Source organism: Diospyros lotus, chromosome 14 (genome assembly GCF_014633365.1).
Source record: "Diospyros lotus cultivar Yz01 chromosome 14, ASM1463336v1, whole genome shotgun sequence".
NCBI lineage: Eukaryota > Viridiplantae > Streptophyta > Magnoliopsida > Ericales > Ebenaceae > Diospyros > Diospyros lotus.
Window position 1 is genome coordinate 34244109 of NC_068351.1, and position 58152 is coordinate 34302260.

Here is a 58152-nt window from a genome sequence, read left to right on the forward strand (position 1 = left end):
CTTAGGAAGAAAGTGGATAGAATGGACTAAATTTAAAACAAAAGTAATATAGGGGAATGAATAAATGTTGATCCTAAATTTTTGATATGATCCCTTACAAAAAATATGTTCATAAATAAAAATATCTACAAACAATAATTTGTGGGATTACTGCTTTCAGATGTTATGGTTGATTCAATTGCTCTTTTCCTCTCCTTTAAATTTTTGATGAATTTATACATAAATTTTTATTTAGATGAGATTAAGATGATTTGATGATTTAATTACATGGAATTATTTAGAATGCAAGAGGAGGCCATTTTGAGACAAGCACCACCCTTCAAATATATTTTTCATAGAAGTTTTATAATTTTAAAAAAAATTATTATAACTTTTAAACTGTTAAAACTATATAATAGAATAATTTGCTTGAAGCGTGTGTATTATATTGTCGTTAACAATAGATTTTACTTTGAAATTATTGTCCTTACACGGTTTCTTGTTGTTTGTGTTCTTGATTTCGACAAAAGAGATAAATCGCAGATAGAGATTTTGCCTTACTGTGCAAGGTAAAAAGTAAGGTAAATTTTACCTTCTAGATGTAAAAGGTTATATACTAACTACCTCATAGAATATATCAGACTTCAAATTAGTGTGCACTCATCAATTCAGAAATAAGAACAATCGAATAATTTTTATTTATTTTTTTTATTTAGAACCAACAGAGAAAACGAACAGCAGGTGAAAGAAGAAGCTTATTAAATGTGTCTGTCACTGATAGCTGTTAAGATTCAAAACTCTGCTAAAAACAATTATGGCCAAAAAGCAAAATCTAAGTTTGGCCAAGGCCTTGTTGCTAAATATAGCATGCCAGGGGGGATTCAACCCGTTTTAATTGAATTTTGTTACAAAAATTATTATTAGACCAGTGCATTGATCAAACTTGGCCTGTTGAACAGGTCAGTCTTTTTAATTATATTTCATTTTTAAATGTTAAAACACATAATAAAAATTTGAGATATTTGAAAGGAATTGATGTTTTTTATTTAAATACTATATATCGTTTTGTTAATTTGTTAATTAATTTTTGATTTATATTTTAAATATTAGATAATAAGTTTTACTTTTATTTTCATCATAAATTTGTATTATAATCGTTGTTTATTTTTTTTAATTATAAGATAATTAACATTGCTACTCAATACACTTTTAAATACTATTAAGATTTAAGGTAACAAATTTGTTCTCATTTTATTTATAAAAATACATCTAGATCAACCAAAATTTGACCATGTCTGACTATTATGAATGTCTCCCTTTTTTTATTCGATACCTAGTTTCATTTCTTAATATTGAGTTTCACAAATAATTAAAAAGTTATAATATTTATTTAGGGGAGTGTAGACGATCGATTCAGTTACTAAATCAATCAAAATCTATTAATTGGTTAAACTAAACTGAGGAGGAAACACGAACTAAACTAATTGATTAATTTAAAAAATCAAAGTAACTAATAATTTTAAAAATCGAATTCAAACCATAGAAACTGATGAGAGAAATGTTATCGGGTTCATAATTATCTCAATACTTTTGCAAATCAACCAATGATAGCAAGGACACGTGTCCACAAAAAACTAAACCAAGGTCCGCCATTTAATTCAAATTCAGTAAGGACGCATGGCAAACCTAGCATTCTCGGCCTCAACCATCACTTCAAAGTTCATGGAGACGGGGATTATCCTAGACCTTTTGAAAACGAATCACTATATTCGTTCCACCGAAGATTATGGCTCTACGAGGGGCGAAATTCTTATCACAAAAGTTAAAAATGTGATTTTTCCTCTAACGCGGTTTGGGGGGAGATTGTTAATGTTGAGTTCTAACTTAGTCAAGAGGGAGGGTGAATTGACACCTTTTAAAAACTTTAATGCAAAACTTATGCACGTATATGTATGAGAAAACAAATTTAATATAAACCAAAATTATAGTTGAGAGTACGGGAGCACTTAAATACTAGATGGATAATATGATATCCGCCAGCTGTGCTAGTATGTGCTTATATCCAATATACTCTTCAAATTACAACTTGGTGAAAAACATGCGATTTGAATGCACACAATAACAAGACTTTAAATAAACCAAATGGAATATTGAATGAGTACAAAGAATGATCAATTAAAGCAAATCAGAATATAATAGCCAACAAGAATGTAGGCCTTAGGATTTGGCCACACAAAAACAAAAACAAATAAGTATAATCAAGCAAGAATAAGTAAAGAGTGAAGAGAATAAGGACACAACGATTTATAGTGGTTCGGCCCTTATGGCTTACATCCACTACCTAAGGATTCCCTTCCTTAGGATTTTCAATCAAATCCACTATATAAAACTTTTCTTACAACCACCAAAGCCTTCACTTGGCTTCACCACCACCAAACTATTTCTGGAGTCTCACACTCACTAGTTTGGATTTTGTACGCTCTTTACAAGATAGTAGAGATTGAAAAATAGGGTTCTCTCAAAAATAATACAATGAAGTGTAGAGAACTCTCTTAGTTTTTTCTCAAGAAGATAGAGGAAAAGAAAGACTTGGAGAGAATGAGAATCTTGGCTAATGATGTAGAAAATGATAGGGCTTCCAAAAGTTGTTCCAAAGTCTTCAAGAGACCCTTTTATATAGTGCTAGAGAAGGCTTTCCTTGATCAATCTCAGCCCTCCATGTGTCAAGTCTTCAAGCCAATCTCAGCCCTTCATTTGAATTCTTGATTTACCTTCCATAATCAGCTAACTTGATTGATCATCAAGATCTTTGACTTTTGTTGATCTCCAATCAGCCTTAAATGAGCAAATCAATTCCAATAATGCATGACTAATTTTAAGGATTAAAATATCATCAAAATCCTTCATAATTCATGAAAAATCGACCATAAATAAGAAATAATAAATTCTGACTTCTAGTTGAATCTTCAATCACCTTTGATTGTGTAATTGGCTCCTTAGCTTCCATAACAAGTATAGCTAATTTGAAATTTGAATTTAAACCTCCAAATGGTGTAAAATCCATCCAGATATTCTCAAATAATGAAGCAAATTTGTCCAATAATGAAGATATCAATTATAACTTCAAAGGCCCTTAATTGATCAAGCTTCCATACTAAAAAATGTTGACAACAAGAAGAGAATCAATTTGTGTAGCTGAATATATGCAAGATATCCTTAGAATATTCTCCCATAATGAAGATATCAATTAGCTATAATGAGGATATCAATTAGTCATAATGAGTAGGATAATTGATTCCATGATTTGAGTAGAGGATCCTTTTAATGAGATAAAATCAGCAATAAAGGAAAATAATATCAATAAAGGTTTAACTTTCAAACCTTAATTTCCTCTATTAATGTTGAATAATAGGGCTGAATCTTTAACTTCTTCATTTGAATGCAATTCAAAAATTCTTCCATATTTAACTAAGTAAAGAAGCTTATAAGAACCTTTAAATTTACTCCATGATTCTCTTACCATATTTAGACCAACGAGATGATGTAACCTTGATGAGTGTGCTCCACGTGGCTGCCATGTCACCAAGATGCCACATTAACAATGCCATGTCACCAAGTTACATATATGGCAACTCCATATAGTGGACTACTCCAATCTCCTCAAAAACTTCCATATATATCTTTTGAACTTCCCATATATGAACAAGGATTCAATATATCTTCTAGACTTTCCATTCTAAGAAGAACTTTCCATTCATAGCTCAAATACTCAAATTTCTAGAAAGCTCTCTAAAAACTTGTTTCTATATATAATGAAATCTCTATATAAGTATAAGAAGTTTCCATATATAACTTGTGTCATGAAATCACTAAAGAATAGCTTTGTAAGCCTTATGAAGGCTTCATGCTTTGTTAGAACATAAAATATAAATTCACATTCACACATGTCAATCATCAAAATCTACACTTAACAGTTAATTCAAATGGAGATGTTTTAGAGAGAAAGAGGGGGGGGGGGGGGGGGGGGGGGGGGGGGGGAATCTACCCAGCATACACGTGGGCACATGTTCCCTTGCAGGCTTGTCTTCGGTCTGCAAAATTCTTTCAATATATGTTATATATATCATTTGTGACGCTTCCATCATAAGGGGGATGTAGCTCAGATGGTAGAGCGCTCGCTTAGCATGCGAGAGGTACGGGGATCGATACCCCGCATCTCCATTCTGCCCTTTTCCCAATTTTTACTTTTCGTTTAGGCACATACACATGCACAGCATTAACCCCCGAAAGTAGCTCGAGGGTCCGATTGGTGTCATTGTGTTGTGTTTTTTTATGTTATATTGGGAAAAAAGTGTTAATAGAAATAACATTGGCAATTGAGTGTTATGTTTTGCTTATTAATACTAAAGGTACGTAATGAATATTTGGTTAATATTTTTTAATATGTTATAAATATATAAAATGACAAAAAAAAAAGTGTAATATTTATTAGGGGTGACCGTTCAGTAGTTCGGTTACTGAAATTACTAAATTGATTAAATCAAAAAGATTGGACTTATGTCAAAAATTAAACCAAACCAGATAAATATATGTTTAAATTAAAAAAAAATCGAAATGACTGAAAAAAAAAAAATAACGAAAGAGGACGGTAAAGAATGACGTAGTATTTGACATTTCAATTATTTTAATTTTCATTCAATATAGAAATTAAATTGAATTGAAATAATTAAAATTGTCAAACTTAAAAGAACTGAAATAATTGAACTTGAAATTACTAAACTTATAAATAATTGAACCAAATCAACAATTTCAACTAATTCCGTTCGATTATTTCAATTTAACCAAAATATTTTTCACTCCTAATATTTACTAACCATTTAAATAATTATTTTAAACTAAGACTATATATGTTTTTTTATATAAAATACTTTTTAAGTAAAATATCTTTAAACATAAAATATTGCATATCTAAATCTAAAAAATTGCATGCATATTTCTTTAATAGTTTATTTTATATCAACACATAAAAAATTACTTGTACGTTACTTGTTTCTCATATTATATAGTTTTAAATCTGGACACTTACTAAAAAGGTCAACAAATAAATAAGAATGGAAGTAAAAAAACATGTCTCCCCTGTGACTCGCAAGAGATTCACTTATGATGTACGATAGCATCTTAAGGGTACTGTTTTAACACTTTGAAAATATTTTCTATTTCAAAATATTAAAAAATACTAGTCTTTAGGTACATAGTCCAATTATTAGGACAAGTATAAAAAAAAAAATTCGTTCTCACATTTATGGTGTACCAATATTCAAATCTTGACTGTTGTGGTTATCTGATTTACATCCTCTGCTAAAATCGTGAGGTCAAATAGTAAAGACGTTCTCAATAAAGTGTCATTTAAAAAATATTTATATTTACAAATACTAAAAAAAATATTTTTGATATTACATTCCTATCCACCACATTTGGCATGATGTACTTCAATGATATAAATAATCTAATTAGTACTTTTTGAAATTGCAAACACGGCTCAAAAATATTTTTTTAATATTTTTTAGTATTTTAGTATAAAAAATATTTTGAAAATACCACCTATGAGATGTTTTCATGCATCATAACGGTATGTATAAAAGAAAAACTCAGCAGTAGATTGTGGGAAGGAATATATATTTGTAATTATGTTAAAATATTATGAGTTTAATTGTAATATAATATTTAAAAGTGATCATTCCCTAAAAAATATCTTGTTTTTTTAATAAACATGAAACTTGTTTGCTTAAAAGTAATTTAATTATTTACAGACATAATATGTGGCTTGATGCGCGGCGCGCTTGTCAGGAGGGGGTGTGGGTCCCACCCCTCATGGAGCCCACACCACTCCTCTCAGTTTGTCCAAATTTTCTCTTGCCCGATGCAGATAATAGAAAATTTTTGACAAACGCATAATCGACTTTTTTAGAAAAGCAATTGTGATTCAAAAGTTTAATAACACTTGATCAAACACTATTTTTTTTTTTAAAATAATCATATAAAAAATTCTTACGTTTCAAAATCACAGCAATATCAAACAGGTTCAAAGTGATGTTAGAGTGAAAAGAACTTTTTAAGTTAAACTAATGTCTTGGGACTACGACCGCCATCTCTCGGATATGGAGTCTTAATCGGTTGATGTGAGTGAGTTGACGTGTATATTAATCTATAAGAGATTAGTTAGAAATGAGTAACCCAATCTCAAAGCTCCTCTTCTTCCCCAACTGTCCCAAGTCATATGCGCAGGCAGCATCGCGTTGGTGGGGAAAATTGGGAGCAAAGACAACACAACACTACAGCATTGTTTACCTCATCCGGTGAAAACCGGAGTCTCTGATCGTCCTTGTCCTATGAAATTGACCTCATATTTTGATTAAAAATTAATTAATGTGTTTCAATGTGGAGTTCGATCCTAGGTGGAAGCCTAATATTAATTGCGATTATTTTAATCGAACATGATAATGACATTGACCTACATTCTCACAGTTTATCCAATTTGCTTATATTCGCGACTCCTACGGCTCTTGTGCAAAAGCATTTCATCAGAGAGAGAGAGAGAGAGAGAGAGAGACACGGAGAAGAGAAACCGACCTGGAGCTGGTTGACGGACGGCAGCGAACCTGCTGCTCTGCTTGGCGGTTCAATCATCAAAAGCCGCCGTGGAGTCACCGCAGTACACGGTGGTTCACGAAGAGTCGAACTTCGAGATCAGGCTTTATAGAGCCACCGCTTGGATGCCTGCTCCAGCCAAGAAGAAGATCTCCTTCCAGAAGGCCACCTTCGACGGCTTTGTAAGGAGTAATTTTGTGTTTGTCCAAATGATTTTAATGTTGTAATATAAATTTGGCTAGCCAAATCTATAATTTTGTTTCTGTAATTTTATATATTTTTTTGTATAATAACTCAATTTTTTTTTATTATTTCAATTATATTATAAATTTATATTTTCGAGTCATTTTAACTTTCGTATTTTATTTCTTTTTTCATGTGATAATTCAAACTTTTCATTATTTTTATTACACTCTTGAAATTGTATTTCAAATTAATTTAATTTTTATACTGTAATGTGAACAGAGTATGATATCTAACTTTACTATTTTTTTTATACATAAAAAATAAAGGTTAAATTAATTTAAAAATGTACATTCATGAGTTTAATCAAAATAATTAAAAGTTCGGACTATCACACACAAAAAATATCAAAGTGCAAAACTTAAATTGACTAAAAAATTATATACAATATATTTTTAGTTTTTATGCAATCATGTATTATTTTTAAAATGTAATTTTTTAAGAATATAAACATAAACTAAAATAAATATATAAATATAAGGGACTTTCTTAAGTATAAAGATTAAATATTATTTTTAGTTTTTATGCAATCATGTATTATTTTTTCATCGATCAATAAAATTATTTCTAATTTTAAATCAAAATACAACAAATGTATTGTGTGAAAAATAAAGTATATTTTGTGCACCTTAACCATTATAGACATATATACATATATTTTTAACAAATTGTTTTGCTAAGATTTGTTGAATATGGACTACTATGATCCAATGGGCTCACAGCTTGGCACTTAGCCCGACCCCTAGACTAGATCTTAGCCTAAGAAGTTCGGATAATATTTTCATCTAATATGAGATTATTGCACTAGTAACGAATTCTATTAATCTTGAACAATTCGCACACTAATTCTCATCAAGTCGTAATCTTCATCAAATTCAAATTTTTTTAGGATGATCCCTATCACTATCGTGCATCTTCGCCCTTTATCCTCCTACAATGACTAGCGACACACAAAGTACTTTTATCTCTATATAAGTCAGCTTGATCGTAGGTCAAGGTATATTTTTTTCAAATCTTATCAGCACTCTAACATTCTGAACTTTTACTAAATTTAGCACCAGAGTGCTTACAAGTGCCAGTCATCCCATCACAAGGGTTACTGGACCATGACATTCTGTAATCATTGCAACCAGTCCTACAACTTCGTTGGCCGAAAATAACATAATATATTTCTAAAAACATACATATAAATATGAATATAAAATTTCCAAATTACAAGGTATATATCACAAAAGGAAAATATATATGTAGATATATATGTTGGAATATGTGCTTTAAACAACATATATATATATTTCTAAATATGTATATATATATATATATATATATATTAGAAAAATGCACAGGTAAAACCAACTGTCGTTGCCATAGGTAAACTCCAATGGGTTTTAGTTATTGGACTTAAATTTGGTTCAACCAATCCAAATGAAAGAGCGGTAAAAGGTAAGAGCAAATAGACTCTGGACAGAGGGTGGAGAAAGAGAGAGTAAAGTTGTCACTATCATTGTTCTTGTTGGAAAATAATAACGGAAGCGCGAAAGGAAAGTTTTTTGGTTAGTTAAATAAAGAATTACAGGTAAAGAGTAAATGATAGCATTTTCGACATTTTATTGTTGTTGTTATGCAATAGTATTAGGGGAAGTGGAATGAATTTAATAAAGTGAATTTAATAAAGTAAATGAGTTCTAGGTTTATGGTTTTTTTATTTATCAACATAAAAACATGAAAAATGCTATTTGATCTGAATTGGTTGACACATAAAATAACTAAAAATATTAAAAGACAAAAATATTCTCATCTTGAAATTATTGCTTCACCTCGAAACACGTATCCAAATAAAGTCAGGTGGACTTGACGGACTTCAACTAACCCTGCGGCGGGCGGACTTCATTCAAATTGAAGTCCGCCTGCTGTTATGCAGGCGAATTTCATTTTAATTAGTTTTTATATTATAATTATAATTTAATTTAATTTTTATATTATAATTATAATTTTTTTATTATTTTTTTTAATAGCAATGTGTTGAGCCGATTTCATCTTACATGAAATTCGTCGAACCTTTACCGAGCGGGCTAATCAAAAAACACTTACCATTTATTATATTTTGAACCGCCTAATCTTTTTTATTCCTAAATTGTGTGACCATGGATAGAATTAAAATGAATATAAAATACTATTGTATATTTTGTACCAATGTTGTATAAAACGGAGTGAACTAACCAATTCGACTGGTAAAATTAGTAACTGATTTGATAGTCTATTTGTTATTAGAGGAAAAATCATTAAGTTTTTTTTAAACAAGACAATCGAACTAATAATCAAATGACTTAAAGACAGTTTTAATTGTCCATAATTAGAGATGGCAATTGCAATCGAAATCGTGGGGAACTGAACCGAAACTGAATCGGTCAACGCGGTTAAAAATCGTTTGACTGGATAATGGTTTGGTTCGGAGAAAAACCGAACACTATTTAATTGGTATGGTTTGGTTATGATTTTCACTAAAACCAAACCAAAACCCGAATCGAATGGTGGGTAACCGAACCGAACCGAATATATATAATATATTATATATAATATATATATATAATATATATTATATACAACTCCGCCCACTTGAGCCTAGCCTACCTGAGGCTAGCCCACCCCAACCCAATTGCCTTGCTTGCAAACCTTTCTCCCTTTCTCTTCTCCTTCATCTCTCAACCTCACTTTCACTCTCTCTCACCATTGCTGCCTCTCACTCGTCCGCCTGCCCTCGCCCTTGCTCTCTGCATGTCTCTTGCTCTCGCTCGCCCTCGCTGGATCTCTCTTGCTCTTGCTAGGGCTCGGCCCATGCTCTCGCTTGCCTTCAATCTCTCTCACATTTTCTGCCTCATTTCTCTTGCTCCTTCGCGCGAGCTCGCCAATCGCCCTCGCTCTCTGCATCTCTCTTGCTCTCACTCGCCCTCGCTAGATCTCTCTTGCTCTCGCTAGGGCTCGGCCCCTCTTGCTCTCGCTCACCCTCGCTGCCTCGCGTTCTCTACCTCATCTCTCTTCATATTAATTTATTTTTTATATTTATAATTTTGTTAGATGGAGTTGGCTCATTCATTTCAAATGGATATGCATCAATTTACGAAGAATATATTAATGTTGTCGATGAAGGTATTAACTTTTGTAGCTAATTTTTTTTAGCTTAAATTACAATTTAATTATGCACATATTAATTTATTGATTTTAACAATTGTAGGTTTGGAAATGTGATTTTATATCCAATAAGTTTTGTAACTTTATGCAAGAATAAGGTAACTTTATTAAAATTTATCTTTGTTTGTTGTGAAATTATCAAAAAAATTTATGAATGCTATTTGTCTTTGTTTGTTGATATGGATTAAACTAAAAAAATCATGGTTAAATCGAAACCAAATCGAAACCGAATGGTTTGGTTATGGTTTTAAATTTTTAAAACTAAATGGGTAATGGTTTGGTTTTGGTTTTAGTAATTTAAGTTTGGTTTGGTTATGATTTTGGCAAAAATCGAAACCAAACCGAACCATTACCAGCCCTATCCATAATTTACGTACATGTAGTGCAATACAATCAGATAAACCTTTTTTCTTTATCACACAATGCCAAACCTTTGCACAAAATCAATGACTATTGTGAAGAAATCAATATTGTTGTGTCTAAAACATGTCATCTCAATCTTTGTAACGAAGGGTTCGTGCAATTGATTCATTCACTTTTTCCTATCAATGTTGCTTTAAAAATAAACTTTTTTTTGATAATAAGCAGCCAAGTTTTTTTTTTCTCCCCAAGTTTTTTTTGATAATAAACAGCCCTCATATACTTTAAGTTTTTTTTTTATGGTGTTATTTGATCACATAGTTGCCACATGTCCACTCTCTCTCTCTCTTATCTATAAATAGCTCTCATAGGTAAGTTCATTTTGACTTTCATACTCTATTTTTTGCGCTAAAACACTCGAAAACGAACTTAAAGTATATGAGGGCTTGCACAGGAATATCAACTTGTGTCCTTAATTAGTTGTTCATCTCAATCGATCATCTGATCATCAAAGGCCACTCGTTCATCCGAGCATCTATCTTCCACAAGACTCTTCGAATCATTTGCATTCAGACCTACAAGTCTTTTGATCATTATTACCTAGTCTCCTGATCATCATTGCCCAAGCTTATAACTCCCCAAGATTATGAACCTTTATCACTTTATGGCACTATAAATTAACTGTTATATTATTTATTTATTTGAGTTTTATTACTTGAATTAATAGTTGGGCAATGTATATGTGTGTTTGTCAATTAGCATGTATTATATATAAGGTGAGATTGAATTGAGTTTGCCCCTTGTTCCTCTCTCACTCGTTTTTTGTTAAATATTGAAACAAAATAATTATCTTATCGATCTCTCTTCATGAACATTAAATTATAATTTCAGTTTATATATCTTTGTAAATTTAGGATGCTGAATTTAATTTTGTTTCATCACTGTTTAACGTAATTCAAATATCAAATAAGTCATAAAAACTTTAAATACTAAAAAGTAACAAAATTCATATCATATACATAGAGCATAATTTACTTAGGTAATATTTGTTAATCAAGATATAAATCGAAAAAAAATGAAATAAAAAAAGTATTTCGAGCAATTTTTTTTATTATATTTGTTAAATTTATCTAAAAATAAATTATGTGATTTCTTATCTTAAATTTTTTAGATAAATTTATCTTTCTTCTCTCTTTATATAAGTTATTTTAAATTTTATAAATAAATTATTTTAATACAAACTTATCTTACTCATTTTCATTTTAATAAATATTATTTTATAAAAATAAAGTCTAAAAATATTTACTTAAATTAATTAAGCTAAAAGGAGTCGATCGAGGCTCATCGACTTCTCTTCTCTCACAAAAGTCCGAAACCACTTTAGTTTAACCATTTGGGCCCCGGGTTTTGCTTCCGATCGCCATTCTCTCTCTCCCCCCCCCCCCCCCCCCTCTCTCTCTCTCTCTTCTTTCTTTCTTCCTCGCTCTCGCCTCCCCCCTCTCCGATCGCCTCTCCCTCTCTCCACCGCCTTCCGCCACCACCACCCCCACCGCAACCACGAACGATCGCCTCCGTATCACCACCGTCACTCTACATCTCTGTCTCCCTCTCTGTCTCTCTTTGCTTTCCGTTTCTTTCGTTTCACGGAAATACAGATCGGAGCGTGACCTCCGCTTATCCGATCGATCCGGCTCAGCCTATCCTTCCCTCCCCGGTGACACGTTTCGCTATTTTAGGTATGTGTGTGAATGATGCAATTCGTTCATCTGACACTGAAATTGTTCAGATTTAGGGTTTGTAACGCAGAACCCTATGGAGGCGTGACGTACACATAGAGATGTAGTTCTCCGATACGTAACATATGAGGAGTTGTTCGTTTGGAACAACGCGTGCCTGACCTATTGGGATTAGACTAAAACAACCGGGACATACTATCTGATGCAATATATTAGGAACGCGTACCCCGTACCCATGTTTTTTTTTTTTTTTTTCTAAATTGTCGTGCTTGGATTTCCAGTTTGAATTATGTTCTTCCAATTTGACCTGTCTTTCATCATAGCACCAGTGTTTGCTATTTCTGTAAAATTGTATGTTCCCTTTTGGATAATAAACAGTACGGTTATGTGCCCTTCGTCTTCTATTATATTACTTTGTAAAAGAAAAAAGTAAGCAGTATGATTCAACTTACTGCTTACATATTTATTTGATGGATCATTCAGTAAGTTGACATGTGGTGATTAAATTATGACATTTCATATGATTTTGGAAATGAAGTATTTTGGTGGGCAATTGTGCTGCTGTGCTTCAGTAGTGATATGGAAATAGATTCGTTAGGGTTGGGAAATTGGGACACCAAAGAGAACTAGCAACCAGGGGTTCAGAATGCACCATATGCCTTTATGGATATGCTGTATGCATAAAGATGTACTTTTACATATGGTTAAACAGAGAAAGTCTCTAGGCTGAAATGCTGAACTACATCCTCTTCCAATTCCTTTTATTGTGTGTGTGTATGTGTTAGTTAGACGTCCTTAACTTGTATAGCAAATGTTTGTGTTAAATTATATGCTCTCTTTTTTGCAAGTAAACAACAATATGATCGAATTGATTGCTTCTATTCTATTGCAATGAATCATTCATGTAAGTTTACTGTGCCGTGATTAATTGCCAGCATTTAATATAATTTCCTGTTTCAAAGTTTTTAACCCAAAAATTCTGTGATTCAGTAGCATAGAGCAATATATATACCAGTGCACCAGATTCAAATAGAGGCATGGGTGTTTCATCTAGGGATGAGGGTCTATTATGTGAGTACCTGAAGACTAGATGCATACTTAGGCTTTGTTGGCATATTTTTTCCAATATGGAAAGAGAGGCAAGAGTCATGTAGCACACACCAAATATTATGCGAGCTAATGAAGTCCTGTTGAATTGAGTTGAAAATATATTAAGAGTTAAAAGGAAATGCTAGGATGCAAGAAAGGAAAGAGACAGGGATGGAGTAAAAGGGAGAGGACTCAGAGGAGAAGAGGATAATAGTCAAGAGGATGTGGGCATTGTTACTCATCCCTACCTATCAAATATGATAGAACAAAGATGCAGTTATGCATGCATGCCCTTCTAAAATTCTCTTATTTGTCCTTCTGCTGTAAGTATGCCAATATACATGTAGATCTTCTCAAGCCCTCTCTCTAAGTGTCTTATCCTTTTTTCTTCCCGATTACATTTTCCTTTTTATTCTTTTTCCTACATGAATTCTAAATGGCCCATGACTAGTCCTGTACACTCTTGCAATACTATAATGCTAAAGTTTGTTTCCTAAATCATGGAATCTTGAAACAAGATTGCAAATTAGGTAGAAATGTTGAGTGTAAGAAGGCTATTCATATGGCCAACTTATGCTTAAGTGAAATGAGTCTGCTAGAAATTTATTTTCATTGTAGAATTTGAGGAGAGTTGTATTTCAATGTTGTACAGATTGCCTTTACAATATCAACTATGTGATGGAACATTACCATATCAATTATCTTCATTCACCAACTTTTCCATATGAAGATGGTATTGAAACTTTATCTCATCATTCCCTTGCTAGATAATTGTGTCACGAAGGGCATCTGGTGTAAAATTTGTCACATTATTCTTTTTCGTGGATTGTTATTGTCAATGTGACTTATAGAAGTTAATTGATATTATAAATATTGTGCCACCAACTCTAAATTGGTTCGGATGAGGTGCGGTGGATGATGATGTAAATTTAAGGACCATCACATTATTCCATGTGCATAAAGATCCTCCTAGAGTGTCCTGACCAAAAGTAAAAAGATATTTGCACCATCTTTTTGGTCATCACCAATATTTGACCCTAGTATAAAATAAATTGGTTCTCAAGGTTCATTTTTCAGGCCAAGTGTTTCAAAAAATAAGTACGTTGATTTTTTTTTTCTCTTTGTAAAAGGACTAAGCGCTGAGCATGGAGCGTGTAATGTATTTTTCAACGTAGGAATAAAATATATAAAGAATTTTTCTTGCTGAGATTGATAGGGTTAGATATCTATTGCTTTAGTTTCTTTATTTTTGCCTTTATTTTCATTTTTGGTTTTGTGAGAAAAAATTGATAAAAGTGTAAAAACATTGAGACCTTGCTTGCAGAAAAAAGATATGCTGAGAATTTAGGACACGATATGATAAGCAGGGGCAGGGGGTGACATTCATTGTTGGAGGGGCCAAAGAGTAGATATATAAATTAAAGGTAGCTGGGGTATGGATGAATCATCATCTTGGTGAGCTAAATGCACCCAAGCCTGATCCTGGTTCAAAGGTCTGCACCATTTTTGAGTGCAATGTATTGGAGTCCATGTCTGCCCACACCCTGCCACACTAGATGCCAGGATAGAAGTGTAAAGCTGTTGAGAAAGCACAAAACTGGTTGCCTTATAAAGCATGCTAGACCTCCAAAATAAATGAAAAAGATACAATACCTCATTATTTTCCAACCTGGAAGGTATGACGTGTAGAACAAAAACTTTGCATCACATGCCAACCAAAGTGTCAGTTTCCATCATCATTTGCCTCACTACCAAACAGAAATCCTTTATGGATGTACGACAAGAAAGATGCGGAATTTCTAATAATGCAAATGCCACAACAGCCATTGCCAACACATTACTGCAATGTATCAGAGAATAAAATGTGATTCCAATTTTTCCATTATAAAAATGGCCATTAAATGGTTTTTACTGTTGCATTATTGCTGTTAAGCAATAATTTGTAATTCCATGCAATAGTTTTAACCACTTAAGACTGTGGAAGAAGTTTAGGAGATCCTTGAAAGCAGGGTCAAGAAACACTCCCACTTAATTGGCAAAATATTGAGTGTTCTCTAGTAGACTGAGAAGAGGATGCGACAACTTGGAGTTGGTGCGGTGCTCAATTAATTTTGCCCTACACTATAATGAGGAGGGAGTTTTGGTGACTTCAAGGCTACTTTTTTTTTTTTTAATTTTGTAATGGGGTCTTGTGCCATTATGATGAAGGCCAAGAGACAATCAATTGGATGTGGCTCAACACTTTATTAATGGGGCGAAATAAGAATTATAGAAATAATGGTGGTAATAACGCCACATTGTGGTCATGGGATTAATGGAAGGATCTCATTGAATATTGGATTTTTTTCTTGTAATTGATGAAGACCGAGATCCCTTGAGGGAGGAGCAAGGTCTTAAGAAAACTTGTAGCTTTAGCTTTCAATCCAAAGGCTTGTCCAATTCATGTAGATGGAGACTATGGCTCTATCTCAGCCTAAGCTATCAAGGTTGGAGTTAACTCATAGAGAACTTCTAGTAATGGGAGTGGCATGATTGGGGACCTTGCTTTTGCACATGGGGTGAAACAAGTTAGTTAGACACCCAAGTGAAGAGTTCTATTAGTTAAAGCAAGGATGTGTTGTGATGTTAATTAATTCTCAATCCCTAGAAGGATAGATTATGAAAGGTGGCATGCCACCTTGTGAGGGCTACCTCTTGGAGAAACATCATAGAGAATTCAATCCCCAAGGTAGAGATGGGGACTTTGATTCTAAAGAGAAATTATGGAGATCCATATGTTTCTTCATGAGGTTGATACATAGAGTTACCTCTACATGGCTTGATATCTTTGGGATTCACTTAGTCCTTGTAGGTAGAGGTTGGATGTTCAATTGCCACCTCACTAGGCTAGCCATTAGAGGTCTATATAGAGACTTTATCTCTAAATTGAGAGATATGGGTATACAATTTATTGATTTGAAAGTGTTTTGGCATGCTACCTTAACAATTATAATATGTGCACTTGCATACGACATCTTTTTTTCATTTTTTCCTCGTTATTATTATTGCTGATATAGTGTACCAGCATATAGTCATTGCTAAATTCATATGTGTAACTTCACCTTGTGGGATTAAGACTTGTGATGTTATTGTTATTGTTCTGTTATGATTTATGCATAAACAACAATATTTCAAGCTTCCTAGTGCCTTTTGGCTCATGGCTCCTTGTATCATGTTGTATTTATTTAGCTTTCATTGGTGTTTTCGCATTCAACCGCGTAGTCATAGAAAAAAAAGTAGAAACTCTCTAAAACTTAATTGTTTGTATATTGTTGAGGTAAGCAGAGTCTAATCTACTTATTGAAACCATGAAAACATTTAAAACAAAGCATTATGACATATCTATGAGAAAAGCTCACGTTTCATGGCATCTACTAAAACTAAATCACCAGTTGCTTCATCAAATTGCCTCCTATTGTGGAATATGCCATGCTATATATAACTAACATGGAGCAATGTTATTAAAGGCTCACCTTGGGCGCCTGAAATGCTTCTAGGCAGGTGTAGACCATCAAGGCGTGCCTAGGCCCAAGGCGCCTTGGGCTTAGGTGTGCCTGGGCTTTTTTAACTATTTTTTAGGGTTTTTATTTTACTGTTTATTACTTTATTTAATTTTTTATTGTTTAGGGTTTAAATTTATTGCTTCAACTACAAATTTGATAATGAGTAAAAGGGCTACTACTTCAAATGCTCCAATTGAATTTGAACTAGATGAAGATGGAGAGGGAGATGATATGGAAGAAGATATTATAAATGATGCTTCTAATTAGAGATGGCAAACGGGTCGGCCCGGCCTGGCTCGCGGGCCAAATCGGCCCGCTTAAAAACGGGCCAGCAGATTGCTGGCCCTAGCCCAGCCCGCCACGGGCCTGTGGGCCAAACGGGCCCGCCCAAATTTTTTATTTTTTTTTGGTTTGATACCATAATTTCTGGAGGGCGAGAGCGAGGGGCGCGGGCGCGGGCGAGGGCGAGGGCGAGACAGAGGGCGAGCGAGGGCGAGGGCGAGACAGAGGGTGAGCAAGGGCGAGAGCGAGGGGCGCGGGCCAGGGCGAGGGCGAGCGAGGGCGCGAGCGAGGGGCGAGACAGAGGGCTAGTGAGGGAGAGAGCGAGGGGCGCGAGCGAGGGCGAGACGAGGGTGAGGGCGAGGGCGAGGGCGAGGCAAAGGGGGAGGGCGACAGAGGGCGAGGGTGACAGAGGGCGAGACGAGGGTGAGGGCGAGGGCGAGGGCGAGGGCGAGGCAGAGGGTTAGGGCGAGGGCGAGAGGCGAGGCTGAGGGTGGGGGGTTTTGTGGGCAATTAACGGGCCGGCGGGCCAAGCGGGCCAGCCCGGTCCGCCACCATTTGGCCCGCCGGGCCAAATCGGTCGGGCCTTAAATGGGCCAGCAAACTGCTGGCCCTAGCCCGGTCCCAGGCCGGGCCCCAACGGGCCAGCCCGTCGGGCCGGGCCCATTTTGCCATCTCTACTTCTAATGATGAAAATATGGAAATGTTTTATCTTGATGATGAGGATGTTTTTTAGATTATTTAAAATGCATAATTAGTTAATCTTGATTAAGATTTAAAGCTTATAAATTGTTTTAAGATTTAATTTAAGTTGACTTAAAGATTTTTAGATTGCATCTTCTGGTATTTTTTATTGTTCTTTTCATTAGTGTTTGTTGAATTTCTTAATTTCTTTGATACATGTTTGGAAATATGTTATTAGGAGTTATGACCTATTTTATACCTCATTCTTTAACTAGGATATATATTATTATTTTTTTTAGTTAGCATGTGCCTATTTCCATCAGGCACGCCTATAGCTGTTAAAGGCGTGCCTAGGCGCAAGGCGCCAGTTTGGCGCCTCGCCTAGGCTGAGGCAAGGCGATTTCAATGAGGCCCTCGCCTTGCAAGGTGAGGCGTTGAGGCGAGAGGCGCCCCTCATGAAAGCTAGCCGCGGTTGCATCCTCTCTTCCTCTCCTCTCCAGCCTCCCCTCTTCTCGGTTCCAGCATGTGTAAAACATTTTCTTGATTGTGGACTTGTAGTGTTTATTGATTGTGGAGAGTACTAAAGCTTGTACAAAATGTCCTCCATTAGTGAAACAATAGATTGGAGAGTACATGCAAAAGAAGAAGAATAACAAGGATGAGCGAAATATGGCACCGTTAGATGATGATTTTCAATTTGGTGAAGGGTATGATGATGATGATGATTAAAACTTCTTTATTGATTGTGGACTTGTAGTGTTTATATGTTTGTTTAGAACTTTGCATGATGATTGGTACTTGTTTGAGTTTGAGACTATAAGTTTGAATTTTGATGATGTTTCTAGTTTAGAATTTGCATGATGAATGAATCAACTTTGATGTTGTTAGTTTAGAATTTGAAGATAATGAATCATTAATAATATGCATGTGTTATTATTGATAATTTGATAGTTTTTTTTTATGATTTTACAAGATTTTGAGTTTTTTTTTTCTAAAAGGTGTGCCTTGCTTCGCAAAGGTGCGCCTCGCCTCGTGCGCCTCAGCCTCCAGGACCCTTTGCACCTCGCTGCGCCTTTCAGAACTATGGGCGCGTGCCTCGCCTTGCGCCTTTAATAACATTGACATGGAGCCCTTAAATTGTTGTTGCGCACACAACATTTTCTTTGATGTAATATTTCTTTGTTCGATTGAGTTTACTTGTGCTTTTTCACTACAGGCATTGGAAAAGTTTGGTTTGATGACCTTGGAGTTGCATTTTGAGAATGACTTCAAGTATGTTAGCTGGAGAAAGGAGGTAACAACATTTTTTCTTGTTACATTCTTTGCTGTCCTTTTTAGTCAATTTCTTGATTGTTGCTTTGATGGGTAGTATCCTGATCTATAAACATACAACTAAAAAGTTGAAAGATCGTATTTCTCAGAAACAAGGATATTATGGTTGAAGGCGAGATATTCTTCCATGTTTTAATTGCATTACTCATTTTTCCATATTTAGAAGTCAGGATATATTTGGCACTGGAATGTTGTGTAACTTTTGGGTGGTACGGAAAGTATAGGACCAGTCTTAAGGACCTTGAATGTAACGTAAATGCTTTGAGAGATGAAATGTATTTCTCTGGTGAAAGGAAATAGAGCTTGCTTAGATAACTGTGAATAATATCTTCCTGTCATTGGGTTTTTTTAACTCATAATGCTGGTTGGAATCTGTAAGATTTTAATATTCTTTTGTGGCTGCCTACTGCGTAACTGGAGCATTTTCATATGTTACTATATAATTCTTTTGAGTAACAATTTTACTGTTGCCTTGCTTGGTGAATAATTTTAATCAATTTTGTTTTGGACACTGAATAAGCTTTGAGTCATTTTGTGTCTGTTCATTTTTTTCTTTGGCTTTGTAAATTCTGTATAAGATTTGATTTTTAGTTACCCAACTTAAGAGAATTGAATTTACTTGTCATGCACAATTTGATGTTTGAGGGTGTTTAGGTGCAATATACTGGTCTTGCTATAGCTGATATCTGTGAATTATTGGCCTTGATTTTAGTTGGGTGGTAGTGGTGGTGGAGTGTGGATAGGGATAGCAGTGAGTTGGGGGAGCCCACACTTTTCTTACTATGCAGACTTAATCAGTTGGGGAAAAAGAAGAATAAGAAGAATAAGGGGTAGAGAGCTTAATACAGGTTCTTGTGAAAAAACTTATGTGAAGCATTGTTACATGCCCTTGGACTAAATAAGTGAATTGCTACCAAGAAAGTATGCCCTTGTACTAAGGGTGACACAACCGACAGGTAGTGGAGTGGACACTTCATGTGTGTCCATGTACAAGGACACGCATGGCAGATTATTTATTGAGCACGTGGCTTGGATGTATGGGGATGTGTGTCCCAGAATTGGACATGCTTGGGAGTCATAATGCACTTTTAAAAACTTTGTTTAGTTCCATCCATAGTTACTTGGTTCATTCTCCTCCCTTAAGAACCACAAACTGGTTTGTGTGTCCCAGTTCGCGGTGCATTTGCGAATTGGTTCGTAGCAGTGCGCGCACTGGAACGCTTCAATCAACGAACTGGAGCTGAAAATATACCAGTTGCCAAACATACCAGCGACTGCCATCGACAGAGAAGAGAATCATGGAAGAGAAGAGAAAACATATCAGCTGCCAAATAAGTTAGTGACCGCCACCAGCAACCGATTCCTCGTTTGGTCAATCACAATGTCCAACAACGTGCTTCCAGCTAAATTAGCGTCTTTGACGACCGACAAGTCCTCCAGGATAGCAGCTAGAAATAAAGGAGTGAGTGAGGCTGCGAGAGCGAGAGAGAGGCCGCAACCGAGGGTGAGCAAGAGTGAGCCACGGATTAAGTGAGCGAGAGGGGCAGAGGCGAGAGCGAGAAAAGGGAGAAGGGTTTGCAGAGCAAAAGAAGGGCAGGGGTGAGACGAGAGCGAGAAAGTGGGGGTGGCTCGGTGGGCGCAAATTGGGGGTTGGGCTATTGGTAAAAAATATTTTTTTTACCCTATAAATTTAAATTTAATCGTGGGCCATAAATCCGCCCCTTGAAACAAAATTTTTGCTCCAAATAAGAAATTAAGAGTTGAAGATGAGGGGTCAATAACTCCAACAACCATGAGATAGTGACAAACAAGCCACTAAATATGTTCATTACTACCTACTAATATTTAACACTACTTCTCTATAAGCAGAGTACCAATGCAACATTTTTTGTTTTTCAAAATTTCGATTTAATTAAACATAAGTCAATAAATAATGTTCGCCAATCAAAAAAATAAAAATAAAATAAATAATGTTCTTAAGCAACACAAATAACAATGCAATGTAAAAAGTTGTTATCGATTTATAAATTTCTATAAATGGCAAAACAAATATTTATAAATTTATACATATATCTAATCATCCAATATTATCCTTACTCACTTTTAATTCTATTCAAATTATTATTACTATTATTACAATGATGTAATTATTATTATTTGATAATGTAAAGAACTAATCGAGCAAAATTTTCAAACGTACCACATCCCAAAATAGCGCACCAACTAAGCCTACACGTACCACATATCTAGCTAGGTGATGTAAAACGTACTCGAACTCGTACCATGAACTAAAGCATACCGTGTTCCTGGTAACTTTGGTTGGAATGTCCTAGCCCAAGTCATTGCAAGAACTTTGAGGATTTTTGGGCTTTACAGGGTATTATCGGAGGTTTGTAAGGAATTATGGCAAGCTTGCGTGGCCATTGACAGATCGCCTACGGAAAGATAATTTCTCTTGGGATGAGAAGATGGAACAAGCTTTCCAATCTCTTAAAAGGGCGATGATAGAACTGTCGGTGTTGGCTTTACCGGACTTTTCTAAGGAATTCATCGTGGAGACAGACGCGTCAGGGCATGGATTGGGGGCAGTCCTGATGTAGGGGCTGCGACCTATTACTTTCTTTAGTCATGCCTTAAATCCCAATGGTCGAAACAAGTCGGTGTATGAGAGGGAGTTGATGGCAATAGTTTTCGCTGTGAGGAAGTGGAGACATTATTTATTATGTCGAAGGTTTATTATAAGTATTGTTCAACAAAGCCTTAAATTCTTGATGGAACAACAGTTAGTCAGTCCGGAGTGCCAAAAGTGGGTTGTGAAACTGATGGGTTGCAACTTTGAGATCCAATATCGCTTGGGGATGGAGAATCGAGCTGCAAATGCCCTCTCCCGCCTCCATTCACCTGCCACGCTTTTGACCCTCATCATTCCTCGAGTATTGCAGTTGGACCAGCTCAAAAAGGAGGTTAATGAAGATGACACACTTTAGGAAATTATTAGGGAGGTGCTGGAAAATCCTACGAACAGACTCGAGTTTGCATGGATGGATGGGCAGTTGCTGTACAAAGGGAAATTGTATCTCCCTCTAAGGGCTCCACGCTCATTCCTCTGATGTTAAAGGAAGGACATAATGGACAGATTGGGGGCCACTTTGGGTTTCCCAAGACTTCTAAGAGGATATTAGTCAATGTGTATTTGACGAGGATGAAGTGGGACATTCAGCGATATGTTAGACATTGCCCTGTGTGCCAACAAAATAAATGTGGCGCTATTACCGGGAGGGTTGCTGCAGCCCCTTCTAGTCTCTCGTCAAATCTGGGAAGATGTATCCATGGATTTCATCGAAGGGTTTCCCAAATAAGTGGGGAGGGATTCTATCTTAGTGGTGGTGGATCGACTCAGTAAATATGGACATTTTATTGCTCTAAGACACCCATTTACAACAACCAGCATAACATGAGTCTTCGTGAAAGAGATTGTTTGGTTGCATGGAGTTCCAAACTCGATCATTTCTGATAGAGATAAAGCCATTTTTGGGAAGAAATATTCAGGTTGCAAGGCACTCAGTTGAATAGTAACACCTTATACCACCCTTAGTCCAATGGTCAAATTGAGGTCTTAAAACGCACTTTGAAGACGTATCTTCGATGTTTTTCCTCCTCCAAACCCAAGGCGTGGCACAGTTGGCTTCCTTGGGCAGAATATTGGTATAATACCTATTTTCATGTCTCCTCAAAACTAACTCCGTTTCAAATAGTCTGTGGGCATGAACCTCCCCCATTGCTACGTTATGAGAAAGGAACCATGACGATTTCAGCAATCGAGCAGCAATTGTTGGAGCGGGGTGCAGCTTTGGAGGAGCTACAGGCTCAATTGCGACGAGCGCAGGCAAGAATGAAGAATTTAGCAGATATAAGGTGATGAGAAGTGCACTTTGAGGTCGGTGAATTGGTTTATGTGAAAATTTGCCCCTACCGACAGAAGACGTTGGCTGCTAGGGAGAACGAGAAACTGTCACCAAAATTTTATGGGCCCTTTGCTGTGGAGAAGAAGATCAGGAAGGTGGCATACAAGCTATCCCTACCACCTTCCTGCGCGATCCACCCTGTCTTCTATGTCTCCCAACTTCGCAAGGCAGAAGGAGTAGTGCAAGAGATGGCAAAAATTCCAGACCAGCTCACTGCTGAGTTGGAGATGAAGGTGGAACCGGAATTCTTGTTGGGAGTAAGGTCGGGGATAGGGAAGAATTTGAGAAACCTTGATGTTCTAATCCAATGGAAGGGGTTGCCACCCCTAGAGGCAACTTGGGAGCCCTACCATCCGATACAACAACAATTTCTTGAATTCCACCTTGAGGACAAGGAGTGTCTCTTGGGCAGGGGTAATGTTAGGGCCCCCATTATTCATACCTATCAGAGGCGTAAAAGGAGGGGGGAATCAAGGGGGAAAATCAAGGGTAGCCAAGGAAATTGAGTAAGGTGTAGAAGAGTCCAAAGTGGTTAGGGGAAGAATATTCCTTCACGTGGCTGCAACGGAATGAAGAGAAGGTATATAAGGAGAGAGAAGGGGAGAAAAATCTGGACAACTGTCGTGGGGAGAGAAAAGGCCCTCTCGAATAGGCCGATCGGTTGTTTTTAGCTTATACTCATCCTAGCAATTGCTGTAATCCTTGTAAACACTGATTTTTCTACTGTTCTAGTATTGAATTCAATCCAAAAAGGGTGAATTTCTACCAATGGTGTTTGCGTAGTGACCTTAGGTACTTTGTTGATGGAAATGATTTTGTTGCATTACATAACTTGTTGTGTGCCTGCGGTCTTATAGAGCTCTTGTAATTCATTGCATGTCATTTATAACTTTCCTTAAGTAATTTGGCTAAAGATCAAATTAATATATTCATAAAAAAACATGCCATAATAATCACAATTTTTCATGATAATCACATTCCATAAGAAATGATAAAGCGAGCTAATATATTCATAGAACACTCCATAATAAATTAACCAAGAATTAAAAAATGTCACTTTCGTCAAGTCATTAACAATCATCTAACACAATGCCATAAAAAATATATGCAAAAAATGCACATCCCTAAGCTCAATGGAAACCAACTTCAATGTCCTTAGTGTCATCATATTGATCTTCAATTACTGATCATTAATAAATCCATTGTCAATTCTGGTTCATAAAGTGAGATGTGAGCAACCTCAAACACCCCTATATCATAAAACCAATCAAAACTATCTCCCACAACATTTTAGATCTTAACGTCCTATCACATGTATCAAGTACTCCTCAACATAAGATGGAGGTTGGATGGATGGAACCAAAGTTACCAGGAATGCAGGATGCTTTGGTTCGTGGTACGAATTCGGGTACATGGTACGTCACCTAGCTAGATATGTGGTATGTAGGGGGTAGGCTTAGATGGTGCACTATTTTGGGACGTGGTACGTTTGCTTAGTTTGTTCTTTACATTATCAAATAATAATAATTACATCATTGTAATAATAGTAATAATAATTTGAATAGAATTAAAAGTAAGGATAATATTGGATGATCAGATATATGTATAAATTTATAAATATTTGTTTTGCCATTGATATAAATTTATAAATTGATAACAACTTTCTACGTTGCATTGTTATTTTTGTTGCTTAAGAACATTATTTATTTTATTTTATTTTTTAATTAAGTTAAAATTTTGAAAAACAAAAAATGTTGGTACTCTGCTTATGGAGAAGAGAAGTAGTGTTAAATATTTAGTGGCTAGTAATGAACGTATTTAGTGGCTTGTCTGCCACTGTCTCATAGCTGTTGAAGTTATTGACCCCTCATTTTCAACTCTTAATTTCTTATTTGGAGCAAAAATTCTGTTTCTAGGGGTGGATTTATGACCTACAATTAAATTTAAATTTATAGGGTAAAAAAATTATTTTTTACCAATAGCCCAACCCCCAATTTGCGCCCACCAACCCACCCCCATTTCTTGCTCTCGCCTCTGCCCTTCTGCTGCTCTGCAAACCCTCGTCCCTTTCTTGCAGCCTCGCTCACTTCTTTATTTCTTACTGCTATCTTGGAGGAGTTGCCGATCGTTTGAGACGATGATTTGGTTGGAAACACGTCGTTGGACGTTGTGATTGACCAGATGAGGAATCGGTTGTTGGTGGCAGTTGCTGACTTATTTGGCAGTTGATATGTTTTCTCTTCTCTTCTATGATTCTCTTCTTTGCCGGTGGCTGTTGTTGGTATGTTTGGCAGTTGGTATACTTTCAGCTCCGGTTCATTCATTGTAGTGTCCCAGTGCGCGCACCGCTACGAACCAATTCGAAAATGCATTGCAAACTGGGACACACAAACTAGTTCGTGGTTCTTAAGGGAGAAGAATGAACTAGGTAACTATGATTCCAACACCATTTGCACTTTAGCATTATCAGCAACCACACCTTCTTGGGAGATAACGTGCCCTAAATACCCAATCTCCCACTATTCGAACATACACTTCTTATTATTAGCATATAACTGGTGAGCAGTTAGGACCCCTAATACACACCTCTAATGTTTCTTGTGTTCACTCATATTCTTACTGTAGACTAGAATGTCATAAAAAAACACCAAAATGAATCGTCTCAAGTGCTCCTTAAAAATCTCATTCATTAGGGATTGAAAAGTGGCAGGTGCATTGGTTAAACTAGACGACATAACTAAGAGTTCGTAATGACTCTCATGGGTGCGAAAAACAGTTTTCGGAATGTCATTAGGTGCTATTCATATATGATGATATCCTGATTTCAAGTCTAGCTTAAAAAAAACAACAGCCCCATGTAGTTCGTCCAATAACTCTTCAATGACGGGAATGGAAAATTTATCGGGAATTGTTACCTTGTTTAAAGCCCTATAGTCCACACAAAATCTCCAGCCACCATCCTTCTTCTTGATCAGCAACATAGGGTTGGAAAATTGGACTGATACTCGGGCTGATAAGACATACTGCCAACATTTCTTGAACTAGCTTCTCAATCTCATTTTTCTGGAGATGGGGGTAATAGTAGGGCTGTACGCTTATCGGAGGGACTTTGGATTGCAACATAATCATGTGATCCCTCTTCCGGTGTGAGGGCAGCCCACAAAGCTTTTCAAACACCTCCTTAAAATCTGCCAGCAACTCCTGCAAATCCCTATCAACCACCTCTCCCACTCTTTTGTCCTTTGCTATCAAACTTCTCAACTCCAACAACACTCCTCCGTTTTCTTGGAATGCCTTCATCATTGACTTCAAGGTTACCAATGTTTTGCTGAGGTTGGGGTCCCCATGCAGTGTTATCGTCATACTCCCCAACCTAAACTTCATAACTAATGAGCCCCAATCTACTTGGGTCTCCCCAAGCGTGGCTAACCACTTCATTTCGAGAATTACATATGAGCTTCCTAGCTCTAATGGTAGAAAAACCTCAACTACCTCAACATTTTGCAGCATTAGAGTAACCCCTTTACACATTCCAGCCCCTTGAATGACCATGCCTGACCCCATGATCACTCCATAACCTCATGTTTGAGTCTAAAACAGCCTCAACTTCTGCACCAATTCAACAGCTATGAAGTTGTGGGAAGCCCCACTATCGGTTAAGACCACTAATTCTTGGCCATCAATGTCATGACCCTAGGGGAGTAGTATGTAATGTAATATTGTAAAATGTAGGGTCTAAATGAGGAAATAAAGGAGTTAACAGAAATGCTGTAAATGATTAACTAAAGCTGTTGTAATCGCCTGAGGGAGGGAATCTTCTCTGACAGACTTACCCTACCTCCAGCTAGTATATATCCTCTCCAAGGTTCTCTGGAGAAGGCATCTATGAATTGAATCAGAATTTCCTTCTACATCTCATTTCCTTCCCATTTCTTTCTATTCTTCCTCCCTGTCTCATTCTTCTATCCTTCTCAATCTGCTCTTATTCTTATTCGGAGCTAAAACCAACTTGTTGCAAACCAGGTTGTGACAAATTGATATCAGAGCCACCATCCTCGGCCGAGCTAGGATTAAGGCGATGGCGGAAGGCACTTGAATGAAGGCATTGGAGACGCAAGTACAATAGTTCAGCTTGACTATGTCCGACACCCACAATCGGATAGAACAATTGGAGTTAGGAGCTAACCAGAGTCACGAAGCGATTGTCGCAATGGATCGAAAGGTAGAGAGCTCCATGGAAGGACTGGAGCGTAGACTTGAAGGCTCCATAATGCGGGTACGAGAGGATCTGATTGCCCAAATGCAGTAGTTCATGTTAATGTTTGGTTGCCAGAACCAAGTAAGTATATCTCCTGAATTTCCTCCTAGGGAGAGAACAGAACCGATTCTTTAAGGGAATCGGGTGGTCATGGAGCTATGGAGATAGGAGTAGAACCCGAGGACGAGTTGGAAGGATTAATCCACGGGGAAAGGAATGGTCAGGGTAATATCCACCAACCAGGATTTCCCATGCCTCGGGTAGACATTCCCACATTCGACGAAGTGAATCCCAGATGGTGGCTACGGACATGTGAAAGAATGTTTGATTGGTATAACATTCCTGACGGACAGAGAGTGTTGCTGGCATCCGCTTATTTCAATGAGGTGGCTGATGCCTGGTATCAAGGATGCATAAGGCGGAGAAGGAATTGTACTTGGGAAGAATTTTCGGAGAAAGTGTGTGAAAGGTTCAGGGAGAGGAGCATCGTGGATGTCATAGAGGAATTCAACAAACTCAAACAAACCGGTAGTGTGGAGACATATCAGGTGCGATTCGAGGAGCTAAGGTCTCTCATGCTTCAGCATAATCCCCACCTATCTGAGACATTTTGTGTCCAGCTATCTGAGTGGACTCAACGAGGAGCTGAGACCGATGGTCAAAGTTCAAGGCCCCAAACGGTGGAGCAAGCAGTAGAGAGTGCTCGCTTACAGGAGTTAGTAGTGGAGGCATTATTAAAAAAACAGAGGCAGCAAACAAGAGGAGTGGTCGCGGGAGCCTCTAACCCGGGGGAAGAGGTTACGCTAGAGAGCCAGTGAAGGTAAGCAGTGGGAGTAGAGGTGGAGTGGGCGCCATCTCACTGCCGTATGGAGATCAATTGAGAGAACAGAGGCAAATAGCTGGCCTCTGCTTCCATCGTGGGGATAAATACCACGTTGGACATCAATGTAAAAGACAAATCCTACTACTAGAAGGGGATGATATCCAGGAAGAAAGGGAGACGGAGGATGGAGATTGTGAAGGCCTAGAAGGGGAAGATAATGGAGAGATTTCCATCCATGCCTTAAAAGGAGTAGTTAACAACAAAATCATCAAGGTGGAGGGACAAGCCAAAGGAGGTAACCTCATGATCCTGATTGATAGTGGGAGCACCCATAGCTTCTTTGATGAAAGCACGGCTTGAAGGTTGAATTGTTAGTTGGCCGAGACACTTCCCTTAAGTGTAACAGTAGCCAACGGCCAAAAGGTATTGGGCAAGTCGTCGTGTAACAATTTTTGCTGGGAAATGTAGGGAGAAAAGTTTGAGGTGGATTTAAGATTGTTGCAGTTAGGAAGTTGTGATGTAGTCCTTGGGGTGGATTGGATGAAGGGGGTTAGCCCCATCAACTTTGATTTTAACAAAATGGAAGTGTCCTTTGAGAAGGAGGGTAGGAGGATGACTTTATAGGGTGAAAAGGAAGCTGGAACTTGTAAAATGATTTTAGGAAAACGGATACAAAGAGTGTTCAAAGGAAGGTGGAATCAGCTGGCCCAATTCTTCTCGATGATGGCCATAGAGAAAGGGATGGAGGTTCAAAACGAGATTGGCCTGACTGTTAGCATGCCACAAGGGGGTTCGGACCAGGTACATTACTTAGAAACTATTAATAAATTCTTGTTAGACTATGAGGATCTTTTTGTCGAACCCAAATCTTTGCCCTCAACTGGATTATTTGACCATTCCATCCATCTCAAACCCAACACGGAACCTGTCAACAGTAGGTCTTATCGGTACCCCCCAATTCAGAAAAATGAGATAGAAAAGATGGTTAGGGACATGCTTCAACAAGCCATAATTCGACCTAGCCAAAGTCCATTTACTTCACCCGTCCTCTTAGTTAAAAAAAAAGATGGATCATGGCGATTTTATGTAGACTACCGCCAACTTAATGCCATGACCATCAAATATAAATTCCCCATACCTTTGATCGAGGACCTATTGGACGAATTGCATCATGCCCAATATTTTTCTAAACTAGATTTGCGTTCGGGATATCACCAAATTAGGATGAATCCTGAAGATATTCATAAAACAGCCTTTAGGACCCACCACGGGCACTTTGAATTCTGGGTGATGCCATTTGGGCTCACCAATGCCCCAGCCACTTTCCAATCCCTCATGAACAGAATTTTTGAACCACATTTTCGAAAATTTATACTTGTATTCTTTGATGATATACTTGTCTATAGTCTTACCTTTGAGTAACACTTGAACCATCTTAGAGCTACCCTCGATATCCTCAGGTCTAATCAACTCTTCATTAAGAGATCTAAGTGTGCATTTGGTCAAGGACAAATAGAGTATTTGGGGCATATTATATCAAAGGAAGGAGTTAGCACCGATCCAAGGAAGATAGAAGCTATGATAAATTGGCCAAGGCTTGCCTTGGTTAAGGCCCTGAGGGGATTCCTAGGGTTAACCGGGTATTACTGCCGGTTTGTGCAAAACTATGGGACAATCAACAAACCCCCAATTGATTTATTGAAGAAGGGGGGATTCGGTTGGGATGCCAAGGCAGAGGAGGAGGCCTTTCAAAAGCTGAAGGAGGCCATGAGTAGGGTGTTGGTATTAGGACTGCCAGATTTCACAAAATCCTTTGTGCTGGAAACGGATGCTAGTGGGACTGGAGTTGGGGCAGTGCTGGTACAGGAGGGAAGGCCATTGGCATTCCTAAGTCAAGTCTTGAGCCCTAAACATCAAGGGCTGAGCATATATGAGAAAGAATTCCTAGCGATGCTAATGGCAGTGGATCGGTGGAGGCATTACTTGGAAAGAGATAGATTTGTGATCAAAACCAACCACGAAAGTCTGAAATTTCTATTACAATAGAAGCTCCAAACCCAGTTACAAAAGAAGGGGATGGCTAAGTTAATGGGTTTGGACTACTCAATTCAGTACAAGAAGGGTAAGGAGAACAAGGCAGCTAGTGCGCTTTGAAGGTGTCATGAGGAAGGGAGCAATGCAGCTATGACAGCCATAATTCCAGATTGGTGCATGGAGGTGATAAGCAGCTATGAAGGGGATGCAAAGGTGGCATAAGTGTTAGAAAGAGTGGCAGTTGGCTCCCAGGAACAAAAGGGGTACTCCTTAGTGGACGGATTACTAAGGTATCAAGGTAGAATCGTAATTGGCAATAGTGCCAACCTCAAGAGGAAGATTCTACAAGCACTACATGAATCACCAATAGGGGGACACTTTGGAATTCAAAACACCTACCTACGAGTGAAGCAACTCTTCCACTGGCCGAGGCTAAAAACAGCTTAAGGAATTTGTAATGGTCTACGACACTTGCAAGAGATGCAAGTCTGAAAATGTAGCCTACCCGGGATTGCTGCAACAGTTACCCATACCCAAATGGGCTTGGTCAAGCATCTCAATGGATTTCGTGGAGGGGTTGCCCAGGTCGGAAGGGAGGGACATCATTCTGGTAATCGTTGATAGGCTAACCAAGTTCGCCCATTTTATAGGCCTTGCTCATCCTTACATGGCCAAGGAAGTGGCCCAGGGTCTTCTTAGATCAGGTGGTGGCCCTGCATGGTGTTCCTAAAACGATAATTTCGGACCGAGACAAGATTTTTACAAGTTTTTTGTGGCAGGAACTAACGAAGGCTATGGGGATAAAATTGGGTATGTCTACAGCTTACCACCCTCAGTCCGATGGGCAAATTGAAAGGGTAAACTAGAGTTTGGAAACATACTTGAGGTGTATGTGTATCCTACAATCGAAGGAATGGCATAGGTGGCTAGCTTTAGCACAATGCTGGTATAATTCTAACCACCACTCCTCCCTCAAAATGTCTCCATTTGAAGCCCTTTTTGGATATAAACCACCCCTCCTACCAGCTATGGGGAGAGCACACCACTGCGGCCGCGGTTGAGGAATATTTGCAACGAAGGAGAGAAGTCCTAAGGTAGCTAAAACAAGAGTTGGCGTCCGCACAAAACAGAATGAAGCAGGTGGCTGACTGAAGAAGAAGCGAGAGAGAATTTATTGTGGGGGAGAAAGTTTATTTGAGGCTGAAGCATGCCCACTTGAAGTCCATCACACAGGGGCAAGTGTCTAAGCTCAGCCCCCGATACTATGGGCCTTTAATTGTTTTGGCTAAAGTGGGTAAGGTGGCCTACCGGTTACAACTGCCTGAAGAATCGCACATACACCCCGTCTTTCATGTCTCTCTCTTGAAGAGGCCAGTGGGTACTGAACGGGTGAACCCAACATTGCCCCCACTGCCAAAGGAGGGAAATGTGGTGGAAGAACCAGAGGCTGTGCTGCATAAGAGAGTAACTTACCACTAGGGAGTGCCACTCATTCTGGTGTTAATCAAATGGAAGGGAGGTTCAGCAGAAAATAACTCCTGGGAATATTTGCCGGATTTGCTTAAGAAGTTCCCTAGATTGGCCAGCTTACCCCAAATTTCTTGAGGACAAGAAATCTAGTAAAGGGGGAGAATTGTCAAGGGATGAACCAGCTGGATCAAAATCTTTTTTTCCTTAGTAGCCAAATATTATATTACTGCTTATTTTTGTATTTTCTCTTATTTTTGTATTTTCTGTTATGGGTTAGTTTTAGGTCCCACGTGCAAGGGGCGAATAGGACAAAGAGGTTGTTGTAACCGCCTAAGGGAGGGAATCTGCTATGACAGACTTACCCTACCTCCAGCTAGTATATATCCTCTCCAAGGTTCTCTGGAGAAGGCATCTATGAATTGAATCAGAATTTCCTTCTACATCTCATTTCCTTCCCATTTCTTTCTGTTCTTCCTCCCTGTCTCATTCTTCTATCCTTCTCATTCTGCTCCTATTCTTATCCGGAGCTAAAACCAGCTTGTCGCAAACCAGGTTGTGACAATGACGAACGTGATTGAAGAATTTAGTAAGCTGAAGCAAGAAGGTATTATAATGGAGTACCTTGCTCGTTTCGAAGAATTGAGATCCTTGGTATGTATGATTCAACCTGGACTTAAGCAGTATGTGGTATCAATTTTTGTGAGTGGGTTGAAGGAGGAGCTATGATCCATGGTAAAGATGATGACTCTAACAACAGTGGGTCAGGCAGCAGAGAAGGCGAGGCTTCAAGAAATGACCTTGAAGGCCATTTTCAAGAAACATAAGGTCCCTTACAAGCCAAGTATACTGGTCAGACAATATGGGGGATGGAGTTCTAGACCCTTGATAACATGGCCTAACCAATCAACGACCAAGCTAGTAGTAAACAACAATGGAGGGAAAGGCAGTCTGATGGAACAAAGTAGTGTTGGAAAAAGGGCGAGCTAGCCCGCCTCCCACTTGGCCAAACCATTTCGTGGGTCGGGATGAATTTGGCCCGCGAGGGAGGCGTGCCAGGCCTGGCAATGGGAAATGGGGGCCTGACACGACCCTATGGCTCTTAATAAACTGGCTAAGGCGGGCCGGGCTGGGTCGGGCCGAGCTGTGGACCACCCCCATTTTGGTTTTTTCGATATGAGCCTTAGAGGTATGTGGACCACCCCTATTTTGGTGGGTCGGGTTGGGCTGCGGGCCACAAAACATTGGCCTGGCACGACCTTGCATTCTTGGGGTCGGCTCGACACGACCCGTTTGCTACAGTACTGGGCCGGGTTGAGCTAGGAGGCGGGCAGGCCCATGGGCCGCCCGACCCATTTGCCAACTCTAGAACAAAGGAGGCAATTAGGGTTGTGCTTCAAATGCGGCGAGAAATACGACCCTAATCATCAATGCAAAAGACAACTGATGAAGATGGAAGGAATGGGTGAAGAGGAAGAAGTAGAAGAAGAAACAGAACAAGAAGTGGCAGAAGGAGAAGGATTGCAAGAAGATAAAGAAGAAGTGCAAAGGGAGGAAGGGGGGGAGATCTCCTTTCATGCGTTAAAAGGCAGCTCGATGGGATAGATAATCAAAGTAAGGGGCCAGGTGGGAAAAAGAAAGCTAATGGTGCTGATTGACAGTGGAAGCACCCATAGCTTCCTTAGCAAAGCAATCGCTACAGACCTAAAGTGGCCTTTGATAGCCACGACTCCCTTGTCTATTACTGTAGCTAATGGCAGTCAAATGTTCAATCACTACAAATGCTTGGGATTCACATGGATTATGCAAAGGCATGAATTTGTGGTAGATCTTAGAATTCTAGAATTGGGAGGGTGTGACATTGTTCTTGGTATGGACTGGATGAGGATAGTGAGTCCCCTCACCTTTGACTTCAATAAATTAGAAGTCAGGGTGGAAATTGAAGGAAAGAAGTTGACCTTGCTGGGCAGCCTAGAGCAAAGAGAATGCAAGCTTATTAAAGGGAAAAGACTGTAGAAGAAGATGAGGAATAAATGAGGTTAGATAGCACAACTCTATTCTATAAGAGCTGTAGAATTGGAAGATGACAATCAGCCCAAAGAAGGAGCCCCACCTACAAACTTGCTGGAGGTACAGATCGCAAAGAAAGTACAATTTTCGGATAGCTTACATTCAATTTTGGTAGAGTTTAAGGATCTATTTGTGAAACCAAATTCCTTGTCTCCCCAAAGACGCTTGGACCATGCAATCCATCTCAAACCTAACTCTGCTCCTATTAACACTCAGCATATAGGTACCCCCATATTCAGAAAACAGAAATTGAGAAACAAGTAAAAACCATGTTAGACTCGGCTATAATCCAGCCAAGTCAAAGCCCCTATGCTCCTCCAGTTTCTTCTTGTCAAAAAGAATGATGGAACTTGGAGATTTTGTGACGCAGCGTGTAGCGCGTGTGGAAAAAACACACCAAAATAAACCATTGAAAGAGCAAACTTCAATGGCCGAAGCTTGGCTTTCAAGAAAACGCAAAAACAAGACTGTTTTGCTAAGAAAACCCAAATAGGTTGCTGAAATTTGTATTGAGAAAACTTGATTATAAACTTTAGATTCTAGGCATATTTATCGTATTTGGCTAATCCAAATCCATCTAATATTTATAAACAAAATCCAACTAAAATCTTAATAAAAATAAATTCTAAGTAAAAGTCAACTAGAATTCTAATAAAAATAAAACTCTAATCAAACATGAAATAGAATCCTAAATCAAGTAGAAACATGAAATAGAATCCTAAATCAAGTAGAAACATAAAGTAGAATTCTAAAATATATGAATTATTAAAATACTATTTTGGTGATATTGTTCTGGTTTGGTTGGGTCGGCCTTGGGTCGAGTCTTGATTGGTGACCGCATCATTCACCTCCACTTGAGAAAAAACTCGATCTCGAATTTTGATCCGGGTAGGACAAATCCATGTCCGGTAAGTACAAAGAGAGATTAACCACATTGAATGTTTGGAAATACCCATATGATTAGGCAAATCCATAACATAAGCATTATCGTTGGTCTTCTTTGTAATCTTGTAAGAACCATACTTCTTTGGCTTGAGCTTGTTCTGCTTTTTTGCTAGAATCTGTTCCTTCTTCAAGAATATCATGATTTCATCTCCAATCTCAAATACCTTGTGCTTCCTATACTTGTCAGTTGTCGCCTTGTACTTCTTATTTGTGCAACCTTTGCTTGACATCTTCCTGAATCGCTTAAACTTTTATGCTAAGGAAACATGAGCAAAGACATTCCTCCCTTTCTCAGCCATATCTACGTTGGCATGGGTCCAACCATTGCCATGTTTGTTGCCTTCTGCCTCAATTGCATTATTATTGTTAGATTGAGGACGTTGAACATTCCATCTTCAACTTTTCTCTAATTTGGTAGATCTTATCACAAGTCTTTCTCCTCTCATTAGCTTTCTTGATTTTGACTCTTCAACAGCTTCTGAATTCATTCATAGATTTTTCTTGCCTTGAGAAACATTCTTTTGTAACTGTTTCGAATAAAAGCTTATTCCATGACTACCAGCAGTCTCTCCATCACTTAAAATATTGATGCTTGAATCCTCCTTTGGTCTAAGCACTTGATCAGCTATAGTAACAGCTTTACAACATTCTTAGTTTCAGAATCTAATTTCAGATTAATATCAAAAGCAGTTGCTCTACCCGAGTTAACTAGCTTGGGAGATCCAACACCCCTATCCACAAAGAGACCCATGTGACCATCTTGCTTTTGCAATCACGAAGTTGAATATGTTCCTATTGCCTTCGATTCAATTATGCCAGAGCTTGAATAAATTGTAGAAGGATTTGCTACCATGACCTCCATCTCCTTTAAAGTCGCAAGTCGATCAGAAGAAATGCCACAATCCTTGGGTTGCGAAGCAATGCTTGAGCCCTCGGGACTGGAAAATACCCCAGTATGAATCAATAACTTTGGAGTTTCTGTCATGTTAATAACATAAATCAGACCTTAGTTTGCAAACGTTGAGGTTGCTAGGACAACATAATCTTCGAAATCAATATCCAAACTCATCGAAAAGCCATTCTTTAGTTTATACTCATCGTTTCCCCAATGGTTGTGTTGCTGCGCATTCCTCCTAACCCCTTTACCACTAGGGTTGGCTATCATACGACCAAGATCATCCTCATTGTCACTATCATCCATCATTGGTCTTCTGGTCTTAAATGAAGACATGATTAATGGTTGGTCTTCCCAGTTTACCATAGTCGGGTTGATTCATGCCATTAGTTCGATTTCGATTATCCTTGACTTGTTGTAAAACGCCCAATTGGTTGTGGATTCGCTCCAATTGCTGCTCCATTGTACAAATTATTTCCCGTTGTTCTTCGATTGCTCTCCAAACCGCGAGCAGCCCCTGATCACTGTCACGAGGCTGGTTGCTACCGTTACTTTCAAGATTGGCCATCTGATTGGTTGATGAACCGTTCTGATACCACCTGACGCAACGTGTAGTGCGTGTGTGAAAAAAACACATCAAAATAAACTCTTGAAAGAGCAAATTTCAATGACCGAAACTTGGCTTTCAAGAAGACGCAAAAACAAGACTGTTTTGCTAAAAAACCCAAATATGTTGCTGAAATTTGTATTGAGAAAACTTTATTACAAACTCTAGATTCTAGGCATATTTATAGTATTTGGCTAATTCAAATTCTTCTAATATTTGTAAACAAAATCCAACTAAAATCCTAAGTAAAAGTTAACTAAAATTATAATAAAAATAAAACCCTAATCAAACATGAAATAGAATCCTAAATCAAGTAGAAACATGAAGTAGAATCCTAAATCAAGTAGAAATATAAAGTAGAATCCTAAATCAAGTAGAATCCTAAAACATATGTAGTATTAAAATACTATTATGGCGCTACTATTCTGGTGATACTGTTTCGATTTGGGCTGACCCTTGATTGGTGACCGCATCATTTTGCATAGATTATAGACAACTCAATTCTAATACAATGAAGAACAAGTTTCCCATACCTATGATTGATGACCTATTGGATGAGTTGTTTGGTGCAAAAATATTTTCTAAGCTAGACCTTAGGTTTGGTTATCATTAAATTCAAACAGCACCATCTGACATGCCTAAAACAGCTTTTAGAACTCATCAAGGCCTATACGAATTCACTGTTATGCCATTTGGCTTAACCAACACCCCTGCCATTTTTCAAGCCTTGATGAACCATATTTTCTTACCCCATTTGAAGAAGTTTATCCTAGTTTTTTTTTATGACATCCTCGTTTATAGTTCCACTTTTGACCAGCACTTGTCACACCTTTGCACAACATTTAAGATCCTTAAATCTCTCCAATTGTTTGTTAAGCTTTCCAAATGTACTTTTTGCCTCCAAGGAAGTTGAGTATTTGGGCCATATTATTTGTGGTGAAGGAGTGAGGGTAGATCCTAAGAAGCTATGAGAGAATGGCCTAGGCCTAAGACACTAAAGGAGTTGAGGGGATTTTTGGGCTTGATCGGGTATTACCGTAAATTTGTTCAGCACTACGGGATGATCAACAAGCCACTTGCTGAGTTGCTCAAGGAGGGTTTTCAGTGGAATCTAAGGGTAGAAGCAGCTTTCATTGCCCTCAAGAAAGCTATGTCTATGGCCCCGATCCTTGCTTTATCGTATTTTTCCAAGCCCTTTACAGTGGAGACTGATGCGTGTGACTTAGGGATTGGGGCTGTGTTGCTAGGGCAACCCTTGGCCTTTATAAGCCAAGCCCTTTCTCAAAAACACTTGGCCTTAAGTGTTTATGACAAAGAACTATTGGCGATGTTAAGAGCTATTGATAAGTGGCGTCATTACCTAGAATGGAGTCCATTTGTGATCAAAACGGACCACGAGAGCTTGCAATTTTTAGTTCAACAGAAGCTGCACATGCATCTTCAGCGGAAGGGAGTTTCAAAACTCATGGGGTTGGATTTCACTATTCAGTACAGAAGAGGTAAGGAGAATGTAGTGGCTGATGCCCTTTCAAGACAAGATCAGAATGTAGCTGTAGTGCCACAATGGACGAAGGAGTTGGAAGAAAGCTATGAAAAAGATGAGTGGCTCAAGGAAATTTTGGCACAACTGGTAGTTAATCCTACTGCAGTCCCTGATTATTCGTTGGCGAATGGGTTGATGAGATACGAAAGACGATTGGTGGTGGGAGATGACATTACCCTAAAAGAGAAGATTCTTAAAGCTCTACATTGTTCTCCAATAGGTGGTCATTCAAGAATTCGTGCCACTTATCAAAAGGTAAAGCAACTGTTCTTTAGGCCAAAACAGAAAATAGAAGTATTGAAGTTTGTAATGGCATGTGCAGTATGCCAGCAATGTAAACACGAATAGGTGCCCTATCCGGGTCTACTACAACTTCTTGCAATACCACAACTGACATGGGAAATCATTTCTATGGACTTTGTAGAAAGACTCCCTAAATCAGAGGGTAAAGATGTGATTATGGTGATAGTTGATCGATTGTTTGGGCATTTCCTCAGCTTCTCTCATCCATTTACGGCCCGAGAAGTGGCTATAACATTTTTGGACAGAGTGGCCAGCTTCCATGGTATTCCTAAAACCATTATCTCGGATAGAGATGAGGTTTTCACAAGTTCATTTTGGTAGGAGTTATTCAAGAAGCTGGGGGTAGGATTATGTATGTTAACAGCCTACCACCATCAAACGAATGTCCAAATGGAAAGAGTAAACTAGTGTTTGGAGGCGTATTTGAGGTGTATGTGCTTCAACCACCCCAAGAGTTGGAATAAGTGGCTACCATTAGCCCAATGGTGGTATAATTCCACTTATCACAATGCCATTAAAAGAAGTCATTTCGAAGCTATGTTTGGATATAAACCTACATTACTACCTGCACTATCAGGGTCTCAACCTACTATGACTGATGTGGAGCATTACTTACAACAAAGACATCAGCTGTTAGAAGTTCTAAAAGAGAATTAACTATTGCCCATAACAAGATGAAACAAGCAGCGGACAAAAGATGCAGTGAGAGGACTTTTGAGATAGGAGATATGGTCTATCTCAAGGTAAGGAGGTTTTTACAACAATCCTATATGTCCCTACCAGTCTCTAAACTAAGTCCAAAGTATTTTGGACCTTATCAAGTTGTGGCCAAGATAGGTCCAGTGGCATACAAGTTGCAGCTATCAGAAGAAGTGAACCAACATCTTGTATTCCATGTATCTTTGCTAAAAAGGGGCGAAAGGAGTAGTTGTGTCTGTTGGACAGGACCTACCATCTAGTGCAAAAGAGGAAGAAGAGATAATTGAACCCCGAGCAGTGTTGGAGAAACGGATACAATACCAAGGGCAACTACCTTTAGTTCAAGTGAAGGTGCAGTGGTCTCATTTACCATTGGACAACACCACGTAGGATTATCTCCCAGATCTCCTAAAGCAGTTTCCCTGAGCTGTAGGCCTTCTTTGAAATTCTTGGGGATGAGAATTAATTGAAGGGGTGGGGATTTGTCACGACCCTAGGGGAGTAGTATGTAATATTGTAAAATGTAGGGTATAAATGAGGAAATAAAGGAGTTAATAGAAATGTTGTAAACGGTTAACTAAAGCCGTTGGGTAGTTAGAAGTTAGTTGAGGCAGCTAGAGGTCCTATAAACATGGACCTATGGCACTTTAAGAGTTATCTTGAAAGTGAATAATCAATTACTCTCTCTCTTGATTCTCTCTTTCTATTAGTTCTTACGTTAATATTTTACGAAATTGCAAGCCCTAATTCAAGGGCTTGACAATCAATTTCTCCCTTGATCTTCATGGTCTGTGGAGGTGTTAACCCCACTACAGAATTTAGGGATAACTCCACCACTTCCCCCATTTTGACTGTCTTCTGTTTCCCTTGAATTCTCAACCACCGTTGTTTCTTCTTCTCCCTCTTTCCTTTCCTCCTCATAGATTACCATCACCTGCAACTCTCTGTTCTTGCACTTGTGCCCTACCGCCGAGTACTTCTCATCGCAACAAAAACATAGACCCTTCGCCTGTTTGGCTTGCAACTCACTCTCACTTAGTTGTTTAAAAAAGAGTGTTGCTCCACTTACTGATGGCTAGTGGTCGATGTGAGAAGGTAGGGCTGGGTGTTGCTGACTTCGGCGGTGCTAGTGGAGGGGGCCGAATCACCACCGGCTGAATGTTTGTTGTTAGGGTGGAAGGGGCCAATACTCAAGTTGGGCCTGATCCAAAATAACCTCCATGGACCACTTGATTCCTCTCCTCAATTCTTTGGGCTAGCTCCATCATCTACTCTAGTCCGGTTGGCTATAGTACCATCATCTCCCCCTGGATATCCGGCCTCAGGCCATTTATAAAATGACCCTCTAGAAACACTTCTGGTAGCCCTTCAAGTGACAAGGCTAGAGTCTCAAAACAGAGGCGATAGTCCTTAATAGACCCCAACTGCCTAAGCGCCAGGAACCTCTCCTCCGCGGTGCCTTCTTGAGTCGATCGGAATTGATTGATCAGCATCGCCTTGAGCTCCTCCCAACTTCTCATACGATGTCGCTATTGCTCCTATTGAAACCAGGCGAGAGTAGCCCCTTTAAAACAGAGCGCCGCCGAATCCAACTTCTTTGCGTTGGTCAATTGGTTCACGACGAAGTAGTCCTCTGCCCTAAAGACCCACCCATCAAGGTCATCTCCCTCAAATAGTGGCATCTCCAAGCGTCGACCTCTCGTCTCCCGTCTTCTAAAGCCCTCAGTCACACTGCCTTCATCTGTTCCTCTTTCTCCCACCCCCGATGTCTCGTCCACTGTAAAAGAGGAACCCATGGGTACGTTCTCCTCATCTCGTTTCCCTTTCCTGTCCTTCTCTTGCGCCTCCCACCTCTTTATCAGTAACTTGAATTGGTCTTACATCATCGTCATGTTCTTCTCTATGTTATCCACCTTCTGGAATTCATTCCTTGTAGAATCCAACCCGACTTGCAACCTCTCCATTCGTCCTTCTATCTGTTGTTGATAAGTGTCCAATCTTCCCTCCAGCTCCCCCACTCTTTCAAAAATGGATATCCCCATGGATCAATGCTCTAATACCAAAATGGTAGAAACTCACTCTTTTTGGATTGAATTCAATACTAGAACAATAGAAAAATCAGTATTTACAAGGATTACAACAATTGCTAGGATGAGTATAAGCTAAAAACAACCAATCGGCCAATTCGAGAGTGCCTTCTCTTTCCCCACGACAGTTGTCCAGATTTTTCTCCCCTTCTCTCTCCTTTCCCCTCGCCTTATATACCTTCTCTTCATTCCGTTGCAGTCACGTGAATGAATATTCTTCCCTTTAACCACTTTGTACTCTTCACCTTACTCAATTTCCTTAGCTACCTCTGATTTTGTAACACCCCGCCCTATACAGGCGTGTCACTATAAGGAAATTCCCGGGGTTTTTTTTTTTCAAGTCTGATACTCGCGACGCTTGTGAGCACAATCTTCACATGCAGATGAAACACTCGTCGTAAAACTACAGCCGGCACCCGCGGTGATCTTAAGAACAATCTCCACATGCAGATATATACCCCGAGAGATCTAGTCTTACTCGTTTAGTTAACAATAACAAATCTTAACCGAATGAGACAATATAAACATAGCGGAATACTTAATTAATCAAAATGACGTGGCCTACCACGTGTTACACACAAAAATGTTCCCATACCGTCATATGTATACAACATCAATACTAATTATTACAACATCGTCAAGCGATATATAACATCAATGCTTCCAAAATAATATAACAACAACAACTATCAAACAAACACCACTGGCTCATCTGTCATGTCCTCGACCTCGCTGTTGTCCCTGACTGGAACGTTGAATGTTCCAGGGGCATAACCCATGTTAGATGATAAACCATCTAAGTGAAGGTATGAAACAGTTATACAATGCATGAAAGACATACGAGCATGGCATACTATACGACAACATGCAAGACACGTCTAACTCAAGATATCACCTTGACATACTTAATCCCTCGAATGCCCCACTGTGGCACACGTTCACCTGGTCCAACGTTAATCTCTCGAGTGCACCGTCGTGACACCCGTTCACCTGGTTTAACATTATTCCCTCGAGTGCCTCAGTGTGACACCCGTTCACTTGGATTAACATTGTCCCAATCTCAAGTAGACCCCATCCCGCCCCATACGGACCCAACGATGCAACTAAACTTGACCCCAAATGATATGAAAATTTACACGCCATGCACCAACATTTTAAAATAAAACAGTTAATGCAATGTAGCAAATATCGACACAATGATCATAAGCAAAAGCCTTGTAAAACAATCTATGTCTAGGAGGGTATAACCGCTCACTAGAACCCACCACAAGCACCTAAAAACACTTCCAAGACAAGGAAAAGGTGGAATCAAACCACTCACCTCAATTCGGAAAAGTCCGGATTTTACCTCGAAAAACGTGCCACACCTAAAAAATTGTGTAATTCTTCTTCCAATGACCCAATTGATTCCTATTTCACCATTTAAGACCTTTGGAATCAATATTTCTATTTTTCCACAATTTCTCTATTTTTATTTAATTTTCAAACATTTCTACCTTCGAAAAAATATTAAAAATACCTAACATCAATTTTCACAAAATATTTTTCCATGATAATTCCTAGAATAATTTTACCTAAATTATGAAATTAAAAACACATAAAAATCATACCTCACGCGCCACCCAGAGGTCCCGCGAGTGGCTGCCACGCGTCGCCGCACAATCTTCTTCTCCGGTCGTCTTCTTTGATTCCGGCGACGTCCAATGCCCTAAATTCTTATAGGGGCTTGTAGAGCTCTTCAAGGCGACCTTAATGGTGCCCTTGTTCGTTGGAAAGAGTGGCCAGAGGTAGGATTAAAAGCGAGTTGCAGGTCGCGGCGGCGGCGGCGGTTCGTTTTTCCGGCCAAGCTTCTAAAACCTCTCCATTTCTACACCAATCGATCCCAAATGATCCTCTCAATCCAAGGAACAAAAGCCCCTTATCCCTCAAGCTCGATTCAAGCAAAAACACAAGAAATTTGAGCGATTTCGTTTTTGAAACCCTCGGCCGAAAACCTCCTTTTATACTCGATTCCCCACCCTATCTTGCTCGTCCTTATCCCTTAAGCCCAAATCTAGCCTCTAAACCAATCGAGAAACACCAAATCAAGCGCTAGATCCCTCGAAAAATTCGGCCAAATCGGAAATATTTTTGGCCATCATTTCCGGTCACTTCGCCGCCGTGCTCGGCCAATGGCTACCCCCTGAAGCTTCATCATCACCTGTAGATCACCCTAGCACCCTTAGGCGAGCTTCCTGACGCCTCCAGAGGCGGCTGCCGGCGGCCATGTGCGGTGGTCGCGTTCCCACTATGCAAGTTTTTCAAAATTGCATTTTCACCCCCCCATTTTCTTCATTTGACACTTTGGCCCTTTTTTTTGAGTCCCCGATCTTTCTAAATATACCACAACGACCCTCAAGTTCTATATTTTCCATTTCCTTTTGAAATTTCTGAAAAATTCGTCGTTTCGACCTCCCTCTGATATTTTGCAAAATCTGCACTTTTGCCCGAACTCTCCTAATTGCGTGCTTTTGACTTCAAACCTTTGAAAATCCCTCATTTTTATCAAATATCATCCAATTGTGCCATTTCTCCTCAATTGGCTCATCTTAACTTAGTCATTCGTTTCGAATATTGCACTTAGGCCCGAAACTTTGTTAAATATCATTTTGACCCATATCTTCAGAAATTCTCTTATTATTTAATACCGGGTATTACAGATTTCCCCCCTTGATTCCCCCCTCCTTTTATGCCTCAGATAGGTATGAATAACGGGGGTCCTAACAACCATGCTCAATCTCTCAATGGTACCTATGGTCACTAGACAAACCATTTCTCATAGACCATACCTACCTCACAATACTGCACCAATATCCTACAAATCGCCTCTCACCTTGCATGCACACCACTCCCACATTCTATCTTCAATTAAAAGGGGTTGAGACACATTATCAAGGACACCCCTCCTTTTAGGGCAATGTGCATTTAAACATCCACCCTCCCCCCCCCCAACCCCCAATAAAAAAAATATTCTCTCTCTCTCTATTGTTTGCTCATGCTTACGTCACTTGTTTCCACATGAAGCTCCAAACCTCTATTGTCCTTTGTTGTCTCTTCCCACAAGCAATACTCTCTTCCACATGTTAATCTCACCAAGCCCTTATCTCATACCTTTGCTCCTATTAGGGAGGGTTTTGTAAATATTGGTTTCCTACAAAGTATCCCATACGTTCCTTTTATGGGCATCCGCAACACTTGTAGCATGTCAAAACACACGCACATGTAGGTTAGGTATAGATGCACCAACTTGCCCCTTATAGTGACCCTATTATTTTTCCCCCCCACTCACAAAACGTCCACCTATTAGATCATTGCGATTAATTCTTCTCTTAATCGTAATGTCATGTCTTTGTTAGTTCTCATTAATTAAGGCCTAAATTGGGTTAATTAGCACCAGTGGTTTTAGGAATCAATGGATGGGCAACCGTACATGGGTTCTTCTTCTCTCTCCTCTCCTCGTACCTCCCTCCTGCTTTCATCTCTAGTGCCTTGCCACATTCTTCTCCTGTTACTAGTATTCACTGTCTTCCATTTGAAGGTTATGATCTTTTAGCTACATCAGACTGGGGCAATTTAAACAGTAGAGTTTTTGTGGAAGTGGAGCACTCTTTTCATTGTTAAGAGGACAAATCCTTGCTTAATGGTTTCTGCGTTTGAGATAGAATTATCTCACCAGTCTTTCTTCTTTTATCCAATTTTTTGGGTGAGCTTGCTTTATTTTTATTGTTGTTCTTGTTGTTATAATAATAATGAAAAGGAAGTCTATTTTTCCTCATGTAAGATATCAGAAGTTTATTCATTTTTCCTCCCCTTCACAGTGCATCATAATTGGAGCCTTTTGCTCCATAACATGACCAAATATATTGAAAGGTATTGCCTGGTGTGATATACTAACAATAATTTTGGCTTGAGATTTCTGGGAATTCCTTGACATTCTGTCTTTAGGTTTCTCTTTGAAGAACTTGTTTCAAAGATTTCTCTTTGTTATTGGTTTTGTTGTCTAGTTGCAGAGTTGTGGCTAAGTTATAGTGTATTTATAGTCGGATATATAATATCATTTAGCAGCATATATGAAGGAAATGAGTTTACTGTTCATCCTTCTTGGTGGTGGACCTTCTCAGCTTTGTGAGGAATAGGTTAGCGTTCATGTAGCCATGTTGACCTTGTAGTGGCTTTGTTTGTGCAGTCTTTTTAGGGGTGTTTGTTTCAGTTAACTATGAACTTGTTCTTTCTGTTAAATAATATTTCCTGTTGTTTCCATGGATCCTGTGGTTAATATGATATTCTGATTCTGTCTCTATTTGTGGTTGTTGAACTGTGAAGTTTTTCTCCCTGATAAAATTCGCTCCAAGTGTTTATATCTCGTGAAGTCCTCTAGAGCTGTTATATGTGTGTTTCGGTGTCTATCCCTTGTTGAGGGCCCCATGATCATTGCCTCATATTCAAATAAAGACTAGCATAATATTGTTACAACCACCTGTCTTAAACATTTTGCAAATCTATATTTTATCTGCAGCCTTATATATGCTGTTTGGTCTTCTTTGCAGGTGGGCTACAGCCAGAAGAGGCAGCATGACTGTTCTGGGGAAGGTTGCTGTTCCAAAACCTTTGAACTTACCCAGTCAAAGGTATCTGACTTTCTGCTGAACTATCTTTTCCTTTGCTGAATTATGATGTTTGTTCTCTGAAACTTTATTTGGTGTTGTTTCAAGGTTAGAGAACCATGGTCTGGACCCAAATGTGGAAATTGTTCCCAAGTGAGTATTACGTAACTTGGTTATTCGTTGGTCTTTCCCCTTTACTCTCACCCATGTATGTGCAAGTACTTGGAGACTTGCTCACCCTTTTTTATGTTATATCTGATAAGTTTCAAATGTTCTCTTCTCTGCCCCCTCTCTAAGAAGCCGAGCCAGTAATATGGTTAGGTTGTTTCCAGGTTTCCGTGAAATGGATCCAACCATCTCTTATCCTCTTATTTTGTTTTTATTTGATAGGGGTACCCTGAGCTGGGGGAGCCAATCTTCCTCTTCTACAACAAATGCATGGGGAAACTCCACTTTGTTAACAAAAACTGATGGTGGTGCCAGTTCCCCAAGTCATCTTAGTGGTCGCCCTTCTTCTGGAAGTGGTACTAGGCCCTCAACAGCTGGCAGTGATAAAACACATGAAACTACTAATGCTTGGAGTCAAAATTCCAGGCCATCTTCAGCTTCTGGGGCATTGACATCAAATCAAACTGCATTAACTTCCTTGCGTCCTCGCAGTGCAGAGACAAGGCCTGGTAGCTCACAGTTATCTCGGTTTGCTGGAACTGCATCTGATAATTCAGCTGCATGGGGTCCAGGCAATGTCTCAGAGAAATTGGTAGGATGTTGTAACTAAGTTAAGCATAAACTGCCTGTATTATAAATTCTTACTCAAAAGTGTTTTCATCCAATTATTATGGTTACTAAATATTTGTTGCAATACAATACTATTCATATAAGTTGTACATTTGTTTGTTGTGTTGTTTTCATTTATAATCCTTTTTTTAATGCTTGTAGTAGTTTATTTTGTTGTTTCTGTTGTATTAGCTGTTGTTAACCTGGTCTGCTATATTATTTAACCAGGGAGTGGCATCCTGTCGAAGTGATGGCTTCTCTCTGAGTTCTGGAGATTTTCCAACACTTGGTTCAGAAAGAGACAATTCTGGAAGAAATGCTGATCCCCAAGGTGAAGCTGTTCTCTTATAAGAATTTCTACCTCAGCCACCCCTCTATTTGATGTTTCTAGAGCAATGCTCTTGCGTTAGTTTGTGGTTGCCTCCTTGATTGATGCATTGCAGCGTGTTCCTACTATATTGGTACCCTGTGCAGTGTCCAGAGTAGTCTTTTTACAATGCATTATCTCAAGTTGCAGCTTCAATGTCGCATGATAGGTCCTAAGTCATGCCAGCACTTGGTATTTCTTAATAGCTTAATTGATTTTACTTGGCTATGGAATTGAGGATATAGAATTCTGTCTGGATGTTTAGTGCTATTACCATAGCATAGCAATTATGATGCAACCAGTTTATTTACAATAGCATTCTTCTTTCTTTCTTGGCATTAATTTTCAGATTTAGTTTCATCTGCATGGCTTGTGATTTGCTTGTTTTCATTTGAGTTCATTTGCTACAAATGTGAAATTTTTTACTGGCCTTGTTTAAAACGTCTTTTCTTTGGAATGGGTTTAGGTCTCCATTGCTTCCTTTCTTGGAGAAGATTTTTCAGTGTTTTACCATTTTGGGTTATATATCATTTAATGCTCACTTCGATGTTTATATTGTTATACCCAGATATTTGTGTTCTCTTAATACCTTCTTTTTTTAGTTCAAACAAGCAGAGGAAACTTTTAAATATGGAACTGGAACTGGAGAGAGGGGGGGGGGGGGGGGGGGAGTTGAAGTAAAAGGTAAGACGGGCTTTAAGAGTAATGCTGTTGAGGATGGGTCTGAGCCAGGAATTGATGTGGATTGTCAAATGGCTCGATCTTGGGCTCAGTTTTGGATTCTATGGTGGCGGTGTGGGGTCAAGGAAGATATTCAGGTCATTAAATGGGATAAGAGAACCCAGTTCTTGTCTATTCTATGGAAAGAAAACAACTGGTGTTAGAGAGAGAAATACGTTGCTTTGACTGGGGAATGACAAAGAAACACAAACCCTCTTTCTCCAAATAAACAGACCCTCTACGCTGTGATCATCTTGTCTGCACCAACCTCTTTCATAGCCGCCTCTCATTCTTCTTCGAACCCTAACACAAACAACAATCTCAACAGCATGTCTGCAATGTTGGAACCAAGTTCAACATTGTAAACCATTGCAACAGTATCAACTGCGTGCGCGCAATTTTATTATTATTATTATTCTTTATAATTATAAACTATTTAAACATTCTGCTGAATCTTTTTATGACAATGTCCTCACTATCTTTTTGGCTTAAAAAATCTGGGTCTCTGCAAGTTTGATGTTCTTCTTATACCCAGAATGCACAATTTTCTTTCTTGCAGTGGTAGATTGTCAATGATACCAATATACAATGTTCTAAAAGGCGTTAGGCGCTAGTTGGGCGCCAGACCGGGGCCTAGCGCCTAGGCGGGGCCTAGGAAAACTGCTGTTTTCAGCACATAAACTTGCATTATTTTGTAACATTTGTTGCTTTTTTGCATTATTTTGTGCTTTCATCTAATAGTAAATCACAAAATTAAATTATATATTAACAATAATTTAACCCATGAAATGTACTTTTCTTGATTTTTTTCCCCACAAATTTCTCCCAAATTTCCTAGCTGTTACCCATTCAACATGTGCTTTTTGACCACTGCTTTGGTTTACTTTGGTGTTTGCAATCTCTCTCCCCCCCCTAAATCTCTCATCTCCCAGACGAGTTCCATTCTTCTCTGCTCCCTCTGTTCAATGACTACTACTATAAGTGGTAAAGAACCTGCCTCCTCCTCTTCCGCTTCTCGGAGCAGCAACAGAATGGAACAGCAAGGACACCTCGTCCACCATCTCTACACGGCTCTTACAAATCGCAGAGTCCAGGCTGCGTGCAACCCAGGTAGGTAGGCACCTTCGTCCACCATCTCTACACGGCTCTTACAAATTGCACCCAGGCGGCTAAGTGCCGATTGGGCCGGATTAATCGGCCCTGCGCCTAGGGTGCCGGTTAGGGCTTAATCGTGGCGGCCAAGGGCTGCCTAGCGCCTAGGCTGCCTTGGCACGTTTTAGAACACTGCCAATATAGACAATGAGAACTTTCTGCTACCTGAATCCTCTTCTGGGTAATGCAATTGCAGAAGCAAACAGACGTTTTGCTCATTCTGCACAAAGAGTTTGTGGACTAAAACCATGCTAGAGAGGGCCATGAGGGCCATTTCGCAAGCTTCAAATGACTTGGCATCAAGTAATTTTGCAAGTTCTAGCATAAACCCTGCACCGCCCATTGCTTTCTTAGCCTCCTCTGATAACCCACAGAGCGGCCAGGAATTAGATGAGGGAAATGAGGCGGCATGTTAACTTGCCATTTCATTTTTGATGTTTGCACATTTGCAGCCACATCGTTTCTTAATGGCAGAAATGGACAGGGCGTGACAGTAGTATAAAATTGAAACACCTTTATAAAGTTGACTATATCTACTGAAAAAAATGATAAACTTGAAATCAACGGTGAAAGGTCAGTGTTCTTTCTTGTAATTTACCTAGAAAATTATGAAGCATTTCTACTTTAGTTTCATTAACTGTTAATTCCTTATAGAAGTATTGTTTTCTTCTCCTTTGGTTCTTTTTTGTTTTGTTTCTTTCTTTTTGGAGAGATAGGTAGTTATTGGGTGAATTGACCATACACCCCTTGAACCTTAAAATTCACCCCCTCAAAGGGCCAAAGTTCAGGGGTGATGTAACTAATTCAGGGGGTGCTATGGCTAATTTTGGAAAATTTAGGGACTGATTGAACAGATTTTAAAATTCAGGGGGTGTACCCACTAAATGATCAAAGTTCAGCGGGTGTCTGGTTAATTTAATACCCCCCCACCCCTCTCTTTTTTTGTTTTTGGTTTTGAGATCCATTATGCAGAAGAAACAAATTAAGAAGGAAAAGAAATATCACCCTGATCAGGTTTAATAACCAGGTTTTCATTGATGATTTCCATTGCATTAAGGTGGCACTCTACCATTGAGTTGTACTCTTCTATACCTCATGCTAATATTCTTGGATGATTGACCTCTCTGGGTCAGGCATTAATGAGCACGTAGAACTGTTCATTTGGTTGATACCTTGCTCTAGCACTTAGCCTATATCTCATTGTGCAAGGCCCCCAACTGGGGGACTGCTCAATTTTAGACAGTTTTCAAATTTTAGTTGTAAATTCTGTTATTCTTCCTCAATATTTTTGATCTCCTTGTTGACATCTCCAGTGGTATTACCATGTTTTCTTATCTCTGTTTGGCAATGAATGTTGACATAATGCCCCACTTATGCAAGAATGGACAGCGAATTATGTTTGGTTTCTTCTAGTAATCTAGATGCAATAATGGGTGGGTGCCATGAGTTATGGCTGTCTTGTATTTCTTTCATAAGCTGTCATCGTAATGTAAGCATTTTATAGTGTAGCCTTGAATAATTTCCGGTGTGGACTTTATGTATGATCTTGACTGCTTGATCAATAATCTGTGACAGAGCATGGCTCTTATGGTCGTCCTGTCTCATCATCTGGTAGAGCAGCCTCAGAAAAAGAAAAAGGTAAGGCTTCTGCAGTTGGTCTGTTATATGCATTGAGTTCCTGTTTTTTTCTGCTGAATTGGTTTAATGAGTATTTCTATTTGATACTTTATTCCACATCTTGTTATCACCCATTGTCATGTCATTTTAGGTGATATTTCTGTAAATACAAATATCAAGAGTGGAACTGTGGGTGGTTGGAGAAGAGATGGTCCTCAACATGTTGAAGATGTGCCCCAAACTACAGTGGAGAAGTTGCATGGGGATCCTCCACCCCACCTAAATGCCAATGTTCCGCCTCAGCATTTTGATGCTTGGCATGGTCCTCCGGTAAATGCTCATCCTGGTGTTTGGTACAGGGGACCTCCTGGAGGTCCTCCACCTTATGGAACCCCACTTGCTCCTGGTGGCTTTCCCATAGAGCCATTTCCTTACTTTCGCCCTCAAGTTCCTCCTGGTGCTTTGGCAAACTCCCAGCCAGTTCCTCCTCCTGGGATTGGCCCAAGAGGACACCATCCCACAACTGGAGACTTATACAGACCGCACATTCCTGATGCTTACATTCGTCCAGGTATGCCAATCAGGCCTGGGTTTTATCCTGGTCCCATGCCCTATGAGGGCTATTATGGTCCCCCTATGGGATACTTTAACTCTAGTGAAAGAGATGTTCCATTCATGGGTATGTCAGCTGGCCCCTCTGTGTACAATAGGCATGCTGGTGAAAATGCTCCAGATCCTGCCAATAATCATGTCAGAGCCAGTGTTCATGGACCCATGGTGAAAACCACAGTTCCGGACCAAGCGGAAACTGCTGCTCCTGATGAAAATCGACGGCCATACAAAGTTCTGTTGAAACATCACAATCACTCGGATGAAAAGCTGGCAGAAAACAAATGGGAGCATGTAGCAGCTAATGTCCCACATCTTGAAAAGGGGGATCAACCAAGGACATCATTGCACAAAAGTGAGTGGGGATTGGAAGAGAGTAAAGATGAAGTGGTTTATTCAGGGAGTGGAACATTTAGTGAAGATGCTTGTTCTAGAAATTTTGCCAATCAAGGAACTTCTTCAGATCTCAAAGATAAGTTGACTGCAAATAGGGGAAAGGGAAATGCAGTCAGTGAAAGTTCAGTGAACAGATCAGAGAATATAGTGCCTACTTCTGCAGGAGTACCTCAAGTATATCCAGCTACTCCAAAAGACACAACACTGTTACAAAAAATTGAAGGCTTAAATGCTAAAGCTCGGGCTTCTGATGGACGACCTGGTGCTGTGTCAATAGCTGATATAGAGGAGCAAAAGGACAGGTTACAACTTGTTGATGCAATGTCCAGTTGTTCCTCAAATGAAATGGTTACTGGCGGTCTCTGTTCTGAAAAAAGTCAGGCGACCTCCCATGAAGTGGATTTTTCTGCAGAAGATACGAGCCTTCGTCCAGCAGCTTCCAGTGGGACAGCTATTTCTAGGTTTGTGATTATCATGCTCTCACTTTTGTTTTATATGTTATTTCTTATGTTTTGGAAGGATTCACTTGCAAATTTGCAGGCAATCTAGTCATGGTGCACAAGGCAGGTTCAACCATCGTGGTAAAAGGTTCAACACTCGGGATGGAGATGGCTGGCGGAAGAAGCCACTTGCAACTGAGCCTGTTAGTGAAGTTTCAGCTGCAAGTTCAGAACCCAGTCCTAGTGTTCATGTATGTGGCCACCTTACTTCTGTTGGTGGTGGTGTGGAGAAGTCTGGGTACAACCTTCAAGGGAGTGATGAAAAAGAATCTTTGACCACAGTATTTGATGCAAATGATTCCCAGGTGCAGGTAATGTCTGTTATTTGTGTGCGTGGGATTGGAGCCCATCTATTTTTATATATATGGACCTGTATAAGGTGTTGTGTTCTCTTATCAGCGTGCTAAGATGCGGGAGATAGCAAAGCAACGAGCTGAACAACTGCAGAAGGAGGAGGAGGAACGAACAAGAGAACAGATGGCAAAGGCTTTTGCAAAATTGGAAGAGCTGAACCGGCGTAAGCCAGCTGTGGATAGTTTGTCTCCGAAATTGGAAAAAGCTTTGCCAACGAATCCCATTCAGCAGGAGCAAGAAGGATCCCAGATCCCCCCTGAACCCGTGATTGTTGCTGGCAAATCTGGAGCACCAGCATTGATTTCTAACCCCAATGCTCAGATTATAGAGAGCAGTGCCAGTGTTGGAGAATTTACCGCTCTATCCAATAATATCCCCCTGGATTCGTCAGGCAATGTGCATCCAGAACCTGTTGTTTCACTTGATCAGCCGCCTTCTTTGCCGCAAGATGCCCGTACGGCTGGTGCTGCTGACAGTAAAGCTGGTTCTCAAGTTAGTGAAGGCAATGTTTCCAGGCATAAACGCTTGGGCTATAAGCAAAAGCAGAATGTTCCATCGGGAAAGAACTTGACTGACAAGCCAGTTCCGGTCAATCCAGCTGAGGCACTAAAAGATCAGAATGATGTAGCTGCGAATGATATTGCATCTACTAAAGTTGTTGACAATGAAGTAGTCCCAAGAAGTGTGCCAAGCCTTCCTGTAAACTCAAACATCATTGCAGAGTCCTCAGCACATCAGAGGAGAAAAACTAACAGAAACAGCAAAACCAAGCAAAAGCTGGATGATGGGTTAAAGGAAACAAATGCTGCAAAAGTTTCCACCGAAAGCGGAAAGCCAGTTTCTTCTGAGTTCGAGTTGGATCCATGCGCACTTCAGTCGAGGATGACAGCTGAACATGCAGTTCAACCCTCAGGGCAGCGCACTTGCTCACCAAGTGAAGAAACTAGTAGTAGAGTACATAACCAGTGGAAACCTCAGCAGTCTCGTCGGATGCCAAGAAACCAACAAGCTAATAATAGGGCGGCAGAGAGATCACATATCAGTGAAGCTGTTGTCTGGGCCCCTGTGCGGTCACAAAATAAAACTGAGCCTACAAATGAAGCTAGTGACAAAACTTCACTTGACAATATGTCTCTTACAGTAAAAGGTGACAGTGTAGGACAGAATAGCATGAAAAGCAAGCGGGCAGAGATGGAGAGATATGTACCAAAGCCGGTAGCCAAAGAAATGGCTCAGCAGGGAAACGTCCAGCAACAACTTCAGTCTTGGGTCAATCAAAATTTATCAGATGACACTGTTGGGAGAGCAGAGCCTATTCAGAATGTTGAAAATCTTCAACCTAGTAATTCTGCAATTGGGAATATAGGGTTTACATCTGACTCCAGGAATGGGGATAGTAAGCTGAATAAGCCACTGAAAGCACATGGTTCATGGCGCCAGAGGGGTTCTGTGGAATTGGCATCTGTCCAGGGTTTGCAAGATGGATCATCCTCGACTTCAAACCCTAGCAAGAATGTGCAGAAATCTACTGAACAATCCCAGTCCACGAATTTGGATACTACTTCTTTGAAAGAACAGCCGAAGTCATCTGATGATTGGAACAATTCTCTTGGATGGAATACTCTTGAGAATTCTGAGACAGCTGCACACGCTGCAACTTTTGCTGGGAAAGATCAGGGAGGAATGGGCAGAGGAAAGAGACATCCATTTAAGGGCCATAGAAGCATGGGGAATAACAATGATACTGACAACAGGATTGCTAATAATGAGAGTGGGAACCAAGATAAGTATTCCTATCAGCCTCCAGCCTCCGAGGTAGGACAAACAGATAAAAGTTTTGGGGCAAAAGATAATCGTGGTGCTGGGGAACGAACTTCTCACTGGCAACCCAAGTCACAGTTTCATTCAGTTCATAATCAACGTGGAAATAGGCCCAGTGGGGGGCGGAATGCTACTACTGAAGTCAATGATGCTGCGACAAAGGATTCTCCTTGCCAGGACGGGATTCATCTTCCAGCACAAAAAAACAAAGAGAGCAGGGAAAATGTGGTGCAGCCTCCCACCGATCAACCTCTGTCCAAAGAGAAGAGCGTGGCTGAAGCTCCAAATTTAGGGCATCACGAGTCTAGGAGAGAGAGGAAAGCAACCACATTTAGAGGACGCCCCAACTCCCCAAATCTAACCTCTATTAACACCGTTGAGCCAGCTCCTCCTCTGCCAAATGTCGATACCAAACATGAGCGTCCCATTTCTGCAGGGTTCAACAAGAGTGGGAATCAGAACAATCGTTCTGCCAGAGGAGGGCCTGAATCTCGTGGAGATTGGAGCTCGGCTGGACAAGATAACAGGCAGCATACTACTTCTTCAAACCGGGAGAGGCAGAAAAACAGCAGTTCACATTACCAGCCGGTTGGACAATACAACAACAGTAACAAATCGGGCAATTTTGAAGGGCCGCCTGCAGATGGTTTTCATAACCGGGGCTCCAGGTACAGGGAGAGAAATCAGAGTCATTCGAGGCAGGGTGGGGCGGCTAACTTTTATGCTCGGCAAAATGGCGGCAGTCAGTTATGATCGATGGGAAACAGAAACAGAATCCAATCTGAATGGGAGATCAATTTTTTTTCTTTTTTTTTTTTGGGGGGGGGGGGGGGGTGGTTTCAAATGCCATTTCCTCCAAACCACTCAATCACAGTCCTGGCATGATCATCCAACATTTCAGGTAATTGCTATTTTAGGTCCGAGAGTCTCTTACAAAAGAAGCTACAGAAACCGTTAACTGATGTCGCGTGTATTGGGCAGGGCAGGGCATGGCGCTTGTGCGCGGGCGGGGGGCTTAGTATTCTTGATGCAGTTGAATGAATGCTTTTTCTTTCTTTGGTAGATGTAACTTGATATGATATGATATGAATGTTACGATTTGGTCATGGCTTTGTTATCCTTTGGAACCCTTTCCTTTTTCCTTTTTATCAATTTTTCTTTGCCTAGTACTAGTAGTGGAGCCTGCCTTGTAAGTAGTGGCCGCCGTTATGATCATCATCATCATCATCTTTTGTATTGGATTAGAGGGAGGCTGGTTGTTTAATGCTTTGCTAGCTAGTACATATTTGGTCGTCGTTTGTTATCTTTATCTTTGTTGTACATAAATGCGTGTGTATTTGCTTGGGTTTTCATGCCATGCCTGCCTTGAATGTTATTTGTAAACTTGTTTTCAGAGTCTTCGGGAAAAGTGATTTTTTTTTTTAATTTGGCCAAACCCATAATTTAATTTCTGTCCTTTAATGTTTCTATCATGTAGTCACTTGAAGTTTTCATTATTTTGATTATATCTCTAATAATGTATTTTTGAATAATTAAAACTCTAGTACTTAGATTTTTAGATTTTTTTTCGTGTTGAATTTTTTGTTATTTTGATTTTACCACCATATAATTTTGAGTTAATTGTTCACATCGTCAATGCTTGGTCCAATTATATTTTTGAGGCGTACAATTAACTCGAAAATTTATAGTCTATGAGTATAATTGTAATAATAAAATATTTAAATTGTCATACAAATAAAAAGTCAAAGTATAAATTTTAAATTATGCAAAAATGCATTGTTAATGAGTATAATGGGAACTATCAAAAGTTTGGGTAATCATTTAAAAAAAACATAAAAGTATATGAATAAAAACATGAGTTTGATTATTATTATTATTATTATTATTATTATTATTATTTTATGCGATTGCCATTTGCTATGATAATTTTTTAAATTCTACTTTAATTAAGATTGTAATAATTTGACAAATGAAAGGTCTATCAAATATTTTTTATTAGATTATGGATCTCGTTAGGTGATTAGGATAGGTTTGAGAAATTTAATCTTGCTTTGATTAAGTAATTAATGGATTACTCTCAATAATTTTTTAAAAAATATATGTGCATTATTGTAATTTTATTTTAGGAGCTTCACAATTTGATAATCAAAAGTGAAGGATGTTTGATTAGTAGATTAATCTCTTGATCCTTGAGTGACATTTATGAATATAGATGGTTGAGTTAAATTATGTTAATTTTTGTGGGTTATGAGTATAAACCTTTTGGTCTGGTTAGGATAAAGGGTTAATTTGAATTTTTAAAAGAATATTAAGGTTAATGTACGAATTAAAAGAATATTAAAGTTAAATTTGTTTGTAAAGTAAATTTTTTGATTATTTACTATTAGCCAACCCAAAAGTACAGCCCACCCTATTTTTTCCCAGCCCAACCCACTTGCTTGCAAACCCTTTTCTTCTTCTTCCTCTCTCGACCTCGCTCTCGCTCATGGCTCACCCTCGTTGCCTCTTGCTCTCTGTCCCCTCTTGTCTTACTCATCCGCTCGCGCTTGCCTTCGCTTTCTGCTTCTCTCTTGCTCGCCCTCGTTCCCTCTCGCCCTTACTCTCTGCCTCTCTCTTCGGTTCTCGCTCGCCCTCTGGCTCTCGCTACCTTTCTCTTGCTCTCGCTCTCGCTTGCCCTTGTTGCCTCTCGCCCTCGCTCTTTGCCTGACTGCCTCTCTCTAGCTCTTACTCGCTTTTGCCCCCACATTTGCTCAGCCAGTTGACCTCGGCACCTCACCCTCTTGCCTGTTGCCCTGCCTCTGATTCAGGTCTTCGTTTTACCCCTCCCCCCCCCAAAAAAAAAAAAAAAAATCCAGATTTGCTTCATTCGAGCTTAGGTATATTTTCTCTTCTTTCAGTTCTTTGATTCTCTGATTGACAGCTAAATCTATATAGTTTTTCTATTTTTCTCCCATTTTTTTTTTACTTGTTTATGCTTGATTTGTTGTTGAAATCGCTGCCTTTTTTTAGCAAGTTTTAAGTAAGTGATTTTCTGCTAATTTTGTACAAACATAGGAATTGGCGTGGTTGGAAGCCTGAAATTTGTTATTGTGAATCTGTTATTGAATTTTCGAATTGATTATTTAAATTGACCATACTTTTTCCTTCTCTTGTTTAAACTCTAGAAATACAGTTGTTGTATTGGCCTTGCATTTGCTTCAAATCTCGAATTAAATATTTTAATTGTTCGATTAGTGAATTATGCTATTTTTTGTTTGTGTGTCTTAGAATTTAGGATAGAACAACAACCTTCTGCAAAGAAAGGAAAAACATTGTTAATTTTTTTCAGAAAGAGAGATCATTATACTAATGAAAGTACTTCAATTCATAGTGTGCAAAATCAATCTAGTGAATTTACATCAATTCTTTCAAGTTTATCACCTGAAATTGAAGTTTCTTCATCTTCAAATCCTAAATGTCAATGGTCTTCTTGTATTGAATGGGATCCGGGAAAAATAAAACAAATTTGTGAATATCCTCATCGAGTACAAGTTTAATGAAAATTTGTTGTATTGACTTTTTGATTACATAAGAATTTTATTACATTAACTTTTTAAATTTCAACCCCCCACCCCGAACCTAAATTCCTGGATCCGTCCTAGTCTCTCTCATGCAATATAATAAAAGACTAATTATTCGAAAGATAAATAAGGATAATACATAAATAAAAGACTAATTATTCGAAATAAGCAATTCTCACACTTTTGTATTTGTGTATTGTATAATTGTATTAATTAAACACATAATATAATATATTATTATATGAGTGTTATAACAAGTGTTACTCCTGAATGTCTAAATAATATTATTGAAAGAAAAAACAAGCATAGATTAGAAAGTAAAAAAATACAAGGATTCTTAATTATTTTGGAGTAATATTATTCATCTTTAGTAGAGATGAATAACAATGATGTGGCAACTCATATAAACTGTCTATTAAGCGTCTTTTCATTTTTCTCAAACAACTATATAGTTAGATGGATGTATACTCACAAATACAGTCTACATGGACTGTCACATCACCACTATTCATCTTTACTAGAGATGAATAATATAGTAAAGATGAATAGTATTATTCTTTATTTTGGGGAATTTATTTGGTCAATCCATATTTTTGCTCTTATATTTTTAGACACATATTTTTGTGTAGTCATTCAAAATTTTCGTTATTTTAATTACACTATACACTTATATTTTTAAATTAATTTAATCCATATATTTTGACATTTTTTTTGTATACCTAAATTTTTCGTTATTTTAATTACACTTAGGTGTCTGTATTTTTTAGTCAATTTAACTAATGTATTTAACTTATAAAAAAATAGTTAAATTAACTTATCTGAATTTATTTTTTTTATATGTTAAAGTGCAGTAATTAAA

At 38.8% G+C, this 58152-nt stretch overlaps 1 protein-coding gene and 1 non-coding gene across 5 annotated transcripts; both read left to right on the top strand.

Moving 5' to 3' along the window:
* Positions 1-4127: 4127 nt before the first annotated feature.
* Positions 4128-4200, top strand: TRNAA-AGC (transfer RNA alanine (anticodon AGC)). The gene has a single exon. It is a non-coding gene; the product is annotated as a tRNA-Ala (tRNA).
* A 7633-nt stretch (positions 4201-11833) lies between these two features.
* On the top strand, positions 11834-55042 carry LOC127790854 (protein MODIFIER OF SNC1 1). 4 transcript variants are annotated; one of them, XR_008020835.1, is made up of 11 exons: positions 11836-12155; positions 18966-19043; positions 45364-45444; positions 45529-45573; positions 45811-46180; positions 46426-46528; positions 50012-50074; positions 50205-51519; positions 51599-51869; positions 51958-54634; positions 54715-55042. XR_008020835.1 is itself a non-coding variant. In XM_052320577.1 (10 exons), exons 2-10 carry the CDS (start codon positions 19012-19014, stop codon positions 54484-54486), a joined length of 4803 nt encoding a protein of 1600 aa, XP_052176537.1. In that variant the 5' UTR covers positions 11834-12155; positions 18966-19011; the 3' UTR covers positions 54487-55042. The 4 variants fall into 4 exon arrangements, 2 of the variants coding, with proteins under 2 accessions (XP_052176537.1, XP_052176536.1); XR_008020836.1 differs by having other exon boundaries at positions 54720-55042; XM_052320577.1 differs by having other exon boundaries at positions 11834-12155; positions 51599-51863; positions 51958-55042.
* The last annotated feature ends 3110 nt before the right edge of the window (positions 55043-58152 follow it).

Excerpts from the sequence above, each read along its gene's own strand:
- LOC127790854 (XM_052320576.1), top strand. The coding sequence starts at position 19,012 with ATGACTTCAAGTATGTTAGCTGGAGAAAGGAG. Across the intron at positions 50,075-50,204 it reads AGCCTCAGAAAAAGAAAAAG|GTGATATTTCTGTAAATACA; the intron begins GTAAGGCTTCTG and ends ATGTCATTTTAG. Across the intron at positions 51,520-51,598 it reads AGTGGGACAGCTATTTCTAG|GCAATCTAGTCATGGTGCAC; the intron begins GTTTGTGATTAT and ends GCAAATTTGCAG.